Genomic DNA, 69,437 nt, shown 5'->3' with positions numbered 1-69,437 from the left:
AAAAAAAAAATTGTCATAGGATGGCAGGAACATCTCTGACACTTGCTGAGGTTCAATGAGGTTCAATATGTGCCAAACTTTATTCCATGTGGTCCTCCCATCCTCATGGTGACTGTGAAGTAGGTTTTCTCATCGCTTTGCAGAGGAGGGAACGGAAGCTCAGTCACTACCAGAGGAGCCAGGCCTGCGCTGCTCCATGTGAAACCCACGCACTTGGCCGTCTGCAGGTGTGATGCCTTCAAAGGTTCCAACGTTACATCACCTGGGGATTTTGTGAAAAAGCAGATTCTGGTCCAGCTGGTCTGGGGCCGGGCCTGAGATGCTGCTTTTCTCTTGACTCTTTCTGGTGGCGTCAGGGGTACTGGTGCACAGATCATACTGGTTCCTTCTGGTTCTGGCCTGTTTTTTTTTTTTTTTTTTTTTTTTTTTTGCTTTTTAGGGCCTCACCCATGGCATATGGAAGTTTCCAGGCCAGGGGTCAAATCAGAACTACAGCCACAACACCAGATCTTCGACCCACTGAATGAGGCCAGGGATCGAACCCGCATCCTCATGGATACTAGTCGGATTCGTTTCCGCTGAGTCACAAAGGGAGTCTGGATTCTCAGTTCAGGCTCTTTCCCTCCCCTACCATCTCTAAGCTTGGCATCGCTGTCTCTGGGAGCCAAGGTGGAGGTGATTTTCAAGACCTCCTGGTGTGTCCCCTGTGGTTTTTTTTTTTTGTTTGTTTGTTTGTTTTTGTCTTTTTTGCCTTTTCTGGGGCTGCTCCCACGGCATATGGAGGCTCCCAGGCTAGGGGTCGAATCAGAGCTGTAGCCCCTGGCCTACTCCAGAGCCACAGCAATGCCGGATCCTTAACCCACTGATCAAGGCCAGGGATGGAACCCGCAACCTCATGGTTCCTAGTCGGATTTGTTAACCACTGTGCCACGATGGGAACTCTGTCCCCTTTGTTTTTTTAAAATTTTCCTTAATTAACTTTTTTAGAGCTGTACTTCTGGCATATGGAAGTTCTCAGGCTAGGGGTCGAATTGGAGTTGCAGCTACTGGCCTACACTACAGACACAGCAACTCCAGATCCTTAACCCACTGAGTGAGGCCATGGATCAAACCCACATCCTCAAGGATACTAGTCAGGTTCTTAAACCCACTGAGCCACAGTGAGAATTCCTCCCCGGTTTTGTAACAGCAGGGAAAGCAAAGGCCCTAGTGGGCATGGGTCCTTTCTCAAAATCATACAGCATGTTCAGATATGGAAGCCTTATCCCAGACTCCCTGTCAGGTGCCCTGCGCTCTCCCTGGAAAGGCCCTTGGGTGCTCTGGGGAGCCGAAGGGAGGCCCAGCCACTGGGCAGTGGTGGGGCTGGGCTCCCATGTGAGGCTGCATGATGAGTCCTTGTGATGGGCAATAGTGTCAAAGGGGAAATAGAGGCAGCCGGAAGCCAGCTGCCCTTCTTGCCTTGGCGCCATCCTCTCTGTCTTGCTTTCTCTTTCCTTCTCCCCACCTTCTCTGTCCCTTGCTGTCCCTAAGCCCTGCAGCTCACCACATCCCTGGTTGACTCCATCCCACCTGTTCCCAGCCTGCCAGCACTTGGTTCCATGGGTGATTTTGTTTTGTTGTTGTTGCTGTTTTTGTCTTTTTTTCCTTTTCCAGGGTTGCTCCCATGGCATATGGAGATTCCCAGGTTAGGGGTCTAATCCAAGCTGTAGCCACCAGCTTACACCACAGCCACAGCAACGTGGGGTCCGAGCCGCGTCTGTGACCTACACCATAGCTCATGGCAATCCCGGATCCTTAACCCACTGAGCAAGGCCAGAGATGGAACCTGCAACCTCATGGTTCCTAGTTGGATTCTTTAACCACTGATCCACGACAGGAACTCCCCACAGGGGCGATTTTGAATGATACTGACCAATTCACATGGACAGGCCACTCTCTCTTTCTCTTGCTCCATCAGTTCTTCCCAAGATCGGTGCCTGCCTGGCTTTCTGTGGCAGGAGAGCTTCAGGCTGGACAGACCCCCCTGAGGCTGACAGGGCAGGACCTGCCGATCTGGGCAGGTGTGTAGCAAGAGCAGGAAGGTGGGCTCCCTCCTGGCTGGGGGGTGGACTTCCAGCAGAAGCTGGCTGGACAGGGGCCAGAACTTCACCCCTGCATCCTGCAACGGCCATCAGGTTGGTCCCTCTCCTGGCCTTTGGTTGGGGAGTGGGGTGGTGGCGCATCTATAACCCTTGGTCTCTTCAGGCCACCAGCCCTGCCTGGTCTCCCAAAGGGCCTGCTGACATCACATGTTTACCTGGGGGTAGACCAGCGACTCACCAAGGAAGCCCCAAAGCAGAGCTGGGCCCGGCTGCTCTCCCAGATCCATGTGGGGGTGGCTGAGGAAGGACTGGGGGCCAAGGGATTGGCTCCTTACAGGACTCAGACTGGAGGGAACAGGAGCCAGCAGCTTTCCTCCTGGCCTTTCCCCAGGGATTCCAAGGAAATTTCTGCCCCCTTGGTAGAGCCAGGAGGGATTGAGATGGAGTCATTCATGCTACAGGTTCCTGTTGAATGAATACACCCCATGTGTTAGGTGTTGGGAAGGACCTCAGAGATTCGGGCTCAGCTCAGGTCCTGGTGAAGCCAGAGGCCCTGGACATGGGTCAGAGAGAGGGATGGAGGCCCCAGTCATGGCAGGACTTAGAGGCAAGGCCAGGAAGACCTTTGCTGGAACCTGCAGCTGATAAGGCCTGAAATGAAGAGGAAGCTCTCCTTGCCTGCAGAGGGTGTGGGGACGAGGGTGCAGATGGTGGCCTGGGCAGGTGGCTCAGCCTCTCGGGGCCTTACTTCCCTCCCCTGAAAAGTGACAGCATGAGGCTAAGTCAATGGTTCTCGGGCGCCAGCCAACTCAGGATTCACATTCCTGGGTCCCTCTGACCCACGAGCTCTGGGGTCAGGACCTATGTTTTTCCCCTTGGCCCTGGTGGGCGGCCAGGTGATGAGAGCAGAGCTGGAAGGTGGTGGGGTCTCCCAGGGCCCCTCCTGCCTCCTGTTCTGACCCAGTTGCCAGCCTGCATTTGGGAGGAAGCCATGGGGTTGCTTTCATTTAGAGCCAGGCAGGTGCTATGACCCTCATTCTGGTGAAGGGGTGTGAACAGAGGCTCAGGGGTGTTAAGACGGACCATCTATGGTAGGTTCTCACCACTGCAGCTTGTGGGGGTTTTCTCCACTCTGTTGGTTTCTCTCTCTCTCTCTCTTTTTTTTTTTTTTTGCTTTTTAGGGCTGCACCCATGGCACATGGAGGTTCCCAGGCTGGGGTCAAGTTGGAGCTACAGCTGTGACCTACACCACAGCCACAGCAAAGGAGGATCTGAGCCACATCTGTGACCTACACCACAGCTCACGGCAACACTAGATCCTTAACCCACTGAGAGAGACCAGGGATCGAACTCGCAACCACATGGTTCCTAGTTGGATTCATTCTGCTGCGCCACGACAGGAACTCCTGTTTCTCTTCATGGATAATATGCTCCCTTTTCCATCTCCTATGTTTTCCCCTCCTCTTCCTTTCCTGCCTCTCCCTGTCATCTCTGGTTTTCAAAGTATTTTCAGACACATCAACACTTTTTGGGAAGGTCTGCCCTGTCATCGGCCCTGAATCCCTTCTTCAAGGGGAGTCCACAATCCCTGTTCCTTCCTCCCAGATGGGGGGAGTGTCTTAAATGCCCCCTTTCTGACTGTCACCTGTCCCACCTTCCCTTGCCTCTTGCTCTTTCTCTCATCCATGGCCAGCTTTCCCCCTCCTCCCTCTTCCAGTTTCCAGAGTGTTAGTTTGGTTTAAGACAGATGCAAAAAGCCAGAGTAATCCCCATAGAGAAATCCTCTCCCATCCCAGCAGGAAGGATCAAGGTTAGATCTTGGAAGGACTTCCAAGGAGGCTGCGGACCCAAGCGGGGCTGCCAAGTCTCTCTCCAGACTGCAAGCTCTTCCTCTCCTTAGTCTCTCCACACCCCCAAGGTCCTGTGAGGGTCACCCTGTATCCGTCCTCTGACCCCTTCATGGACACCGGTGAGGGGTGGTCAGTGGTCATGGGCTCCTCAGGGACCCACTGATACTGAAGGATGGGGTGGGGCACCCGCCCACCGTGGCCCTACCCATTGTCCCTGCTCTGGGACTTGTGCCCACACCACCCACTCCAACCTCCCTCATCTTCTCAGGGCGGGGACAACAAAGAGTCTGTGGGAGCCACCTCTCTGTGGGGAGATCCGTGTGTGTGTGTGTGTGTGTGTGTGTGTGTGTCTGTGTCTGTGTGTGTGTGGTGTGTGTGTATGTGTGTTTTACATCTATGGAGCCAGGGACGGGTGTGCCTGTGTGTCCCCATGCAATTTTGCAGCTGCCTTTGCCCCAGAGCTACAGAGGCCCTTCCGGTCTCTGTCCCCACCTTGTCCCTGGGGTTAGCTGGCGGGTGTGATGAGCTCAGGGCTGCAGATTGGGCCTCTCTCCAAAGGTGGGATGCAGAGGGCTACCTCCATGAAGCAGGGCTGCAAGGTCTCCAGCCCCTCCTCCCCTGCCCTGGGGCCAACGGAGGCAGAGCTGCCGGTCCTGCCTGCACATGGCCACAAGGGGGCTCTGGAACCAGGTTTTTCTCCTTCCCGCTGGAGCTGCCAGGATTCCCAGCAGCACCAGCACACGGAGCTTTTCTGGAAGTGCTGGCCATCCTCCTGCAGCTGCCACTGAAGGGTCTCTGCCAGGCTGGGAGGCAACCAGAAGGGGACACCGTCTTTGCTCTTCATAACCCCGTTCTATCAGGACGGCTTCAGCTGTCTACCTTCCATTTCTATTGCTACTAGGGGAGAAGGGATGGGTAGAGCGAGCCATCCTTCTCCTCTTTCTTTTGTGCATTGCCACTCCTCTCTTCTCCCAGGCTTAAAGTGCAGTCCTTCTTCTCCTCCCCACCCCCTGACCAATAGAGTGCAGACTCAACTCTGTCATAGCCAAGGACTGGACAGGCAGCAGCAGGAAAGATGTAAGTTAGACATCAGGAGAGACTTCCAGTCAGAGAAGCGCATGAGCCACTGGGTCTGATATCTGAAGGAAGATGAAAGCAGGGACGTTGCCTGTTCAGCTGGGGTGAGGCTCTGGTTCTGTGGGCTAGAGGAGTCCCCTATGACCCACAGTTCCCACCTCTACTTCCCTACGGGGCATTAGAGAGGAGAGCTGGATACAACTACTTGCCTTGGGGCATCTCAGAGCCTCAGAGAACCATAGAGGTTGCTGGATCCTTGGGCTTTGGGGTTGGGAAGAGATCTGTGAGGAGTTGTTGGAAGGAAAGCGACTGAACCCTCCCTCCCCTGGCTGGTGATCGCTGGCAGCGGGAAGGATGAAATGACAGAGCAGATTGAGCGCCATCAACCTGCGAGGCAAAGAGTCCATCAAAGCGGAGGTGTGGGGGGGAGGACTTCCTGGAGTGGGAGATGGCCCTGAACCTCACACTCCTCTGAGGTGGCTGGCACTGCTCTGTTCCCTGCACCTTGATTTTCCAAGCGGGATGCCAAATGTCTGCCCCTCTTTCTTGTCTGTGTTCAAGGCCATGAGGGCCCTGGGCTGTGGGGAGAGAGGGGTTTTGGAGTCAGCCCACTGCCTGGGGGCAAATGGCATGTCTCTGTGTCTCAGTGGCTCCACCTGTAGGTGAGAAGAATACCTCCTGCCCCCTGGGGGAGCTCTGTGGATCATGTGGGTGACAGCCCAGGGCACACGGGCCAGGGGGTGCCTCTGTCCACCCCCTCCCCAGCCTCACTCGTTCTTGGAGAAGATGTGCTCGGGCTGATAGGCCCAAGGCTGGAGTCTCTGCTGGATGTGCTTGAGGGTCGCAGGTGTGGTCTCCCCGCTTCTCCTCCCCCCCTTTGCTTACTGCCCTTCTCTGACTCTCCCCCCACCCCCGCCCCTTTTCTTCCTGTTCCCCCTTCTTCCCTTGGCTCTATTCCTCTGTTCCTTCACACTCCTCTCTCTGTGCTGCATTTAGTTTGGTGAAAAGGTTCATTTAGAAAACCGAGATACACACATCCTGGGCCCCTGGCCCAGGCTTTGTTGCAGGGTGCCCTGGGCCGCCTTCCTCTTGCCCCAGTGGGTGATGAACTTCCTTGTGACATGGGACAGGACCTTGGGGTTCTCCTGCTGCTGTGTAATGCGTACCACCTCCAGTTTGCCCCGGAAGAGGTGCTGGGACTTCTGCAGGCTGAAGGTGAAGGTGGGCCAGCCCATGGTGGAGGCATCACGGCTCTGCCTCCTGCAAAGTCCTCCTTGGGCTGCTTCTCCTCCGCATTAGAGTGGCTTCTCCTCATGCATATTGCTCAGATGTCTTGGCCCTTCTCCTTGACCTCCCTAAGAGAGGTCGATACTTCCGTTCAAGGGTCTGGATTGGCAAGGATGGTGGTAATGAAATCGGGTCCGGTTAAACAATGTGTGTTTGGGAGTTCCCGTCGTGGCGCAGTGGTTAAGGAATCCGACTAGGAACCATGAGGTTGCGGGTTCGGTCCCTGCCCTTGCTCAGTGGGTTAAGGATCCGGCGTTGCCGTGAGCTGTGGTGTAGGTTGCAGATGCGGCTCGGATCCCGCATTGCTGTGGCTCTGGCGTAGGCCGGCGGCTACAGCTCCGATTGGACCCCTAGCCTGGGAACCTCCATATGCCACACGGGAGTGGCCCTAGAAATAGCAAAAAGACAAAACAAAACAAAACAAAAACAAAAACAAACAATGTGTGTTTGGAGAAGGTGCTGAGCGGGGCATGGTGATCCCTGCACTTGGAAGATGTCAGCAGCAGTGTGACAAGTGCTGCCTCGAAGACTTAAATATGAGGCTGGGGGGCTCATGGAGGAATATCAAGGAAGGCTTCTCGGAGGAGGTGAGAGTTCAGCTGGGTTTTGAGGGATGCGCTGGAGTTTTTCCACTTCATAAGGGCATGGGAAGAAAGGCAGTCCTGTCAGAGGGACCCACCCTGGGCAAAGACATGTCGCTAAGAAGGGGCAAGGAGAAATCAGGGAACTGCTCATAGTCCTGTGTGGCTGGAGCCCAGGGAGCTTGCGGGAGACTAAAATTCCAATCCGGGAAAAGTTCAGCAACAATCTCTAATGGTTTGCTCACTGGCCAGACAAGAGGCTCCCAGAACAGGGCATTGCTCCCAGACAAATGAAGGACAAGGAGAGGGTAGGACAAGGAACACTGAGAGGAGTGCCCTGGGCTCTCACTTCCTCCCTGTTGCTGCCTATCCTGTCCTCAGAAACTTGCTTAACTTATCCTGAGCCTCGATTTGCCTCATCTATATAATAGGGACAGTTATGCAGCATTTACCTGAAGACAGATAAGATAAACTGTAGTTTCTTTAAAAAAATTTTTTTTAATTAACATGCAGTTGATTTACGCTGTTGGGCCCGTTTCTGCTCTACAGCAAAGTGATTCAGTTATACACACAGAGACATTCTTGTTAAAAACTATTATCATTATTGTTGTTATTATTATTTTTGACATGTGGAAGTTCCCAGGCCAGGGGTCAACTCGGAGATGCAGCTGAGGCCTACTCCACAGCCATGGCAACACCAGATCCAAGCCACATCTGTGACCTATGCCACAGCTTGTGGCAATGCTGGATCCTTAACCCACTGAGCGAGGCCAGGGATCGAACCCACATCTTCACAAAGACAATGTCTTGTCCTTAACTGACCAAGCCAGGGAGATACAGGAACTCCTTAAAAATTATTTTTATTTGCTTATTCTTTATTTTGACTCTGCCTGCAGCATGTGGAAGTTCTTGGGCCTGGGATCAAAACTGCACCATAGCAGTGACCCAAACTGCTGCAGTGACAACACCAGATCCTTAACCCACTGTGTCTCGAGAAAACTCCTATATGTTCTTTTTTATGTTTTTTCCCATCACGGTCTATTCAAGGAGGTTTGATATAGTTCCCTGTGTTGTATACAGTAGGACCGCATTGTTTATTCATTCTAAATGTAATAGTTTGCTGGAGTTCCCTTTGTGGCTCAGCAGAAACGAATCCAACTAGTCTCCATGAAGACGCAGGTTCAATCCCTGGTCTTGCTCAGTGGGTTGAGGATCCGGTGTTGCCGTGGGCTGTGGTGGTGTAGGTCGCAGACGTGGCTTGGATCTGACGTTGCTGTGGCTGTGGTGTAGGCTGGCAGCTGCAGCTCTGATTCAACCCCTTGCAGGGGAATTTCCATATGCTGCGAGTGTGGCCCTAAAAAGCAAAAAATTAAAAGTAAATAAATAAATAAGTAAATAAATGTAATAGTTTGCATCTACTCACCCCCCGATTCCATCTCTCTCCTTCCCCCATCTCCCCTTTGGCAACCACAAGTCTGTTCTCTATGTATGGGGGTGGTTTCTTGAGGTGTCTTCTAGTATTGAGAACTGCAGTCTTATGGTCACTCTGAGCTGTGTGACCAGGTCTTCGTGGAAGAGGGGGGCTTGGGGCCTGGCCTTAAGGGATGCTGATATTGGCTAAACAGAGAGCAGCGGGAAGGCTGGGGGAAATGTGGGCACAAAGCTCAGAGGCAAGACAGTGAAAGTTATGTCCGGAGGACCATGTGGCTGGCACATGGGGCTGAGAGGCTGGCCGCAAGGTGGGAGAGGAGGTGCCCCTTAGCAGGGCAGGTGTGTGACTTGTGCCAGAAGGAGGTGCTGGAGAAAGACGCCTAGGCACCCGTGTGTGAACCCACCCTCTCTCCGCCCCCAGCCCTCCAAGAGACCAGACTGAGCTGGAGAGAGCCTGGTATTGGAGAGACAGGGTCTGTGGGATGACTGGGAGTCAGGGACATGCTAATGAGATGCAAACAACATGTAAACCAGCCACTCCCCTCTCCATCCACTGCCTGAGGTCTGTGCAGTCTGAGGTCCAGCCGAAGGAGGAGGTGGAGGCAAAGGGACTTTTCACCTCCTCCTCCAGGGCTCCTCCTGCCTCACTGGCTACGCCTGCCAGACATGGGGACACACTCCTATGCTGTTCTTTCTCTTCAGCAGGCCTGGGAGCTGTCCCCCGAGCTGGAGCCCTTGGCCATCCTGTCCATCCCTGGAGGACTGGCCCGGTTCCTGTGGGAGCTGCCCAAAGCCCACAGGAAGTGTCTGAATCTCCCTGAGAGGGGAGTGCAGGGCAGGTCAGAAAGATGTCTTGAGAGAAGGAGCAACGGGGATGGGACAGGGCTGGGGAGACTGAAGGGTAAGAGATGGGGTGTGGAGAGGCCCGAGGAGAAGACACATTTCCAGGAAAATGGAGAGATGTGGACCCCGTGGGCAGGAAGCCCCAGAGACCCTGACTGACAGGCAGACAGACAGAGACCGTCTCACGGGTCCGCTCAGGACACGCCGACCAGTGCCTCTGTTGGCTTCCTCTTGCCTGTCTGCCTGTCTCTGGCGGATGGTCCCTTTGTCTGTCTAGCTCTTTGTTTGTTTGTCTCTTTGTTTGCCTGTCTCTCTCCCAGCTCCCCCCGCCCCCCTTTCCCCTCTGCTGTCTGTCTCTTGGTCTAGACCTCTCTATCTCTTGCTGGCCTCTGCCTTCTCCATCTCCATGAACTGCTCACTGGGATCGTGGGACTCCGGCGTCCTTGCCTCCTGGTTTCGGACAGGTTCGCTCCTCCTCCTGAATTTGGGTCTCAGTTTCCTCCTTTCTAAGGGGCCCCACCCTCTGCCTCTTACTGTGTTTATAAGACTCAGGGGTGTGGGCTGGTGACTGTATTTCTGATGGCTCAGGCAGAACAAAGGGTTTAATTCATCTGAGAGGTGATACTGCTGTTCAACCTCCTAAGGACAAAGCAAGAAGAAAATGACTGCAGCATGAGGCACAGGAGTTAGACATTCAGAGGGACTTCCCAGTAGGTAGGAACGGGGGCTATTAGGACAGGTCAGCCTAGAGAGATTAAATAACTGCCATCATAATCTTTTGTAGAGGAGTCCCACCGGGGGAGGGGAGGTTTGGACCACATGACCTTCCCCGGTCCGTGCCGTCTAAGAAAATGTCTTTTGATGTGAAGTAAGAGGAACTTGCTTGAGGAGGGTAGGATACCAGCCTCCACCATCACCTGCCCTAGGTCCCACCCGCACAAGCTCCCAGGTGGCAGGGGAGAGGGCCCGGGGCGGGGGGGGTGGGGGGCGGGAAGGAGGTAGAGGAAGTGCTATCTATCTCCTCTCCTCCACCCGGTTTCCCCACCATCTTCCCAAGCTCAGGACCACCCTGCCCCCGCCCCCCAACAATCCATGAGAGATGGCTGCTGGGGACGGAGTGATGTATGTAATGCAGATAAAATGTCAGCAATTCTAAATGGGTCCGGAGATGCAGCCATGGGGGGGTGGAGGGAGAGAGGGCGGAGCAGGGGGGAGAGAGGAAGGGAAAATGAGATGTGGGTCCTCACCAGGATGGCAGCAGGGGCAGACACCCCCTCCTCCCAGCAAAGGCCAGAGGAGGGGTGGGCCCAGGCGGCAGGAGCCCAAATGAGATTTTGAAGAGGGAGCTGGAGGGTGGGGGGTGGTGGAGCGGAGGAGGCGGGCGGGGGCAGTGGGGCCGGAGCTGCTGATGTATAGCGGTTTCATAACTTCCTCAGTATTAAAGGCAGGTTCATGGGGAGGGCAGCGCCATTAATCACCAGGCTGAATGGGGCTGGGATTTGCTGAGAGGCGCGCTTGCTGTCTGCTGTGCCCGCCCGGCTCAGGGTGGGAGGGGGCAGGCCGGGATGCCCCTCCTGAACTGAGGGGTAAGACCCCAGGAATCTGTTTTGGGTGTTGGGCAAGTGGGTCCTTGTGGGTAGAGGAAGTGGAGGGGGTGGCGCTGGGGAACCTGGCAGGAAGGAGGAGGAGAAGGGTGAGGCGGACTGTGACAGGGGCTGGGGGAAGAGGGGCAGGGGCTGCGGGGAATGATGAGGGGCAGTGGCTGTGGGGACCCTGGAGGAGAAAAACTGGGGAGGGAGGATTGTGCATTTGAACATGAAATTGATCACATGTAAATATAATGCAGATGACATGCAAACGAGCCCGGGATTTCTCGGAGTCCATAGCTTAGGCATTTTCTTCCTTGGGCTGAGAATTGGGGCCAATTTGCATCCGGTTCATGCCCAGTGCCTTGATTCTTTATTATTAATATTTTCAGAGGGAGAACACAAGGCCTCACTTGTTAAGGAGGAGAGGGAGCCAATGCGGGGCTGGTCCTCTGGTCACCCTGGGAAAGGGCGAGGCCCTCCCCTCCCCCCACCCACGGTGGCATCAGGAAAATTGACATGCCTGAGTGACAGTGAGGGGGCTGAGTGATAGGACTCCTGGGCTGCCCGCCTGAATTGATGGGGGTCTGGGAGGCAGAGGCTCAGCAGTGAGGCAGAAAGATGGAGAGAGAGAGAGACAGACCTCCACAGCTCAGAGACAGATAAGCAGATACGATGAGGGTGGCTCCCTGGGCCCGCAAGGTAGCCGTTGTCATCCTCTCTTCCAGGTGAAGAACGAGATGACCAGCCCCAGGTTCAGAGAGGTGATGATCATCCTAAGGTCACGCTGCTGGTAAGTGCCAGACCCTCAACTCCGAGTGCCCCTGAAGGCTCAGCGATGCTTTCAATCCACCATAAGAACATCTCCGAACGAGATAAAAACAGGGAGCAGATATCCGTGTTTTCAACAGGGATTTATTGAGCACCTAGCAGGTACAAAGCAGAGGGCCTGTGTTCAGGAGAGAGAAGGCTGAGTGTTGGTCTCTCAAAATTCACAGCAGGGGCTGTAAGACATTTCAGCAATAAGTGAAACTTGCCAGGGAGGTTCGTGCAAAGGGCGGATCAGGGAAGGCGTCGCAGGGGAGGTGGCATTTGCTGTGGGCCTTGGGGAGCAGGCAGAATGTATATTCAGTGGCGGAGATGGGAAGGGAAGAATGTTCCAGGCGAGGGGGGCAAGATGGCCAAAGCCAGCAGAGGAACAGAGTGTGTGCAGGCGTGTGAGGGAGATCGAGCTGCGATGGTAAGGGAGGGGTCGGGCAGGACCTGGGGGGGGGGCAGCAGCCCATGTGGCTGTCACTTGGAGGTCAGCCAGAAGTGGGGGGGGGGGCTACATCACTCAGTCAATCATTGATTCAGTGGATAGATATTTATTGCACATGAACCACACGCCAGGGCTGCCCTGGTGGCTTGGGATGCGAAAATCAGGAGTGGTCCCTCCTTTGAGAAGTTCAGCCAGTGGCAGTGTCCTCCTTAGCAACAGGGCTGCGGAGCAGGTCCCTCACGGTGTTAGTGTGAGGATGAGACAGGAGAAGGCACGGGAGGGAAGCCCTTAGGGCGCTGTCTCATGTAGAAGGAGCACTCGGTAAAGGTTCTTGTCATCAACTTCACTGGTCTGAAAGGTATGGGTTGGTGGCCAGAGGCAGGGAGAGGGGTCAGCATTCTGCTGGAAAATCTGGGGAGAGATGGAGTGGGCCAGTGTGGGTGGGAAGGAGGGGGTGGGTAGAAGGCTGCAGGGACAAGAGAAGGCAAATGACAGTGCCAGAGGTAGGGGCAGGTGGAGCGTGTGCTCTGGGAGCATGGCAGGGGGATGAGCAGGGCTGGGAGAACTTCTCCTTGGCCAAGTTCCTGCACCGTGGCTGGTTTGCTGGGAGGGCAGGGCAGGGTCTGGGAGGCGAGTGGGCTGGAAGCTGGGGTTCTCGGGTCCTCTGCCCACGTGGCTACTCAGCCCCTCTTCCAGACTTAACCTGACTCCTCTTCTCAGTGGCTTAGTTCAACTCAACCTGTGGGAGACGGGCCTCCCCCTCTGCCCAAAGTGGAACTTCCATCCTCCTGCTGCAGGGTCCGGTGAGCAGACGGATCTCCTTGACTGTCTGTCTGTCTGAGGTCTGGGTGGCCCCCTGGGGATAATTGCTCTGGACAACTCTAACGCCACTCAGACAGATTGTCCAGCCTTCTGGCCCCGACATCTCCCACCACTGCATCAAGCCCAATTACTCAGCTCCCCCCCAGCCCCAGGCTCTGGCAAAATCCGATTAGCGAGGAGAGCGCTGCGCTGAGCTGACAGCTCCTCCGATAATTGCTTCCCAAGTAAGCAATGCAAATCAGCCCATCCAGCCAGTCCCTGCTCTGTCTCCTGGGGACCCAGGCGTCCAGGCCTCAGGAGAGGAAGAACACCTGAGCTGGAGAGACGTTGGAAGTTGTCACCTGCCTCCAGCTAAGAGCCATCAATCCATAGAGCTAGTCTGTGCTGCTGTGGGGCTGAGGTGGGGTGGTAGGGCAGTGAGGCTGGACTAGGGAGCCTGCTGGCTCTGCATTTCTGCCTTAACTGACGTGATATCCCTCGGCCCCTCACACCTGCCTCTGTGTGGGGAGAATCCTAAGTACCCATTTCCCAGGAACGTAGATGAAGGCAGTGATACGGAAGATTGACTCGGGGAGATGCTCAAATCTGCTAAGAAACACGTGGATGAATCCACAGCCTGGCTCCTCTGCTAGTCCAGTTCTAGGAGGGAGATGGGAGCAGGACATGCAGACCGCTTTCTCCATTTGCGTTCCCTCCTCACCAGCCCTGGGGCAGAGACCTCGAGGGTCAAATCCCCCCAGAGCACTGGGATGTGGCTGTGATATGAGGGCTCTTGGAGGCTTGGAGCCTGACCAAACCCTGAGACTTTTGTGCTTGCACCACGGAGGACATATCTTTGGGATAAAGTGGTTCTGGCTCACCCCACGCCTCAAGGACTCCTCTCCACTTCCCTAAATCAAAATCCTCTTAAGGGCCTGTGAATGCCTCTTCCTTAATGCCTTTTCTTCCTACAGCTTCCTCTTATCCCATTTCCTGCAGATCTTGGAGCCCTGAAAACACTTTCTTCATCATCCAGCCCCCAAACCTAGCCCATATGGGTCACTGTCTCTGTGGCGACCTCCAGGGACGAGTTACCCAGTCTTGTCCTCTGTGCTCGTGTGTCTGATGTGGCTTTATGGGGGCCTCAGATTAGCATCGGCGTTGTTATGACCCTGGTGCATGGTCATAATACCACGAACTAACCTTTAATCCTGTGCTACTCATATCACCCGAAGCACCCTACGAAATGGTCACTTAATTATCACAAAAGAAAACATGGATTTCGGTGATTACCCCACTTACAGTTGAGCTAACTGAGGCACACAGAAATTAAGTAACTTGCCCCTGATCAGCCCTAGTAAGTGGCCGAACTGGGATTTGAAAGGGAGTTCCCGTTGTGGCTCAGTGGGTTAAGGACCCCACTAGTATCCATGAGGATGCGGGTTCGATCCCTGGCCTCGCTCAGTTGCCACAAGCTGTCACGTAGGTCCTAGCTATGGCTTGGATCTGGCATTACTGTGGCTGTAGGGTAGGCCACAGCTGCAGCTCCAATTTGACCACTAGCCTGGGAACTTCCATATGCTGCAGGTGAGGCTGTAGAAAGACAAAAAAGACAAAAAAAGACAAAAAAGACAAATCAAAATCAAATCTAGACCACACTCTAGAGGCCTCTGCTATGTCGCTTCTCCTCTCCAAAGCCCTTTTAATGTTTACTGGGCTGACCGAAAGGGCAACTGAGAGAGAGCCCCCACTGAGGGGAGCAGGGGGACACGGCCACACTGAAAGTCAGACACTAGAAGCCCTTTGGGGTTCCCGAGGGCAGAGGTGGAGGGAGCTGACAAGGGTGATACCTGGTACTTGGGAAGGAGAAACCTGGCCCTCCCCGTCTACACTCCCCAGTAGCTATTTTCTTCGCTGGAGCCCTGAGCTCGCAGCCCCCCCACCCCCCGCCCCGCCCCGCCCCTGTCCCTCCTTTAGGAACCTGGAAGCTTGGGAAGGGCGAAAAGATCAGCCTAACCGCCCAAGTGAGCTGGGAGTCAGAGCTAGGACCTCCCAAGGCCGATAGATGGCGCTCCTGGCCCAATACAGCCTAAGGAAACCAAAGGAAAACAAGCCAGTTGGTTAACCCCTTCCCGCCTGCGCTCCAGCCCCAGGAGCAGGCTGACAGGCAGCTGAGGGCCCTGCCTCAGGCCTGGCTGGCCCCTAAGAAATGACCCACCTCTCTAGGCTCTGTCCAGCTCATAGCCTAGGTCTGCTTCTGCTCGGGCCCCAGAGCTCTATCCATAAACTCCTGTCAGCCAGCCACTTGGAGACTTTCCAGAGGGCCAGGTGACTAAGACATGGACAAGGCAGGCTGGGAGGCCCCACCCAGCCCAAGTGTCATCTCCCAGGCTCTATCTCTTGAAAGTATGTGGGTCTCTGTTTCCAATCACCCCCACTTCAGGAGAGTCCCGCACTTCCCTCTTCCCAGAGAGGGACTCACCAGGTGGGGAGGCGTAGCATGGGCAAGAGACAGAGAAGGCCCCCAGGCCTCATCTGGGGTCAGCGACAGGGACTCACTGTGGGTTGCCCAAGACTCAGTTTCTCCCCATGTAGGCACTCCCTGATCTCTGGGCTCCGTGGGTGAAAGAGCTTACAGGGATGGAAACAGTTATCCAGCCCTTCCAGGATGTTGGAATTAGGGTCCTGGGGATCTCTGCTTGCCCGTCACTCATTTCACTCATATTGTCAGCAGACTTGGGGCATGAAGGGCTGTCATGACGATAACCTGGAAGTGCTTGGCAGCAAGGGGTGAGGGGTGGGGTGGCAGAAGGGTTGTCCAAAGGATGATGAGGTTCCTAGAATTTTTAAGCAATGAGATAAAAACAACAGCATGGTTCCCCTTCCCCCTTGATTTTTGTTTAGAAACAGACAGAAGCAGAGATCTATGGAGACAGAGGAGCCTGAGTGGGGAGTCAATCTAGAAGTTCAGGATATTGTTATTTTTTCTTTTTTCCATTTTTTAAAAAGTTTTACTGATGTATAGTTGATTTACAATGTTGTGATAAGTTTGCTGTACCACAAAGTGAGTCAGTTATACATGTACACATATCCATTCTCTTTCAGATTCTTTTCCCACATTAGATTATCACAGAATATTGGCTAGAGTTCTCTGTGCTATATATACAGCAGGTCCCCTTTAGCCAATGATGCCATATAACTCAGTGTGCATATGCTAATCCCAAACCCCAAGTCCATCCCTCTCCCTCCCAACCTGTCCCCTTAGGTAATCATAAGCTTTTCAAAGTTTGTCAGTCCAGGATACTCTTATTTCACTCATTCCAGAGAAAAAGGCAGAGACAGGGAAGTAGACACAGAGGGAGTTAGAGATACACAGGGAAATCGATACAAGAGACCAGGGATAAAGTTATACTTACATAGGCAGAGAAAGGCAAAGACACAGAGAGGGAGAGAATCTGGTACCAATGAAAGCTCAGGAAATAATGGACTTTGTTAAGGTATGATTCCAGTGAATAACAGTTTCCAAAGTCTTAAGGGTGGGGGTGGTTTCTCACCTTTGGTTCAGAGGACCATTGCTTATAGTTCCCTGGAGCTCCTGCCACACTCTTAAGGTTTTTTTTTGTCTTTTTTGTTGTTGTTGTTGTTGTTGTTATTGTTGTTGTTGTTGTTGTTGCTATTTCTTGGGCCGCTCCCGTGGCATATGGAGGTTCCCAGGCTAGGGGTCCAATCGGAGCTGTAGCCACCGGCCTACACCAGAGCCACAGCAACGCAGGATCCGAGTCACGTCTGCAACCTACACCACAGCTCACGGCAACGCCGGATTGTTAACCCACTGAGCAAGGGCAGGGACCAAACCCGCAACCTCATGGTTCCTAGTCGGATTCGTTAACCGCTGCGCCAAGACGGGAACTCCCACACTCTTAAGTTTTTATATGTTGGTAGGAGAGCAGGGGATGATAGGGAAGGGGGAGTATCCTTTTTCTTTCACCTCTCTCTGTTCTGGAATTCATTGGTCTCCTTCCTTGCCACCTGCAGCAGGACTTTGCTTCTCCCTGGTCTCAGTAGCTGCTGTGCTGGAGTATGCAGTGTGTCGGGATGGGAGAAATCTAGAAGATACTTGGCCTTAGGGGGTTTCCAGTCTAATGAAAATCTTATAGTTAGGACACAGAAACAGACCCAGATACAGGACAAGAACAAAACTAGGAATGGGACAGCTTTGGGCATTAGCATTGGGTTGGGGAGGTGGGAGCGAATGAACTGTTAGGTCCTGCCATGGGATTGGTCAGGGAAGGTGTCCCAGACAGAATATTGGAGAGGGAGGATTGGGGATGATGGGAGGTCATAGGGCTGCATAGATAGCAGAGCAGAGGAGAGAGAGAAGTGAAAACGTAAGGGGTTTGGAAAGTAATGGCAGGGGATGGAAGAGTCTCAGAATCATTATTAAGGAGTTGTTAGAGATGCCAGAAGTGCCCCCGTGGTTGTTCTATATACAGTCCTTGAGGGCTGCAGCAGAGAGTTCTCTGTACCTGGGGCAGCAGGAGGGCTAGAAATGGTATTTAGCTGCTGTTATTATCCTCAAGTGAGTTCAGGGATTGGGGACAGTTCAAGCTCCTTGACTGGCAATCTCTTTAGGAATAGTGTTGTGGATGAACTTTTGTAAGAGTGATACCCTATATGGATAGAACCCAGAATCTCCAAGGTCCTTACAGGGCCTAGCCTCTCACTTCTGAAGTCTTCCGGTTTAGCCCTCGTGAAAAGAATAAACTACAACTCCCAGCATCGCTTAGGGCTAACTTAGGATGCCTTCCGGGAATTTGAGTATTTCCGGCGGAAGTGGCTACGGCTACACCAATCGCCTTCCCTAAACAAAGTAGACTACGACTCCCAAGGTCCTCTGCGCCCAGGGGCGGGGGAAAGGAACCGGAAGCCGGATGGGGCACCGGACCAGGTAGGAAGTTGGAGGCTGGGAACCTGGGGCGCCGGGGCTGGCTGGGGGACTCCCCGGCCTTCTGGGCGGTGGCAGGCGGGAAGTCGGGATGCCTGTGTTTTGGGGCACCTCGCTCCGTTTGGGGTTTACCCAGCGCAGGCAGAGCGGAGCCCATGGAGCCGCTCGGGGGGCCTGCGGGAACAAGGCTTTCCCGTCGGGCGGAGCCCGCGGGCGGATGCGGAGGTTTTTTTGTGGAGCCTTAGTCGTCGGCCCCCTCGGAACCAGGAGGAGAGATTAAGTGGTTTTTTTTGTTGTTGTTGCCTTTGGTTTTTTTTTTTTTTTTTTTTTTTTGAGTACATGCTCTATTATTTTCACTGGTTTAAGGATTTGCTGATTGTCCCTGGGGTTCCTGGAGTGCCCCCAAGGGCAGGGGAGTGGTTAGTGTTTTGGATTCAGTTTGCACTTGCTGAGTTTAGTGTCGGCATAGATGGCAAGTCTAGTCATTGGATCACCCTGCGCTTCCTTTGCCCTTGACGTGATATGACACTGTGATTTATAAAGTATCTGCATTTCCTAAGTCTCTGGCTCTTGGTGACTTTAGATAGGACTTCCAAGTTTCCCCTTTGAGCTTTCACGGTGTTTTTAAAAGGACCTTAAATGGAGTCACAGCATATTACAATTATCTGTCTTATAATTATACTTACAAGCAGTAGTTTATGAGTCTGGCCTACATTTATTCATTTTGGATTTCTTGCCCATCGAGAGACTACACAGTGCCTATCATGTAGGATATTCATAAATATTGAAAAAAATAAATCAGTTAACAGCTGGCGGTAGGTTGGATGGAATTTGTGTTTTTCATTTCATAGAGAAGAGAGTTAAGTGACTTGCTGAAAAGAACCTTGGAGATTTTAAAAAAAAAAAAAAAATTGGAGTTCCTGTCATGGCTCAGTGGTTATTGTGGCTCCGTGGTTAACGATTCCGACTAGGAACCATGAAGTTGCAGGTTCGATCCCTGGCCTTGCTCAGTGGGTTAAGGATCCATCTTTGCCGTGAGCTGTAGTGTAGGTTGCAGATGCGGTTTGGATCCCGAGTTGCTGTGGCTCTGGTGTAGGCTGGCGGCTACAACTCCGATTGGACCCCTAGCCTGGGAACCTCCATATGCAGCAGGTGTGGCCCTAGAAAAGACAAAAAAAAAAAAAGAACCTTGGAGATAAAGCTAGGACAAGAATTTGAGTCAGTTGATACACAGCCTGTGGCTCATGCCATCAGATCAGGCTTTGAAATTCTGGAACACTGAAAATAAAGCCTTGTCACTCTTAAGTGTACCCCAGCCTTGCTGTCTTTAGCATGGGTCCCTAAAGATCAAAGGTAGACCTGAGAGCAATCTGGTGTTGGAGCGTCCAGTCCACTAATGGTGGTGTTGCCTGGGGAAGTGCAGAGCAAGGACCCCTGAGACATTTGAGTTCTCCACAGCTCCCTTCTCAGCGTTTGTTTGAGTCCACTTGGCCCTGGGTAGCCACCTAGACAGATCAGTTAAGGACTTCTAAGATCAGTCTAGGGAAAGATCTCCTGAGTTTGTCTCTGTTCCCTGCCCACCCCCCCTTCCCCTAGGCTAGGGTCAGAGAACAGATTGATAGATCAAGCTGTTGTGTCAACCCTGAAATTCCATTTTGGGGATGAGGTTACTCTTGACCTGGGAAGGGATTTGAGAGGGAGGAGAACCATGGTCCCTGCCCTGTGGGAGGCCCAGATGTAATGGAAACACACCCAGAGCCTATCAGACCCTTGGAAACAAGCAGAGTACAAAGCAGGCAGCTGAGCCTTGAGTGAACTCAGGATATAGAAGTGGGGAGGAGTCCATCAGGAGAGGCTCCTTGGTAGAAGGTAGTTTTAAACAGGATTGAAAAAAGTGGGCTGGAGACAGCTGAGCAGGTGTTTGTTGACTGCCTAATAAAAGCTGGGACCTTGAAGACACTGGGGGAAGTTGAACAGGGTCGCCGCTCTTATCTGCTCGAGTCTAGTCCAGGAGGCAAGATGTGAATTCACAAAGAAGCCACTAACTGTGGTGACATGCAGTGGTTCTCAGCCATTACCAGCCATCAGAATCACCTGAGGAAGCTTGTTTAAAATACAGATTCCCAGGCCTCACGCCAGGCCTACTAGGGTTGGATGGGGCCAGGAGGCTACAGCAAATTCTGCAGTGTCCTGCAGAGGAAAGGGATAGTTTGAGCTGCATCTTGAAGGGGCGGTATGATTTGCATGTGTGGAGGGGTAGGAGGCAGCCCAGTCCTGGTTCTCTCAAGCAGTGTATATGGTTGGGTTTGTAGAATTGGCATGGGTGCAGTTTTGGGGGGTTAGGATAGGAAAGGCATTGGGAAAGAATGGAAGAGCCAGGGTAGAACGCTGATTTTGCATGGGAGTGGTGAGAAGGAAGATGGGAAGGAATGGCCTTTGCGGGTTACAGAGCTCACTGGAGAGCCCCTCTGCCTCCTTCCCCACTTCCCTCTTCTTCCCTTTTCCTCTTTCCTCCCCAGCCCCCCCTTTACTCATAATGTCTCTTTCCATTCTTATGTCAATATTAAGTGGATATTGCTTTTCTTAGTATTTGGATGAGGGGATCCAAGGCTCTGGCCAGGGTTACGTAGCTTGCAGGCTTCTAGTCTGAGTCTGGTAGACTTGGGGGGGAGGGTTGTAGAATTAGCAGAGTGGCTGATTGGACTATCTAAGGCCACATGGCTACGAGTGATTGAGAGCACAGCCTTGAGTCGGATGGTTTGGGTTCAAATCCCAGCTTTATTTCTTGCTAACTGGGCTTGGGCAACTTGCTTGAGCTTGCTCAGCCTCAGTCTTCTCACCGGTAACGTGGGCGCAGGGATACCCACCTCATGGGGTTATAATGGGCGTCAGTGAGGGGTACCTGCACAGAGCACTTGCTCACCACCTGGAAGCTGTTGTAATCGGCTCCCTGTAATTGGTCTCTGAGGTGTGGTTTGTGCCTGCATCCCATCCTTCAGCCCATTGGTTTCCAGGACACAGCCCATCCTGGCTGGGCTTGTTTTTTGTCTTTTTACCTTTTCTAGGGCTGTTCCCACGGCATATGGAGTTCCCAGGCTAGGGGTTTAATCAGAGCTGTAGCCACTGGTCTACACCAGAGCCACAGCAATGTGGGATCCGAGCCACGTCTGCGACCTACACCACAGCTCACGGCAATGCCGGACCCTTAACCCACTGAGCAAGGCCAGGGATCGAGCCCTCAATCTCATGGTTCCTAGTTGGATTCGTTAACCACTGTGCCACGACAGGAACTCCTGGACTTGTTTTATTAAGGATGACATTAAAGGTGCTCAAAGTTTGCCTTGTGCACATGTGTTGAAAACCTAGGCATGGCCTGGGAACTGGTGACTCAAAGCCTATGCCTGATGGAAGGGAGGTTTGTAGTGGGCATGATTGAAGGTTTGGGGTTCTGCTCTCCAGGTGATCCACGAAGAGGAAGGATACTTGATATGGGGAGAGGAGGGGCCCTTCATTACCAGGAACTGAGATGAGTGAGGGGGCTGGGGGGCAATTGACTCGGTCTTTTCTGAGCCCAGAAAATGGTAGTGGGGGCCCTGGCCACCCTGGGGCCCTCTCATCTCTGTGGCTGAGGGCTCTTGGGACCTCTGTCCATCTCTTTTCCAGGTGACAGTGGCATGGTTGTGCCCCAGGCTCTCCCACTGGGGCCCCTCCACGAACCTGCAGGCGCCCTTATGGATCCCCAGCCCTCCCCTCGAAGTTTGGCTGAGGGCTTCCTGGAGGAGGAGCTCCGGCTTAATGGTGAGCTGAAGCAACTACAGTTTTCCGAGCCTGTGGGCCTCATCTACAATCCTGTGGAGTACGCCTGGGAGCCACATCGCAGCTACGTCACCCGCTACTGCCAGGGCCCCAAGCAAGTGCTCTTCTTGGGCATGAACCCAGGACCCTTTGGCATGGCCCAGACTGGGGTAAAGAGCCTGGCTTCCCCTGGTGGGCGGAGGGGGAGGCTGGATGCTTGGCTGCGTGTGGTGTGGAGGGGCATGTGCGTGGCCGTGCCCCCGCCCCTTGCACACCCCGGCTCCTGTGGTCTCAGATACTCTGCCGGCCTCGCTGCCCATGTTAGCCAAGCGCATTAATGGTAGTTCCGTTTCCCTGGTGAGCTGTCCACTAATTGCCTCTGAGAGCCCTTCCTTCCGCCGGCCCCGCCCTCGCCTTACCTTGCCGGCTCCCCCCTCTCCCTAGAGTGTGCTTGGGGTCAGGAGAGGGACCGGGACTACTGGGTCCTCAGGAGACTGGTTGCCAGGGGTGGGTGTGGAAGGGACACAGGACATTCCAGCAACCTGGGTGCTGTTTCTTAGCTGCGGAGGGGCTCAGACCCGGGCCAGGCTGGGAGGGGGGGTGCGGGGGGGGGTTGCCCGACTGCTTCCCTTTCAGACCTCAGCCTGAGTGACTGCCCCTCAGTGGGGGTGCTTGGCAGATGGGGGAGGGGAAGAGCTTCAGGGCAGGAGGCTCAATCGCTTTTATTGACCCCAACTGGGGGCTGAAAGGTGATCAATGATGATCGATGGACATGACAGCCTGAGGCTTGGGGCTGAGAGGGCACCCAGAGAACAGGGGTCAGCCCTGTCCTTGTGCCTCCTCCAACCCCGGCCACTTTTCTGTCTCAGGCCATCTTTCTGTCTCCGGTACTGCCCATCACGCTGTGGGTCAGGCCACCTCTCCTCCCCGTGTGCTCCCTGTCCCTGGTTCCAAAGGCTCGTGGGGGTGGAGGCAAACAAGTAGATTCTTCTGGACCTGAGTCCACCTGAAAATTGGACAGAGATGGACAGGAGCAAGCCAAGGGCCAGGAACCCTTGTGTTGGACCTTTGGGTGAAGGAGACAGGGGTTGGGGGTGTCAGTGGGGGGCGGACAGCAGCCAGGCTGGATCTCCATGGAGGGTGGAAAGGGGTAGGTTGGTCCAGAGCCCAGTTTGAACCCCTTGTGTCTTGCTCCTTCCCCCCAGGTGCCCTTTGGGGAAGTGAGTATGGTCCGGGACTGGTTAGGCATCGGGGGCTCTGTGCTGACCCCTCCCCAAGAGCACCCCAAGCGACCAGTGCTGGGACTGGAGTGCCCTCAGTCCGAGGTAAGTGGTGCCCGGTTCTGGGGCTTTTTCCGGAACCTCTGTGGACAGCCGGAGGTCTTCTTCCGTCACTGTTTCGTCCACAACCTGTGTCCTCTGCTCCTCCTGGCCCCCAGTGGGCGCAATCTCACCCCCGCCGAACTGCCGGCCAAGCAGCGAGAACAGCTCCTCGGGGTGTGTGACGCAGCGCTTTGCCGGCAGGTGCAGCTGCTGGGGGTGCGGCTGGTGGTGGGCGTGGGGCGCGTGGCCGAGCAGCGGGCACGGCGGGCTCTGGCTGGCCTGATGCCCGAGGTCCAGGTGGAGGGGCTCCTGCACCCCTCCCCTCGTAGCCCACAGGCCAACAAGGGCTGGGAGTCAGTGGCCAAGGAGAGACTGAATGAGCTGGGGCTGCTGCCGCTGCTGACGAAATGAGTGCCCCTGCGGCCGGCACAGGTCGCGTTCAAGACCCCCAGGGTCGTTCTGGACAAGCAGATGACCACGCGCCTCCTGGACCGGAGCGACAAGGTTCCCCTCGGCTCCCTGGTTGCTGTGACCTGCCACAGCAGTTGTGACACTACTCCTGCTCGCCCTCCCGATTTCCTGCTCACTTCACCTTCCTCCGAGCGTGGCCTCTGGTCTGTGGGTCCCAGCGCCACCGAGGGCCGGCGCCCACAAACTGCTCTACCTCCCTGTTGCCCTGAGGGCCGCTCTTCAGTGGAGAGTGACCTCAACAGTGACTTCTGAGGTCATATTTGCAGTTGTAGAGAAAAGTTCTTGCCCAGATCCCCACTCATCCTTCAGCTCACCCCTTCGCTCACAGGGACCAGGAGAAAGCATGAGCTATGGATGCTGAGGGTGAACTTCTGATGGGAGACTGAGGCCGGGTCAGAGAGACAGAATTCAGTGTGGCAGCACGGGAGGGACCAGAAGACCTGGATCTCCACCCAGCCTTAAGACTTGTGAACCCCATGACTGTAGATGAGTTGACCGATCTCTCCAAGCCTCAGGAGCCTCTGTAAATTAGGGTTCCTGCCTCCTGGGGCTGGTGTGGGAATTCACTGAGATAACACTTACAAGTGCCTTGCACAGTGCCTGGCGCACGGGTGCTCATCCCACCTCCCCTGGCTCTCGCCTTTGGGTGGGGGAGGCACCGCGCTACACTACACGGGGAGCCCCTCTGCTCCCAAGGCCGGGGTGGGCCTGAGTGAGGGGCAGATTCTTGCCCCGCCAGAGCTGGACCAATGACTTTATGAAAAACCCAGCCTGTGATTTTTTCAATCTAAGCATTAAAAGCCCCTAAACCCTTGTGTGTGGGCCCTTTTTTCCCTCCTGTGCGTCAGCAATTGGAAGGTGGTAGTTCACTTGTTCCCCTCTTAGCTTCTTCCCTGTTTGCAGAGGAGGGTCCTCTTGGGTAGCTGGGGAATGGTGGGAACAGTCTCTCATTGTCTGAGCAAAGCTGCAGGGTCTCTGTGAGGGGCCTGTCCGGTGGTTTGCGTGCTGCTCAGGGCACTGTGGAGAGTAGGGCGTGGGTAGATGGGAGCCTGGCCTTTCCAGCTAACTCGGTTCTTCTGTCTGGCGAATGGCTGGGTGGTGCATCCCTTTAGTAAAGGCTGGGAAAGTGAATCCACGGGAGAGCAGAGACCACCCTAATAAGGAACATATGGGACAGGTCATATGGGACAGGTCATCTCCAGCTCTCAGAATGTGTAAGATTTTTAGTCTAAGTGTTCCCTCTCCCGTTGTATAATAATTTGAGGGGCCTTTGTCCTTGGTTCTTGGGAGGGAACCTCTAAATCCTCAGGATTTCCCAAGGGATAGGAGTTTCTTTCTTTCTTTTTTTTTTTTTTTAATTTATTTTCCCACTGTACAGCAAGGGGGTCAGGTGGCATAGGAGTTTCTTACTCATGGTGGGACCCTTGGACCACACTTGTCTTTATGCTGAAATTTGACTCAGGAGGGCTGACCATGCCTGAAAGACCAGCCAGGTGATATCAGCCTGACCTTCACGGGGGTGGGGAGGGCAGTCTGGAGATTGAATTCAAGCACGTGGTCGGTGATTTCAATCAGTTATGCCTCAAATGAAACCCTAATAAAAACTTTGGAGGAGTTCCCGTCGTGGCTCAGCAGTTAATGAATCTGACTAGCATCCATGAGGACGCACGTTCAATCCCTGGCCTTGCTCAGTGGGTTAAGGATCTGGCATTACCATGAGCTGTGGTGTAGGTCACGGATGCGGCTTGGATCCTGTGTTGCTGTGGCTGTGGCGTAGGCCAGTGGCTACAGCTCCGATTCGACCTCTGGGAACCTGGGAACCTCCATGTGCTGCAGGTGTGGCTCTTAAAAGACAAAAAAAAAAAAAAGCCATAAAAACACAACTCTGGACATGGAGTCTTTGGCGAGCTTCCTCTTCAGTGAACACATGACAGTGTCAGGAGGGTGATGTTTCCTGATTCCATGGGGAAAGGGCATGGAAACTGGGTCCCATCCCTCTCAGATCTTGTATTGTATGTCTCTTCATTTGGCTGATTCTGATTTGTATCCTTTATAATAAAACTAATTGCAAGTGGAGTGCTTTCCTGAGTTGTGTCAGTCATTCTAACAAGTGATTGAACCTGAGGGGGTTGTGGGAACGCCTGAATTTGTAGCCAGTTAGAAGTGAGGTGACCTGGGTACCCCTGAACTTGCAGCTGGCATCTGCAGTGAGGGCAGTCATGTTGAGGGCTCTGTCCTTAAACCTCAGGGGTCTTTGCTAACTCCAGAGGGTTGGTATCCGAGTTGCATTCATTTATTTTTTTCTTTTTAGGGCTGCACCCATGGCATATGGAAGTTCCCAGGCTAGGGGTTGAATTGGAGCTGCAGCTGCCGGCCTACACCACAGCCACAGCAGTGTGGGATCTGAGCCGCATCTACAACCTACACTGCAGCTTGTGGCTGGAGCCTTCATGCACTTAGCAAGGCCAGGGATCAAACCCACATCCTCATGGATACTAGTTGGGTTCTTAACCCTCTGAGCCACAGTGGGAACTCCTGCATTACAGTGTTGCACTCCCACATGCTTTAGACTCCTTTCCTTTCTGCCATCAGTGCGGTGGTGCTAAATAGTTGCTGCCCTATGTTGCAGAGCATTGGATAAGGCACTGGGAAATAGCTGCACAGAGACAGACACCATTGTTCTCTTACATATTTAGCTGAGGTCGCCAGGGAGAGCTCTCTGGAGGAGGTGGCGTTTTAGGTGGCTTTAGAGGCTGGGGAGGTGTTGGAGAACTTAGAGAAGAGCTTGGTTATGTTCAAGGGGTAGCAGGTACATAAGTGTGGACTTGGCCCAGTTGGGGGTACAGGCTGGGGAGTTAAGTAGGGCCAGCTTGGGCAGGGTCTTGAATGCTAGACTAATCTGTGAGAACTCGCAGTCCAGGGAAAGATGCCCAGAACATACACATTTAAAACACCCAACAGATGGGCATAGGGACAAGCTGTACAGGAGGCAGGGCAGGGTAGTAGGGTCAGGAATGGGAAGACAGGGGGTTCCGTGTAGAGAAGGTATCCTGGGGGTTAGAGTCAGGGTGAAGGCCAGCACTGGGGTGAGAATCATGAGACGGTGGGGGAAGGTTGGGTGGAGCATTGAGGCTCTTGAATGGTATTGAACGAGATAATGATGTGACGACTTCGGTGTGACAGAGTCTGCTGGACCTGGCTCCTAGTGGGGCTGTTGCCCTCAGTTTTGGGGGGAGGCTGAAGAGGGTCCTGGGCCTACCTTCTCCCAAGGGTGCCAAATTAATCTGCCAGGGCGGCCATAACAAAATACCACAGACTGGGGGCGGGGTGCTTGAACAGCAGAGGTTTATTAGCGTGCTGGAGGCTGGAAGTCTAAGACGCAGGTGTCCACAGGGTTGGTCTCTCCTGGGTGAGCAGACGGCTGCCCTCTGGCTGTGTCCTCCTGTAGCCTTTTCTTTGTACACACCTCCCTGGTATCTTTCTTCCTAGAAGGACACTGGTCATACTGGATTAAGGTCCCACCCTTAGGACTGCATTTAACCTTAATCAGTCCTCTTTAAAGGCTCACTCTCCAAATATCTCCCCAAGTTACATTGAGGATTAGGGCTTCAACATAGGAATTCTGGAGAGTCAGCAATTCAGTTCAAAACAGGGACCTAAGTCATTGTCTTTGCTTTTTTCTTCCCCCATCAATGTCAACCTCTACAAAAGGGTACTCAGGCGTGCCTTTTCTCCAGTCTGGTGGTGGAGGCTGGTGTGGAGGCTTAGCTGGCTAGGACTTAATCCACCAGACTGGTCCCTACCCCCTAATCCATTCTAGAGCCGATTCTTCAGTGCAAATGGGAGTGTCCTTAAGGAGGGCAAACTCATTGTTTTCTTTGGGGCCAAAGGGAATGGAGATGTCAGCTGCTACAAAATAAGATTGTCAGGGGTATTTTAAAGCCAAATTGAAGTAATTTGGGAGTGTTGAGAGTTCTGCAGTCTGATCTGCTGGCCACTAGCCACGTTTGGCTGGTTTGATTAAAATTAAGCAAAATGAAAAAATTCATGGAGGAGTTCTCGTTGTGGCTCAGCAGTAACAAGCCCAACTGGTATCCATGAGGTTGCGGGTTCAATCCCTGGCCTCGACCAGTGGGTTAAGGATCCAGCGTTACCGTGAGCTGTGGTATAGGTCACAGATGTGTCTCGGATCTGGTGTTGCTGTGGCTGTAGCGTAGGCCAGCAGCTACAGCTCCGATTCAACCCCTAGCCTGGGAGCTTTCACATGCCACAGCTCTAAAAAAAAATAAATAAGTAATAAATTCAACTCTTTAATCACTTGCCATATTTTAAGTGCTTGATAGCCGCACATGGCTGGTGGCTACTGATTAGATGGTGCAGATACAGAATATTCCATCATCATGGAAAGTACCATTGAATAGAACCCTGCCTATAAGTCAGAATGCACCTGTAGAGGTTTTTTAAAAAAGGCCAGCGCCTCAGCTCTACTTTATTTTATTTTTAATATATGTAGTTTTGGCCGCAGCATGTAGCGGCTTGATGCGAGATCTCAGTTCCCAGACCAGGGACTGAACCTGGGTGGTAGCGGTGAAAGCGCCAACCATGTCTGCAGCATGCAGAAGTTTCCTGGGCTAGGGATCGAACTTGCACCACAGCAATAGGGCTATTGGGATCCTTAACCCACTGAGCCACCAGGGAACTTCCCTAGCTCTACTTTAAGAGATCTTGATTTGGTCTGAAGTGCAGCCTGTATTTACTTTTCTCTTTGTGCTGTGGATAAGCAGCCAAGGGGATGGCAGGATTGCACTGGGTGCCCTGAAGGCAAGGAGAGGGTTTCATTTTCTTTCCCCATATTAACCTCATATCTGGCACAAAGTAAGCATCCTGGACGAATGCGTTAAGTCGTGCACACATCTGATTTTGGAGCTTTACCTTCAGGTGCCCATCCAGTAACACGAGTGTCCCTTGAGTTTTTGTGCAGTGATGGCGATGCAAATTCTGCTTCAGAGGTGCGATGGGGTCGCCACACACACACACACACACACACAGTTACACCTGATAGAAACCCAGCTGTGCTTGGGGTAGGGGTGCTTCTGAGGTTGCAAGATGGAGTGTGTCAGGAGGAAAGACTCTTCCTCTTTTTTTTTTTTTTGTAACCGCAACAAGATGGCTTAAAGGAAGATCGTGGGGTCCTTCACTTGCCTTTCTCAATTTGACACGCATTTATTGATGTCCGCCGTGTGCCTTGCCCCACGCTAGGCACCGTAGGGAGTGACAGAGGTGAATTAGATGGTTCTCTCCCCTCACGTTGCTCACTGTCTGGTGCTGGGAGATACAAGCATCTAATTATAGTATAAATCAAATGGAAAACGTGTTGTGAACAAGTTCTAAACACGGCAATCTGGGCACACTGAGGAAGGGATTAGCTCTCAGCGCGTGGGTAGGAGGTTGTGTGCCAGTGAGCGAGGGAGGTGACCAGGGAGTTCTTTTCTTACCACTTGCTCAATTGTGCCACCTCCAGGGAGTGGGTGTTCGAAAAAAGGTCACATGGCCCCAAGAATTTCCCAGCCCCAACTGCAAGGATGAGAAGAAGGGGCTCAGGACCAGGAATCAGCCAGAACCCGGGGATGGGCCTGGCTCGATGGGAGATGGGGCTTTCTTTTTGATCTCTTGTTCTGAGAACCTCTGGGATGGAAAACTGAAGCAGCTGTGTCAGGGGATGTTCCGAAAACGCAAGAAACCCAGCCAGGGCATCACTGGGGAGAGAAGATGAGTGGAGTGGAGGAAGGGAATAGAGATTGTGATCCAGCCCAGACTAGGTCTCAATTCTCCAAATATTCCTGTTTAGGAGGATGTAGGCCAGCTGTTTTCTATTTTTTCCTAATGCCCCAAAGAGGGAAATAATTTCAGTTGGACCATGAGACACTGAGGTGAGACACATGGATAAACTTCCCAGCTATGACCATCAGGTGATACAGAAATAAATTGCTCAGGGGGAGGCTGAATTGCTTGCTTCTTCCAAGGTCTTAATGCCAGCCTGGCCCCAGCCCAAGTTTACCAGTCAAGGTTGAATTAGAATGTATTTGGGGAAACTGTCTCTCCCCTTTTCTCTCTCTCTTGTTTTGCCCCTCATTCTATCAAAAACAAAACAACTGCAGTAGAATTTTGCTGCACATCTTGCCCGTGATTCCACCCCTACCTCCTGCTCAAGGATCTCGGCCTGATGTGAGTCTCTAGGCCCTGCTCGCAGAGAGGGTGGCCAAGTGCCCAGAACAGTCCTCCATGGTGGCCTGCGCCAAGCTGGGTTGCCATTTCCATTTTCATTAATTGAAGCTACTTGACCCTGATCATTTCAGGCCAGCAATTTCCTGTCTGCTGGTTGGGAGTGTGGTGGAGGGGGGACATGCCTCACCAGGTCATTCTGTCCTTCCTTCTACCTTGATGCTGCTGACTTCTAGTCCAGGATGCGAAAAGGAGTCTCCTATTTTAGTTGATGGGGAAAGCCCAGCCTCCTCTCTGTCTTCTAAGGAAGGTCTCCTTGTGTCTACCCTCAAGCCCACCTTGTTGTGATTTTGGCTCAGTTATGTTTCTTTGTTTAATTTGAAGAAACTTGATGACTGATGCAGTTGCCTCTCAGAACCGCATCCAGTGATGCTTTCTGCTGTAGGAGGAGAACAAGATGTCTCTGAAGGAATGGTTTGCCTTCCAACCCTGGAAAGGCACCACAATTGAGCCACTGGGGGGGTGAAGGCTGCTCTGAGAATGAGAGTGAATGTGTATTTCACTCCTTACCTAGCTTTGAGGGATGTCTAGGTGAGGTCACTAAGTCAGCGTGATCTTGTCCCCCTGTATTGTCTTGGCACTTGGTAAGAACCATTCCAAGGCATACAGTGATGTGTTCCCTGTTTAGTGTGGGTCTCCAGGGTACACATGCATTTGTGTACTTTTGTGATCCGTGGGGATCTTTTTTGTCTCCGCATTTAAAATCTCCCAGGTGGACACTCGGGTCATTCTGTGTGACCCATTTTTCTGCCGCTGTGTCTCTGTGCGTCTGGTGTCTTTTCGTGTAGCCCTTGCGTTTTCATGCAGTCTTCAGGGGACTTGTTGTGTCTTTCTGAGTGTCCTCTGGCTCCGTTTGGGAGGGGAGGAACAGAAGAAGGAGCCCAGACGCGGAGGGGAGCCGCCGGGGTGGGGGAGCCGGGGGGAGGGGGGTGCGCCGCAATCTGTGACTCGGAAAACAGATTTGTGGAGGAGGCAGCAGGCCGGGCGCGCGGCGCGTGCGGGGCGGGGGCGGGGGCGCTCTGGCCCCCAGCTCCTCCGCAATCCAATTAAATAACATTTAAATGCATAACCAGCCCGCGCGGCGATGAGGCTGGAGATTGGAGCGGGCGCGGCGGCGGGCCGTGCGGGCGGCGTTTTGTGGAGCTCAGCGATTCTGGCGGCAATTTCCCCGCTCGGCGCGGCTTTTACGAGCCGGCTCCCGGCGCCCGCGCCCGCTCCGCTGCGCCCGCCCCGCGCCCGCCGCTTCCCGCCACTCCCGCCTCCGCTCTTTCTTTCCTCCCTCGCCTCCTTTGCCGCCTTCTGGTCTGGCCGTGCGTCTCTCCATCTCTTTGGGTCCGCCGCCCCGCCTCCCTGCCTAGCGGGCTTGCCCCTCCGTCTGTCTCTCTCTTACGCCCTGTCTCCGGGAGTCTGGCTCTGGCCCGCACCTTCTGCAGGTGACCCCCCCCTTTTGTGGCCCTTGCCCTTTCCGCGTCTCTCCGGATCACCATCTCGTCATAGCTTCCTTTCCCTTTGCTTGCTTCCTTGTCTCTCTGGCCTCTGCAGCCTCCGACCCCCAAAGCCTCCACCTCGGGTCTGCTTGCCTTCCTCCCCTGGAGACTCAGGTCTGTGGCCTCAACCCGCCAGCCTTCACTCCTCAGCCTGCCTCCAGTGAGGGTTAATGGGGGCTCTGATGTTTGGGAGCAAGAAGGCAGGCAGAGGAGGGAAAGAAGCAGAGGTTAGGAAGAGGGGACAAGGAGTTTCCGTGGTGACACAGCAGAAATAATCCAACTAGGAGCCATGAGGTTGCGGGTTCTCTCCCTGGCCTCGCTCAGTGGGTTAAGGATCTGGCATTGCTGTGAGCTGTGGTGTGGGTCGCAGACGCAGCTTGGATCTGGTGTGGCGGTGGCACACTGCAACTGTAGCAAAAGAGGGGACAGGAGGTCCTGCTGTGGTGAAACCAATTGGCAGCAACTTGGGAGCACTGGTACCTGTCTGATCCCAGGCCAGGCACAGCGGATTGAGGATCTGTTGTTGCTGCAGCTGTGGCTTAGTTCTGCAGCTTGGCTGGGATCTGATCCCAGACCTGGAAGCTCCATATGCCAGGGGGTGGCCCCCCCTCCAAAAAAAAATACCAGAGGGGACAGTTGTGGTGATGGACTTGATGGGCACAGGCCCAGCTGGGGGTAGTGGAAACAAGTGTGTCTGCAAACAAGTGTGTCTGTGTGAATGACTGGACGAGACCCATTCTTTCCCACATTCTTTCGGAGCAAAGCAGAGAATGTTGGCCGTTCAGCGTCAGGGGAGTGAGGTGTTTCATTTCCAGGAGGGACGCAGGAGTCCTGGGTGGATGTGTGCCAGCGGGTCTTGGGACTCTCCTGAGGGCTGGATGGAAAGTGGGGTCCTTGCTCAGGAACCAGGGTGGAGCAAATCCCCCAGGAGGAGAAAGACAGAGAAGGCAAGACCAGGCATTTTGTTTCTTATGTGGGCCTAGACGCCATCATTGTCTCCTCTCCCTCCTCGTTCCCCTTCTTATCCTTGCTCAGGCCCCTCAACATATGGAGCCTGCCATTTACCAGATGCTGTGGGCTCATGCAGATTTCTGGGAGAAGAGCAGAGAGACAAAGAGAACGGCAAGGGCAAAGGCCCTGATGCGAGCGGTGTCTGCTGTGTTAGAGGCACAGCGATGAGGCTGATGCAGCTGGAGCAGAGAGAAGAAGGGAGTGCATGGTGGGTCTGAGAGGTAATGGGAGTCAGATCCCGTGGGGACGGAGAAGTCACCAAGAGGCTTTAGCTTTAGTTCTGGGTAAGATGGGGACCCACTGGAGGGTTTTACGCGGGGGAGTGACATGATCTGCCTTGTATTTTTATGGAATATTCTTACCATTCTTTTGAGATTCAATTGAGAAAACAAGGGCAGAAGCAAGGCGACCAGGCAGGAGTCTATTGCAATACCAGGTAAGAAATGGTGGTGGCCCTGGACCAGGGCGGTGACAGTGGAGGTAGTGACAAGTGGTCAGATTCTGGATATACTTTGCAGAGAGCCCAGGGATTTGCCAATGGGCCAGACAGAGGATGTGGGAGAAGGAATGGAGTTGGGATGAGACCAAGAGATTTGGCCTGAGTGACCAGAACTGTGGAGTTGCCATGAACTGATTCGGGGGACACTACAGGAGGAGCTGGTTTGGGGGTTCAGTTTTGGGCATGTTAGGTTTGAGATGCCTGTGAAGCAACCAGGTGGAGGTGTCTGGTCAGCAGATGGATGCGCAGGTCTGGGTTTAGTGCTGAAGGCCAGGCTGGAGATATAAATTTAGGGGTCTTCAGTGACACTGAATGGGATCCCCTAAGGAATGAGAGCAGATAGAAAATAAAGGACATCTGGAGTTCCTGTTCTGGCTCAGCGGAAACGAATCTGACTAGCATCCATGAGGGCACAGGTTCGATCCTTGGCTTTGCTCAGTGGGCTAAGGATCTGGCGTTGCTGTGAGCTGTGATGTAGGTCGCAGATGCGGCTCGGATCTGCATTGCTGCGGCTGTAGTATAGGCCAGCGGCCACAGCTCCGATTTGACCCCTAGCCTGGGAACCTTCATATGCTGCAGGTGCAGCCATAAAAAGACAAAAGAAAAGAAAAGAAAAGAAAAGGCCATCCAATGACTGAGTCCATGTATTTCAATATTGAGAAGTTGTGGCATTGCGAAAACTCCCAAATGTTGAGACATCACAACAAGGAAGATGCGGGCATAGGGCTTAGGGGGCTCTTGGCTTGATCACTCTTCTTCATTTCTAGCCACCCTGGTGTGACCCTCATTGACCTGTATCTAGAAGGTCCCAACCACTCTCTGGGCCTTGACTTCATTCCCCTCCATGCTGCCCACCTATTCGAACATCTAGAGTGGCTCCTGAAGCTCAGCCTCCTGGTCTTAGAGCCAAGGAAAGAGAATTGGGGCGGGAGAGGACCTGAAGATCTGAGACCCTGAGAGATGGTGACGTGCTCAAAGTCCCTCTGTCAGTAGGTGGCCAGAGCTCCCAGGACATAGTTGAGCACTCTTTATACCACCCTCCCCTCCTTTTTGGGCCACTTCTCAGCAAGTAATAAATGTTTGCTGATGTCAGAAATGTGCAGAATAGCAATGGAGCCCTAAGGGATCCAGTGGAAACAGATGATGCAGTTCTCACCTCAAGAGGCTTGGACTCAGGACCCCTGAATAATTTTCCCATTCTTTCCCCATCTCTTCGTTTCAGTCCTTATGACTTCCCAACATGGACTCTTTTCTTCAGCACTTTATACCCTAGGTCTCTCTTTTTCCTCAAACTTTGCTCCAAGCTTTTCTTCCAGAACCCTCCCCAGATCACCTTGGATTACCCTAATCTGACAGGTAGCTCAGGTCCCAAACCCAGGGGTCAGTCATCTTAACTCTCGTTCCTCTATGTCTTCCGTTGTTGTTTTTAGGGCCACACCTGCAGCATATGGAGGTTCCCAGGCTAGGGGTCGAATCAGAGCTGTACCTCTGCCGGCCTACACCACAGCCACAGCAATGCCAGATCCAAGCCATGTCTGTGACCTGTACCATAGCTCATGGCAACGCTGGCTCCTTGAGCGAGGCCAGGGATCGAACCCACATCTTCATGGATACTAGTCGGGTTTGTTAACACTGAGCCACAATGGGAACTCCCATCCCCTACCTCTTATACTCAATCCATATGCAATGTCTGTCGGCCTTATCATCCAAATATATCCCAAACTGACCACGCCTCACAGTCTCCCCTTGGAGAGTCCTGGCTGAGACAGTCGTGCCTGCACTGCTGACCACAGCCGTCCCTGGATGGGCGTCCCTACAGTTCATCCTCCACAGCACAGTCCGTCCACCGCACACCCACACCGTCCACATCCATGTGCTTCTTACTGTCCCTACGCCATTCAAACCTGTCCCTCTGCCATGGTCACATCCCCTCCTACCTGGGGGTGGAAGGTGCTGGAGGGGGGTGCTCTCCTCTGATCATGGGGGCCCCAAGGACCCCTCTGTTGTGGGAGGCCATCTACCTGCAGTTGGGATGGGGGACGTCGGGAGGGGACACTCCATGGGGAGGTGGAGCAGTGAGACTGAGTCTGTCTCTGGAGAGGCCGGGAGCATTCAGGGAGCCTGTCGTGGACTCCCTTTTCCTTTTTTTTTTTTTTTGTCTTTTCTAGGGCCACTCCTGAGGCATATGGGGGTTCCCAGGGTAGGGGTTGAATCGGAGCTGTAGCCACTGGCCTATGCCAGAACCACAGCAACGCGGGATCCGAGCCAAGTCTGCAACCTGCACGGCAACGCCGGATCCTTAACCCACTGGGAAAGGCCAGGGGTCGAACCTGCAACCTCATAGTTCCTAGTCGGATTTGTTAACCACTGCGCCACGACAGGAACTCCCGTTTTTCTCATTTCCATCTCCTGTTTCTTCCTAAACAGCATTCTCCCTCCGCCTCTTGGCCCCTTCCCTTTTGTCTCACTGACTGAGTCCCTATCTTTGTATGGGGGAGGGGGTAGCAAGGATCCCTCACCAGCCTCAGGGTCTTGACAGCGTCTCTAGTCAAATGCACCCCTGCCCCTGATCCAAGTCCCCCTCCCACTCTGGGGAGCTGGGACGACCAGGTGGGGAACACCGATCTCATTCTTGCCAGCCTGGGCACCCCAGTCTGAATCATTCACTGTTTTATCCCCAATGCCTAGCACAGCACTTTGAACCCAGTAGGTGCTTATTAAATATTTATCGAAAGGAGGGATGAATGAATGAAGGTCTGAGGCACTCAGCTTCCCTGTTGGGCCCCTGCTTTCAAACTTTAATGGGTAGTCAGCCACCTGGGGATCTTGTTAGACGGGAGGATTGGATTGACTGGGTCTGGGCTGGCACCTGAGAGTTTGTATTTGTAGCACGTTTCCAGGGCTGCTGACGCTGTCAGTTCTCCGATCCCATTCTGAGCGGCAAAGCTCTAAGGGGAGATGTCTCTCAGGCAGCAGGAACCCCCCCCCCACTGCCTAATGGAAAGAGAGAACGATGACAATTGTGAGAGACTGAGAGATCGTGAAAGAGAGGGACCAAAGGAAGAAAGGAAACCCACCACCGCTGGTCTAATGGTCCCCCAGAAGTACCCGTCCCGGAGTTCCCATCGTGGCTCAGTGGTTAATGAATCTGACTAGGAACCATGAGTTTGCGGGTTTGATCTCTGGCCTCGCTCAATGGGTAAAGGATCCAGTGTTGCCATGAGCTGTGGTGTAGGTCACAGACGTGGCCCAGATCTGGTGTTGCTGTGGCTCTGGCGTAGGCCGGCAGTTAAAGTTCCAATTAGACCCCTAGCCTGGGAACCTCCATGTGCCGCGGGAGTGGCCCTAGAAAAGGCAAAAAGACAAAAAAAAAAAAAAAAAAAAGAAGTACCTGTCCCAACAGTCTCAGGAACCTAGAAGCACCCCAACATCTCCTGAAGCAGCCTCTGTCTCCCCAGGGCCCCACCCAGACTGAAAGCAACAGGGCTCTGGAGACATCTGCCACCTCTGTGTCCCTGAGTGGCCTCATTATTTCTGAGGCCACTGTGAGTCCCAGAAAAGAAAGCGTGGCCAAGGACAGGTTTGAAGTTTTCCTTCAGCTCCATGGCCATGCCCCAGACTACCTCTTAGCACCAGGCACGAGGGTGAACAAGAGCCAGGAGGCCCATCTAGTGGGAAGGGAGACAACTTGCAAGAGTGGAAGAAGGTTGGGTTTGCCTTTGGCCTTGGAGGAGGATGGGGAGAGCTTTGCTGGGCCTATGGGAGCCCTGGGAGCTGGTGGAAAGGACATTCCAGGCAACGTGAGCTGGAAGCAGGATGATTTGGGGCATGTTCCTTGGAGCATGTGGGGACCAGCTGCTGGGGAGAGGGGGGTGGTAGAGGAAGGAGAGAGTGTGGGAGCTCAGAGTGGGTCTGTATTAAGGACGGCTCTAAATGCCAGTTTGCGGAATCAGCGCATGGTGTAAAGCAGGTTTCTTCTGTATGCATTAGGGAGCCACGGAAGGGAGTTCCATGTTTTGGAAGAGGTGCTCGGAGGAGAGGCTTTGCCATCTGTTGGTTTACCTGGAGTACCGTGGAGCGGCCCTTCTCTTTCAGTTGCCTTGTTCATTTCTGTACTTGCCGGAGGCCTGGTCAGGCTCTGAAGGTAAGAGAGTGGTGCCTGGGTTTGGGAAGAGCTGGAGGTGTGGGGCTTTTTTTCCCATCACTGTGGGAAAGAGCTAATATTTTTTTCTTTGCTATTTTTAGGGCCACACCCGTGGCTTAAGGAAGGTCCGAGGCTAGGGGTGGAATTGGAGCTGCAACTGCTGGCCTACACCACAGCCATAGCCACGCCACATCTGAGCTACATCTGACCTACACCACAGCTGACCTACACCACAGCTCACAGCAACCCTGGATCCTTAACCCACTGAGCGAGGCTAGGGATCGAACTGGAATCTTCATGGATACTAGTCAGGTTCACTACTGCTGAGCCACTCCAGAAAGAGCTAATTTTGTTATGTGGGATCTTTTATGATCTGCCCTAACTCTAGGGTTTTTTACCCAGGAGTCCCTGATGAGGACGAACTATGTTTCAGGAAACAGAGGGGAGGGGAAAATGAGGTGGGTTTTTCATGGCAGCTGAGCAGGTGAAGCATGACTGCTTCGTGCTGTGAATGCTTGGATCCACCTACCTGCTCAGGATGGGGCTTCGGCCCTTTTTTTTTTTTTTTTTTTTTTTTCTAGGGTCACACCCGAGGCATATGGAGATTCCCAGGCTAGGGGTCCAATCAGAGCTGTAGCCACCAGCCTACACCACAGCCACAGCAATACCAGATCCGAGATGAGTCTGCGACCTACACTGCAGCTCACAGCAACGCCGGATCCTTAACCCATGGAGTGAGGCCAGGGATTGAACCTGCAACCTCATGGTTCCTGGTCAGATTCGTTTCTGCTGCACCACATAGGAACTCCTGGGCTTTGGTCTTAAACCCCACTAGCCACGCAAATCCCCCTCAATGCATTTTAAGACATTGGAGTGGGCGCCTTGGGGTGTGTCCCCAGTACCATAAGCTTGGAGGCTTTCCTGCTTAGATGCCTCCAGCTCAGGCCAGGCCAGATGTCAGCCTTCCCAAGAACCAACCAAGTTTAAAGCGTTTGTATTTTAACCACAGGCACATATGAGTGTCGGCTCTTTTTTACTGGCTGCTGGAGAAGGGGCAGCATTTTTGTGATTGTAGGAGAGCACCCGCCCCCGCAAATCTGGGGTTTTCCCTGACATGGGTCCTTGTCTTTCCTCCTCGCTTGCTCCTGTCCTCTCCATCTCATTGACACTCCCTCTTCCCGCAGGCTGGAAGTTACGCCAACAGGCAGGGCAGATTTTGTTTCTGCGGGAGAGCGTGAGATATTATTTTCAGCTGATTTATCTTGGTTCCCAGTGATCCCCATGCTGATGTGTTAAGGAGCATAAGTGGCCAGGAGCAGCCGTCACCAGCATCGCGTGCAAGGCAGATGGATTGACAGGCAGGCAGGGACCTCGTCCAGCACAGGCCATTCAGGAAAGGACTCAGGGGCAGGAAACCGGTCTGAGCGCTGCCGCTGACACACCCCCGCTTCAGTTTCTCAGCTCTGGGACACATCGTGTGGACCCTTCTTCCCACGGCCTCCCACCTTTACAGTCCTCACTGCTCTCTGACTCATTCAGCCCGGAGTCCTGTCACTTCTATAGCAACTATGCCCCTCGCATCTCAGGTAAAACCTCCTTGAACCTATAGAGTGGAAAGTCTCAGGAGTTCCCCCTGTGGCACTGTGGGTTAAGGATCTGGTGTTGCCACAGCTGTAGCATAGGTTGCAGCTGCAGCCAGGATTTGATTCTGGACCTGGGAACTTCCATATGCCACAGGTGCAAACAAAAAAAAAAAAAAAAAGGAAAAAAGAAAAAAGAAAATCTGTCCCTGGCACTGATGCCATCTTTGATGTGTGGCATACTATATGTGCTGTGTCCATGGTCAGGGAACAGGTGAAGAGATTCTGGGGGAGGCGAGGAGGATTTCAGCTACTCCCTGGTTTATTTTTTGTGTTTGAGAGCTGAGGGCTGTTTTGGGTTCCTCTAGGGTAACTCTTCATCCTTAGGTTCCTCTGCGGGGGTGCGTTCTCCCCCCACCCCCCTGACTTGTTGCTCTTGTCTTACTCTTTCAGACGGCTTTTAACGGTTCTGTTATGTTTGCCTGACGTGTTAGATCCTCTGGGATCTTTGGGGGAGGAGAGTGGGGAAAAGCGGCATCTGTGAAGACATTGTCATAGTTTACTTCCACCGCCATGCGATTTCTTTTTGGTTGCCACCTGTGACACCCAGCGAAGGGGCCGCCAGGCATATGTGATCACATCAGGTCCTGCCGGTCACTGGGGGGAAGGAGTGCCTGGAGAGTGAACCAAAAGCTGTTTTGACGGAGAAAGTTCTTGAAAGAGAAGAATCAAGAGAGGACAGGAGGTGAGAGACTAGAAAGAGGGTGGAGCCAGGATGGGAGAGATCAGAGGTGAGACAAAGGGGAAGGGACATAGGATCTGAGTCCCAGCTTGTCATCTGTAGAATGGGGCTAACAGGGTTGCTGTCAGGAGTAGGAGAGTTAGCACCAGTGACATGCTTCACGGTAGTAAGCTTTATAGTCTCCTTGATGATAATGGCAATAATAAACGGGTGACGTTGCCTACATCACTAGGGGTGTTGGGAGACTCGGAACTTGAAAATCACTTTGTAAACTGCAGGCAGAATGCTAGCGCTTTAGCTGCTGTTATTGTTATTATTCCATTCTTGTATTTCTTCCTTCCTTCCTCCCTCCCTCCTTCCTTCCTTTCTTTCTTTTTCTTTCATTCCATCTTCAGGTGCGGCATGTGGAGGTTCCCAGGCTAGGCGTAGAATCGGAGCTGCAGCTGCCAGCCTACACCATAGCCACAGCCATGCCAGATCCAAGCCACATCTGCAACCTACACCACCGCTCACGGCATCCTTAACCCCCGGAGTGAGGCCAGGGATAGAACCGGCATCCTCATGGACACTAGTTAAGTTCATAACCCGCTGAGCCTCAAGGGGAACTCCCCATTCTTGCATTTCTTTTGGCCACTGTCTACATTCATGGGGACAAAGGGGGAAGCTGCCAGAAGGGGGTGAGGACCCCTGTTGGGGTCCTTCCTCTCCTTCTCACCCCTGGGGAGCAGAGTCCAACCCCCTCACCCTCCTGCCTCTTCTGGTCCAGGCCGAGGTGCTGAGAAGGTTGAGGCTGGCAGCAGAGCGCAGGAGGGAGGCCAGGAGGAAGCCAAGCTGAAAATGAAAGCTGGGGAGGGGGCAGCGGAGCAGCGCCTGGAACCATGTTTGCATAACGAGGAGCGACCCCAGCTCCAGCTTGCTGTTTTTCCAGATACTGCTCTTCCTCCCTTGGCTCTTGGCCTGTACTCCCATCTCTTTTCCTCTTTCTTCTTTCTTCACTGCCCCTGCCCCTCAATACTCCCCACAGACCCCTTCTGTTCATCTGTCCTCCTGATTCCCCCTCCCCCAGCAGGTTCTCCCCTCTCTCCATCCATCTCGCTCCCCAACCCTCCCTGCGCCTCATCTCTGTGCTTTTCTCTCTCTGCCTCCCAGCCTCCCATTTTTACCTGCTTCCTTCTGTCTTCCTTTTCCATTTTCTGCCTCTCTTTCTCCTTACTGACCCCTCTGTCCCCACCCCCAACATTCACCCCCTCTCCCCTCCTTCCCCGCCCTCCCGCCCCCCCGTAGGCTTCCCTGCTTGGATAGAGGATCCCCTGAGTAGCCATCATTCCCTTTATGAAATTATAGTAATATCAAGACAAACATTTAATGAGCACTTACTATGGACAAGGTGCCACTAAACACTTCCATTATGTCTGATCTTATGTAACCTCTCAATAACCTTGTGGGATGAGTGGTATTATCAGCCCCACTTTACAGATGGGGACAGTCAGGTGCCGAGAAGTGGACTATGTTGCTGAAGGTCTCACAGTTAATAGGTGTTGAAACTCAAAGGTCAGCCCATGTGACTAAGGCACTTGTGCTCTTACCCACAGGAATCTATTTATTAATGGCCCCAGGAGAAGCTGTTTTCTTTTTCTTTTTTCTGGCCACACCCGTGGGTCTGTGGAAGTTCATGGGTCGGGGATCGAACCTGAGCCACAGCGGTGACAATGCCTAATCCTTAACTGCTAGGCCACCGGAAAACTCCAAAGCTGTTTTCACTTTCTCCCCAGGGTGGTGAAGAAAACCCGCTTTCTTGAAACATCATCTTGGCACCCCCAGATTCCTCCGAAGGTCATTTGGCCTGCCTTCCTCCTCTCTTTACGTAAGACCGGATCTAGCCTGACTTTAAGAGCATATGCTGTGTGACAGTACCACGAGCCCTACATCACCAGGCACTGCATGTCTCCTCATTTTACCGTCGCCATAACTACAAGGTAGCTGCTTTTCTCAGCCCCATTTTACAGATGGAAAAACTGAGGCACAGGGACATGAGTAATTTGCCCAGGTCACACAGTTCATCGGTCGCAGAGCCAGGATTTGAGCCCAGAGACCCTGCCCTCCTTGGTGGTGATGCTGCTCCACCCAGCTCCTGGGAAACCCAGTTTTGGTTTCCCATCTGTTGTGACTCGCTCAGCTGCTCCGAGATGCTCCTGTGGCCCGTCCCGTTCCTTGGCTGCAGCCTGTTTCTGTGGGTGCTGCCAGCTGCGGTGCCATCTCTGTGCTCCGCACCGACAGTCCTCAGGATCTCGCCCCGCCAGCTCTAATTGGTGCCTGAGGGGATTTACTGGCTGCCCCCCCCCCCCCCCGGGGAACAGGGACAAGTGTTTTCCTCTCCAGCCCTGCTGTGCAGGCGCCCAGCCCGACAGCTCCCTCGTTCCGGCCCATCGCAGCAGCTGATTTACCTCTGTGGTTGGGGGATTTAGCCGCTGTCCTGGCTCCTACTATAAATTCCCTGGCAAATAACGGAGCTCTGCATCAAAGAGGCCGACAGGGGAGCGAGTGGGAGCAGATGGCCGCCTGGCCATGGGGTGTGGAGGGCAGGGGCAGACGGGGAAGGCTCCAGGGCTTTCTCGTTCACCTCTGGCCACAAGGCCAGGTTGCACCTTCTTCAGGCCCATGGGTCCCTCTTCACTTCCAGGGGCTTTGACGGCCCCATCCTGGCATCTCCCAACCCCCAGCACCCATGGGTTCTGGTGGATGTCAAGTCTTAGCCCCGCTGCTCCATCTGAAGTCTATTTGCCCGGCATCATTGGGGAGGGAGAGCGCTCACTTCCATCCCTGGGTTTGATTAGGCTTCAAAGACTCAGGCATTGCTTGCTTTTCTGGGGCCCCATAGACACATATTGGATGTAGGTTCTGCCCTCCCAAGAGAGGTTCAGACTGAAGCAGGAAGTGGTAAGAACTTCCCAGGGGGATGGGGTGAAAGGCCCCAGAATGTAGGTGACCTAGAGTGGGGTGCCAGGGAGAGCTCCAAAAAGTAGGTCCAAGTCATGGTGGGTGAACCCCAAAGAGTGGAGGTGCTTGCTAAAGGTGAAGGAGGGACCCCCCCAAACCTCCTATGTTGTGGCCCATTCTCAGGATGGCTGCCCCGTTTGGCACTGGACCTGGGGCGGGTGGAACTGGGTGGGCCATGCCCTGGTTTCTCTGGTTTCCTTCTCACCCTTCTTTCCCCAGTTCCCTCAACACCTCCCTGCGGCTCCTGCCCACTCCCCTCTCTCTGCCTGATCTTTCCCACGCTGCCGTCTCTTGTACCCAGCAGGCACTTCTTTCGCCCACCATCAGGCCGACGGTGGTGCGGTTGGGCTGAAGCTTGGGGCTCTGGTTCTACTCCCCGGACCCTGCCTCAGCCAGGAGCCTGTCCCTGGTGTCTGTGCCATTTTGTTCTTCTGCACCTCATCCATCTTCCCTGGGCCCCCCTCCCTGCCCCCCCTGCCACAGCCGCCTCCGCCTGGGAGATTATAGACACTGAATCAGCAGCCAGCTCCAGCGTTCTGCTGACAGGGGACTTTCTGCCTCTGAGGGCTCCTGGGTGGGATCAGGGCTCCTCCTGGGGCCTGGGGATTCGGGACGGGGCGAAGGAAGGGCTGGGGCGGAGAACAGGTGGCTGGAGAGGGAGAGGAGAAGGGCAGACGGTAAAGAGAAAGGAGGGAGGATGGAGAGAGGGAGAGGGGGGAAAGAGACTGGGAAGAAGAAAGCATTGGAAAGACCAAGGAACAGGGAGGGAAGCAGAGGGTGGGGAGATTGGAAAGAGGGTGATGAGGGAGGGAGGGTGTGGAAATTAAGAAGGGGTGAGCCCGTTTGCCAGCCCGCAAGCCCAGGCCCCAGCGCTGCTTTCCCCTCCCCCAGCGCCCACCCAGCCAGGCTCCTCGGAGGTCCAAGTTCACGACCACCAGGCTGAGGGGTGCAGGCTGGGGCCCGCCAGCCCGGGGTCTAGGGTTCTGCCTTGCACCTCCCTCTCTCCCGCTCACGTGCTGGTTTGCACTTCATCTTGTTTGCGGGGCGGCTGGGCCTGCTCTCGGGGTTTAATGATCTGTGCCATTATTTATAGCTTTGCGCGCCGAGAAACACACTGAATTTATCGCTTGCTTCTATAAATAACCCTGGCAAACGGGTGCCCAGGGAGGAGGGCTGGAGGGGGAGGGAGAAGCAACGAGAGGAGAGGTGGGGGGTAGGGCAGGGGACATCTCTGTGGACTCTGGTCCCCAAACGGGGTGATGCATGTGCCCAAGGACAGCGGAGGCTGGCAGGACCATTTAGGTGTGGGTGTGCGGCTGAGGGCACGTTCACCCAAGTGGGACAGCCTGTGCCCCTGGAATGAGGCAAGTACCTGCCCGTTTCCAAGGGTGTGTGTGAGCTGATGGTGTTTGTCCCTGGTGCCATGTCGGTGGCAGTGAGGTGAAAAAGCACAAGGCAGCCCTGAGGAGTGGCGGGTCTATAAGTGGATGTCCAAAGGGGCTGAGAGGCAGCGGCAACTGGAATCCGGCTCCTTTCTCTATGGTTGAGTGACAGAAAAAGACAATGGGACTGGGAACCTTGGGAACCCAGGGTTTGATGGCAAAGGTGGTAGGAAGGCAGGCCCAGGAAGCAGGCTGTTCCCAGACCCCGAGGGAGCCTGGCTTTTGGGATTGGTGTGAGGAGGGTTGGTGGTGAGGGTTGTGCATTTGGCTACCACCCTCCTCAAAGGATCCTGCTGGGGAGTCCCGGTGGGAGTGGGAGGCCAGGCAGTGCCAAGTGCCAGAGCTGTGCCTTCTGCCACCCCTCCCACCCCTCCACTCTGTCTGCCCCTCCTCTGGGCTCCCCCACCATCCCCAGGTCTGCCAGAGATCGTGAGCTTGGGGAACAAGAGCCCTGGCGCTGCTCAGCCAGAGGGCAAGCGGTCCTGCCTCCTCTCCCCCAGCCGCAGTCTCCTCCTGCTCAGCACTTGCACGCAGAAATGGCTGCAGCAGCCATTAGCTCCGGGAAGCACTCTGCATCTCTAATGAGGACATTTGCATATATAACGAAGAACCTTCCCAGGTGTTGGGGAAGCGGCCCCTCCTCTCTTTTTCCTTTCCTCTCTCCCACCAGCTGCCACCCTGACCTGTGGCTCTGGGGGTTGGGGGGGGGGTCCTTGCCCACTCAGCTGGTAGATGTGCTGAGGGGTCCCAGGGGCAGGCGAGGTGTGGGGGGCTCCCCTCTCTGGGTCAGAAACGGGCAAGATGAAAGCCCATTGTGGCCATGTGAACAGGAGCCTGGGCATAAGCACAGAGAGAAGGTCAAGGTTAACACCCTCATCTCTGCGCAGGTGCCCTGCAGCCCGCGGTAATGTACCCAGGTCAGCGCAAGGATGCAAGACACGTCCCAGGCTGCACCCACACGACGCGCCGGCACACGGCTGCCAGCATACGCTCCTTCACACTCACACCCTGGCACCAACACAGGCAATTAGAGAAAAATGCACCTGCACCAACACTTCCTCCATCCACACAAGCTCCCCGCCCTTTCCTTTCTCCCTGGGAACCTAATGGCAGTGTTTCTCATGGAGTCACCAGCGCTTGTTCAGGCCAGAAAACCACCCCCTCCCACCCCCACATGCTTTTGCAGATCTATTAAGCACACAAGAGGCCATTTTCCTTTTAAAAAATGACTAAGAGGGGCCCTTGCACCCTAGATAATTGGTATTGCAGGAGGAAAGAAAATGGCCAAGGGCGGCTGGGAGGGTTAGGAACTGGGGGGAAGGTGGGGGGTGTCTAGGGAGGAGCAGAGACTGGGGGCTAAAGTCCCCACAAGGTCATTCTCAGGTTATCCCCTACAGCCCTGACTCTCTGGCTGCAGCCCAGCCAATCCCCGGCCCCCACGACGTCCCCCTCACCCTCCTGTTGGTCCTGCTGAGCCACGTGACCCTTCCCTTCTCTGGCAGCTGCCCCCCCCATGATGGATGCAGCTGCTCAGCTGTACCTGTTGGGGGACAGGGATGGCACAGCTCCTAATTACCTCCTTCTCCAGCCTGGGCTGGGGGCTGGGCTGGGCTGTACCTCCCCGCTTACTCCACTGGGGCTGGGCTGACATCCTGAGCTAGAGCCAGGCCTGGAGGCAGGCATTCCCTGAACTGCTCTGGGGTGATGGGCGTGTGGGGGTGGGGTGGGGGGGAAGGCAGGGCTTCTGGAAGGCTGATAGAGGGAACGAAAGCACGTCACAGCCATAACAGCAGTGACCTGGGAAGCTGCGACAGGACTTTGAATACATGACCTTTCTCCGAGTCCTTCCCACTGAGGGCAAGGTTCAGGTTAAATATGGAGGAGAGCTTCCCAGCAGTCAGGGACGAGATACAGTTGCGTGAAAGTCAGAAACGGGGAGGTAGAGGTTCGGAGCAAGTCCTGGGAAGTGAATCAGAGTCTCCTTTTCCTGCCCCGAGGCAGGTCCACAGCACACAGCTGCAGAAGCTGGAGTTAGAGTGGCAGGGCTGGAAGGAGAGCATAGAAGGGCTTCTTGGAGGAGTGGAGCTGGGTGACCCTGGACCTGGACCTTCGAGAAGCTTGTCACAGATCATTGCTGGAGGTGCTATGTCTGGGCTGGCCTGGGGAGTGGTGGGGGAACTCCTTGGGATTGCAAAGAGGGCAGAACTCCTCCAGGCTTCCCCACCAAGGTCTTAGGCGCCTATTTTTAATGGGTCCCCAGTGCGGGATGGCTGGACGCCTGGTGGGCTGCCGTGCCCGGGCTGGAGGTGGGCAAGTCGGTGGTTACAGAGGGATTGAGACCTCTCCAAGATTTGCCGTGCCTCTGAGATGCTATGAATCCCCAAGTTAGGATTCTTCATGGGTTTCAAGGCAGGAAACCAGGGAAGTAATGAGCAGAGCTGGTGAAGAGCACGAGGAATCCTGGCCACCAGCCCCCTCCCCCTGGGGGCAGTGGATATGATGGTGTGACGATTGCTGATCACTCTTGATGGACACTGCAGGGCTCAGTAATGACAGCCACACCAGGATTCATTAGTCACAGTGCCCCCCCATCACTGGGGGTCTCAGCTAAGGGAAGAGGGGGAAGGGGTGGCCTGAGCCACTGGCACCCTGGGTCCCTAAGGAGGACAAAATGAAACAGCTGTCCTGAGAAGACAGCTCTTCCCTTGACTTCAGCCAGTGCCTGCAGTGAGGATAATGAGCAGGAAGGCGAGGGGCAGGTGGGCTCCCAGTGACCGCAGTGACCCCTCTTCTGTTTGCATTTCCCCTGCTCCCTGTGTTTACCTGGGTCCCAGTTGGTGGACCTGTCCCCCAGCACTTGACTCTCTTTGCCCTTCTGAACTCACAGGCTGTTGACTCTCCCTCCCCTGCCCTCTCCTAATGTCCTGGGTGTCCTTCACGACTGTCATGAGGTTTGGGGGATGTGTCAGGCCAGGGGATGCTCACTCTGTTCCCGAGTGTGTGTCTCTGCTTCTCAGAAGGTTTCTTCTGGGCCTGCCGGGGACAGTGGCAATGCTGTGGCCTGTTCAGGGCCGATAGGAGGGAGATAGAAGGGGCGGGGAGCTGGCGATCCATCATCTCCCCTCCCACCAGGAGCAGACCAGGGTGGTTTTGGAAACCAGGTTTTCCTGATCTTAGCATCACACTAACATGTGTACACACACACCCCGCCCTAAGAGATTACACACAGATACACTGACATGTTTTCTCCCCACGTGTCTGCCCTGTGAGCTTCCAGGGTCAATTTCCCGAGAAGCCCCCTTGTGTGGGTCTCCCTCCCTCCTCCCCCAAATGAAAACCTTCCATGACTCCCTGGTGTCTATGGGGTGACTCAGACTCTCTAGCCTCACGTTCAAGGTCTTCCCTGATCTAGTCCCAACCTGACCTCCTAGCCTGGTCCCCCATAATCCTCCAACAGAGGGGTCTTCCTGGGAGTTCCCGTTGTGGCTCAGTCGTTAACGAATCCGACTAGGAAACATGAGGTTGGGGGTTCGATCTCTGGCCGTGCTCAGTGGGTTGGGCATCCGGCGTTGCCATGAGCTGTGGTGTAGGTTGCAGACTCGGCTCAGATCTGGCGATGCTGTGGCTGTAGTGTAGACCGGCAGCTGCAGCTCCATTTAGACCCCTAGCCTGAGAACCTCCATATGCTGTGGGAGCGGCCTTAGAAAAGACAAAAAGACAAAAAAAAAAAAGTGTCTTCCTGAAGAAAGACTCGTCCTATGCATTTACATTTCCTCCTCCAGGGTGGATCACCGGGGACAAGCCTCTTCCCACGCACATCTCTACTGGGTCAGGGCCACCTCCTCCGGGAGGCCTTTTTGATTGCCTCAGCCTCCAGCAGCTTCTTCCTTCCATGTCCCTGACATTCCGAGGGTAAGTCTTTCTACGGGTTAGGGGGAGGGCCCTTTCTCCCCACCTCTGAGCCCCTCAAGGCAGGGCCTATATCTAGTCATCTTTATGTGGGAACTGGCATCTGTATGTGTAAAGAGCTGAGGGCCTGGCTCCAGGGAAGGGCATCCATCTGAATTGGGTCAAGTCTCTGCTCTGGCTCTTCCGGGCTGCGTGACCCTGAGCCAGCAGCACCGGGTTCCCAATGGTACCACCCACGAGGACATTCGACCTCCCTCCTCTAAGAGTCTGCATTTCTGTGGTGCTGAGGCTGGAGACAAACATCCTCTGATAGAGGCATAGATAGTCCCTTTCGACACCGACGGTAAGGAGGCTGGGGGTGGTTACCAGGTCAATGGCAATTAAACTCAGAGGGTTCCCGACCCAGGGAGAAAGTTGGTGTCAGGTGTAGACAGACCCACAGGAACTTAGACTACTTCCTTAACCTCTTCGGGCTGCTTTGGGTCACTAGAGAAGATTAAATAGGGAGACGCTTAATTCACATGCACAGTACAGTTAGGAACTCGGTGATTTGGGGAGTTGTGTCTGGGTCCCCTTCCTGTCTCATGTCTCCTTGGGTGGGTGGGTGGATGGGGCTCGGCTTTGTTTCTTCTCTCCTTGATCATGGCCTGGGGGACCCCACCCTCACCTCCTCTGCAATCAGCCTGGGGTCCTTGGGGTCTGTGCTGGGAGGTCTGGGCTGCAGAACACCCGGTGAGCTTCCGGTCTGCCCCTCAGGGGAGTCTCCTATGCAAAGGCTTGCAAGGCAGGGATCTCGGGATTTCCCACACCCCAGGCTCCCAGAGTCTCCGGGCCATCCTGCCCCCCATCTGCCCTGACCTCTGGGATCGCTCCCAGCCTGAGGCCCATCCCCCTTGCCTCATCACCCTGCTCTGGGAATGCGGAGGCCGGAATTGTCATCAGTGGCCAGGGAAATTCCACAGAAGTGTGGGGCAGGGGGAGGGGTCTTGGCTGTGGAGGGACCCCTGTCCTACAGCTACGGCCTCTGGCTCCCCTTTGCTTCCCATGTCACCCCTGGGAGAGGGTTGGATGAGGGCCCCCCAACCCTTGGCCCCCTTGGCCCCCAGCCTCCACAAGACCTTGGAGGCAGGAACTTTCTTCACAGGGAGCCGAAGGGGATCAGGAAGATGTTGAGGGGACCCCAGGGTCCAGCTTTCCAGCCCCTCCCTGCTCTGTGATCGCCAATGACCTCGGTACATCCAGACCCAGAAAGAGGGCTCTGTTTATGGTGGGGGAGGTTTATTCCTCCTGACGCCTCTCAGCCCAGGGCTCTTGAGGGAAGAGGGGATGGACTGTGGGAAAATCCAGGGAGAGGAGCCAGGCCTCGCTTTGGGAGGAGGTGCGTTGGAGACTTTTCACCTCCTTGGAGTAGCTGGGAGGATCCTTTAAAATCTAGCACTTTCTCCGAGGGTAAAAAAGACCCTAGAAAGCCAGCAGGGGGTGGGGACCAAGAGGGGGAGACTGGGGACAGAGAAGGGTCAGCAGTTTGTGGGGGCTGAAGTTGCTGGGAGGGAGCGCTAGGGCAAGCGCGGAGCAGAAATGCCCATCAGGACTCAGAGAGATGGCTTTGGTTGTGAATCGAATCAAGCATCCAGGTCATTGTGAATAAGTGTGTGAGGGCCCTTGAGGTGGCGCCCGAATCACAATGTTTGGTTTTTATGGCCAGGACCCACTTGTGGGAGGCCCAGAGAGGGCAGAGGCCTGGACAAAGTCACACAGCACTCACCTCTGACCAGGGTCTGTCCTGTCCTGGCTTTCTCTTGCTCTTAGTTTTTCCAGCCGCTCTTGATCTGATTTTTAAAATATATATTCTCTGCTTTCCACAATCTCCCATGCTCTCTTCGACCCCTCTCCCCGCTAAATAGTGATGTATGAACTTTGACCCCGGGAGGCCGCTTGGGGGGAGCATTTTGGGAAAACATGATAGAGCCTCGTAAAGAATTCCGACAGCTTGCAAACAGCCTGTGCTAAATTGCCCCTTCAAGTGAAAATTAAAGCAAATGTCTGTTTTATGGCCATGTTTTCTTGGGCTGCAGCTATGGCGGGAGTGCGGGGCTGCTCAGAGCTGGGATGCGTGGAGAGGGTGGAGGCGCTCAGGGTGTGTAATGCCTGGTCCAGTCCCCGCATCCCTCTGGTCCAGTCCCCGCATCCCTCCCTCACTCCCTCCACCCCTTTTCTGTGCAGAGATGATGTAGAAACAACCTCATCCCCACAGTCTCTTTTCAGGCCCTTCTTCTCCCCGAGGGGCTTTAAAAAGTTCTCGCTCTTTCTGGGGCACCAGCCTCCCAAAGTGCCAGTGGCAGAAGCTCTGAGGTCATCTGGCCAGGGGCGTGATCCGGGGTCTGTGACACCCTGGTGTCTCTGGCAGGCCTCTGGGGTTGCTGCTGAGGCAGAAGGAGGGACCCCTTCCCCACCCACTCTTGGACAATTTTCTCCAGACCTCATCCACCTTTGCTTATTAAGCATATTGTTTGAACAGTGGTTCTAAGGCAATAACAAGAATAAAAGAAGGAGGGAGTTCCCATCATGGTGCAGTGGAAGGGAATCCAACTAGAAACCAAGAGGTTGGGGGTTCGATCCCTGGTCTTACTCGGTGGGTTGAGGATCTGGTGTTGCCATGAGTTGTGTAGGTCGCAGATGAGGCTTGGATCCTGAGTTGCTGTGGCTGTGGCGTAGGCCAGCAGCTGTAGCTCTGATTATACCCCGAGCCTGGGAACCTCCATATGCGTGGGTGCAGCCCTAAAAAGACAAAAGACAAAAATAAAAGAAGGAAACCACTGGTCTATTCCAATTATACCTTCATTGCATAAGTGAAGAAACTGAGGCCCTGCTGGATGTTTGGGGGAAGATGCTTGGATTGGGTAATAGGCAACCTGGGCTCTGATTCCGATTCTGACTCATCACGTCCTCTCCCTGCGCCTGTTTCCTCATTGGTAAAACCAGAGGATCAGATTCCCGTGAACTCCAAGGTCCTTTTCAGGTCTGTGAAGCCCTAGATACATAAGTAGATACTAACGTCCTAAGAAGTTGCCAGGTCCTCAGTGCTGTGCATTTTCTGTGGGTTCTGCATTCAAGACTCAGTCACTTTAGGAGGTGTCATTATTCCTGTGAGATCACTAAGGGACAGAGAGGTTAAGTGACTTGGCAGAGGTTCTTCAGTGGCAAAGTCAGATTGGAACCCTGGCAGTCCCTCTCCTTGCGCCAGGACTGGGTCCAGATCAGCCAGCTGGGGAGTGGAAGCCCAGCCTGCTCGCCCTGGGCCAGTGTTTGGTCTGCTGGATCAGGCCGCCCGTTCAGCCAGGGCAGCGCGGACCTCACACTGTCTGCAGGCTGCACTCAGGAGGCTTCAGGCAGAACAGAGCTTCTTAAAGAAGGCTTGGAAAGGCTGGGGAGTGCTTTAAGATTTGTTATAAGGGACTCTAGGAAACTATGGGGATTCTTTTTTTTTAAATAAAAAGATAATTTTTGTAAATCAACTATAATAAAAAAACGAAAATCTTTAAAACTAAAAAGATCATCAAAAAATAAAATAATTTTAAATTTTTTGTCTTTTTAGGGCCACACCCATGGCATATGGAAGTTCCCAGGCTAGAGGTCGAACCGGAGCTGCAGCTGCCAGCCTACATCACAGCCACAGCAACACCAGATTTGAGCCGCTTCCATGACCTATGCCGCAGCTTGCAACAATGCCGGATCCTTAACCCACTGAGCAAGGCCAGGGGTCAAACTCACATCCTCATGGATATTAGTCAGGTTCTTAACCCACTGAGCCTCATTGGGAACTCCTCTTTTTTTTTTAAATTGAAGTATAGTTGATTTACAATATTGTGTTAGTTTCAGTTTACAGCAGAGTGATTGAGTTATACATATATCTATATTCTTTTAAAAAAATTCCTTTCCATTATAGTTTAAGATGTTAAATATAGTTCCCTGTGCTATACAGTAAATCCTTGTTGTTATGAGGGTTCTTGAGCAGGGCAGCAACTGTGTAATATAGAAATTCCCCCTCCTAGCCCCTCACCCAGGAGCCTGCCCACCCAGGAGACCCTGCAGTTGGCAGCAGGACTGGTCCAGCCTGCAAAGCCACTCAGCCTCCACCCCCCCGAGCAGTGTCTATCCTTTCCACCCTGGTGACTCCAGGCTCTTCTCAGAAGCTTCACCACTAGAACTGGATGTTGGATCTGGCTTCCTCCTCGCAAGACAATTTATGGCGACATGTCGGAGACTCTGTTTTAATGAAGTTGCAAAAGTAGGTTAATGGGCTGTGGGTGTTTTTCATTCTCCTCCCCCTGCCCCATCTCCATCCCTGGGCGGATGAATGATGCCTCTCCCAGCGCCATGCAGAGTCGGCCTGGACTCACACACGCACACACTACTTCCTTGGCCTCCCTCTCGGCTCCTCAGATCTCCTCCTCCCTGCTGCTGGGAAGGTGCTCAGAAGGTCTAACTCCAATCCCTCCTGCTGTGGCTGTGGCCCAGAATGTCCTCCAGGGACTAGGAGTGACAGGGACTAGGGCAAGGGCTGGGGCAGGAGTGGGACCCCCGGGGAAGAAAGAAGCTAGAATTACGGATAATGGGCCTCTTTAGGATTGGAGACACGCGGAGGTGGAAGCTTAGCTAGCAAGGACCTGGAGAACTCCGCCAGTCTGAGGGGGGACTGAGCTGCAAAACTCTCCAGCTGCTACTCCTCTCAAGTATCCTGGTGCCACGCCTGAAGCACTGCCGCCCTAGCAAATGTTTGCTGAGTGATGATGGGTACAGGGTGTTGACTCTTCTGACCCCACCCCAGGTCTCTGGGGCCAGAACACCCACCCCCTCACCCCTGCTCACCTCTGAAATGGCCCTCAGCCTGCTCCTGCTCAGGACTCCCTCCCTTCCCACCTCTCTGCCCAATCCCTGCCCCGCAACCCCCATCCCTCAGGAAGCTTTCCATCATTAAGCGGCAAGGACGATTCTCCATTTATTTACCAGGGTCCACAATGAGGGTCTGTCACCCCCTGGAAGAGCGGGGTCTCCAGGGAGAAGGGTCTGTATCTTTTCTTTTTCCTCCACAGGGTCCCCCGCCTCAGACTCAGGCGTGGCTCTCAGGTTGAGGTGGGAGCTTGGAGCCTGGTGGTTGTTGGGGACACACATCCCGGGGGACGGCCCCCCTGCCTAGGCCCCTCTCCCTGGTCCTTCCTCCCTAAGGAAAGCTGGGAGCATGCCCCGGCGCCACCTCTGGCTGGCAGTCACTCCCAAGGGAGAAAGAATTCCTTCTCCACTCCCAGCTCCTGGATCTCCACAAATGAGCTGTTGGCCAGGTTTGGGGACCTTAATACCAAGATGGGATAGAGAAGGGCCTCAGATTATCCCCCCTTCTGGAGACCTGGGCCACCTCTGCTCCCCCACCCACCCTTTATTTCTTATAGCCTTAGGTCCCTCTCCTGTCCAGGACCAGGAAGAAGCCTGGGCTTGCGGCCGTTTAGACTAACCCTCTAGAAATCTCAGGGAAACCCTACCATAAAGCCCAGAAAACCCACCGTCATCTTCAGGGCAACTCCCGGTTATACCCTCAACCAGACATTAGCATCCAGAATCTATGAGAACATCGCCGAGCCCTATAGTATCAGCCAGGACTAGCCAGTCCAGGCAGTGCAATAGCGCCAAGCATCGCAGAGCAACCCCCCGCAGGCTCCCTGCAGGAGTTCCTGAACCCCTCAAGCTGGGCTTCTTGCTTCTTTGCACTTATTTTTTTTCCCTCACCCAGACCAGACATTCTTCTCCTTTTTTTTTTTTTAGGGCCATACCCACGGCATATGGAAGTTCCACCACAAAGCCAGATCCAAGCCGTGTCTGTGACCTACACCACAGCTCACAGCACAGAGCCAGACTAGGATCAAACTCGCAGCTACATGAATACACATGAATACGAGTTAGGTTCGTTATTGCTAAGCCACAACGGGAACTCGCCGGACATTCTTCTTGAAGACCTCAAAACCCCCACTGGACATTGCTCCCACTGTTTCACTGTGGTGGGGGGCGGGGGGTGGTGCGCAGGGCACGGGTGGAGGATGTGGGTCATGCGGAGCGTGAAGGATGCCAGTCAGACCCAGGAGAGGGACCTGGTCATCTGCCAGCTGGGCAGGATGCCCAAGAAACTCAAGCAGGTGGCCTAGAGGCTAGACCTGGGGAAGCCCTGGCTGAATCAGTCAGACTCAGGTTTAGCTAGAGATGGGGAAGTGGACGAGGATGTGACGGGTGCGACTTCTCTTTTCTTTTTTTTTTTTTGTTGTTGTTGTTGTTGCTATTTCTTGGGCCGCTCCCGTGGCATATGGAGGTTCCCAGGCTAGGGGTCCAATCGGAGCTGTAGCCACCGGCCTACGCCAGAGCCACAGCAACGCGGGATCCGGGCCGCGTCTGCAACCTACACTACAGCTCACAGCAACGCCGGATCGTTAACCCACTGAGCAAGGGCAGGGACCGAACCCTCAACCTCATGGTTCCTAGTCGGATTCGTTAACCACTGCGCCACGACAGGAACTCCGCGACTTCTCTTTTCTTTGGTCCCACTGAAGGCGCCTCTTCCCGTGAGATGTCTGGGAGGACAGCAGACCAGAGGGCCCCCGAGGGCCAGAGAAACCCAGACGCCATGATCGTTTATACCTCAGGTGGGAATCCTGAGGCTTCTGTGGAAATGCCCACTGATATGATAGGATACAGGAGTTCCTGTCATGGCTCAGCCATAACTAACTGGACTAGTATCCATGAGGACTCGGGTTTGAGCCCTGACCCTGCTCAGTGGGTTAAGGATCTGGCCTTGCCGTGAGCTGTGGTGTAGGTCACAGATGCGGCTCGGGTCCCACATTGCTGTGGCTCTGGCACAGGCCAGCAGCTGTAGCTCCGATTCGGCCTCTAGCCTGGGAACTTCCATATCCTGTGGGTATGTGGGTAAAAGGAGAGGGACCTGCTGGGTTCCCAGGACGCACATCTGCACACACATCCGTACAGATCAGCTTGGGGCCTGGATTTGGGCGGGTGTGAGAGGGGCAGATGATGGGAGGGCTGGGCAATGGCAGTGCAGAGGGAGGACACACAGGCCCAGCCTATTGGATGAGGGGCGAAGACACTCACATCCAGGACCTGATTTAGGAATAGACAGAGGGGGTCGTTCAGGGCAGAAACAGAGGTGAAGAACCAAGGGTTTCAAATCAGGAGGGCTTCGTGGAGGAGGAGAGTGGGCAGCCTAGATGGAAAAGAGGGGAGAGGCAGAGTTGGGGAGGGAAGGGACGTAGGCGGAGATTTCCTGGCCAGCCTGAGAGTTCAACCCGCGGAGTCACCAGAGGTTAGAATCTCTGGGAGTAAAATCCTGAGAATGAGCATGAAAGTGGAGGCAGGAGGTTTGGAGACTCCAGGATCTGCCCTTAATCTTCGCCCTGGAGCAATTCCCACATACTTAATGTCTTCTTTCTTGAATCTTAGGGGATAAAGCAAGCATTCCTAATTAATCAATTAATTAATTCCTAATTAATTTTCCTTTTTTGGGCCGCACCTGAGGCATATGGAAGTTCCCAGGCTATGGGTTGAAGCAGAGCTGCAACTGTCGGCCTATACCACAGCTCACGGCAACGCCGGGTCCTTAACCCACTGAGCAAGGCCCATGGATCGAACCTGAATCCTCATGGATACTATATCACGTTCTCAACCCACTGAGCCACAAAAGGAACTCCAGGCATTCCTAATTTTTAAAGAGGTTCTCTAGTGAGTGAGGCTACCCCTGGAGAGGAGATTATTTGGGCCCCAATGTAATAGATCTCAGCAGTGTCAGCCCCTCCTGGTAGGTGAGAAGAGGAGTTCTGAGGGGGCTAGGACAGCCCTGCCAGTGCCTTCGACAGCCTGTTTCCTTATCTGTAAAATGAGGGGAGTTGCACTGGCTAGTCACTCAGGGCCCCTCTCTCCTGATATTAAATAAATCTGATGTTTGTTTAATAATTTGCAAGGTCCTTACAAGAATCAGACAAGATCATGAATGCTGAGAAACTTGGCCAAAATATAAAGCATGCTCTCAGTGTAAGGGGTTGAGGGGCTGCCTGGGGCTGGGGTTGGGGTGGGGGAGGTGGGGTGTTCAGAGGTGGGTCATGAGCCGCAGTCCATCTAGGCTGGACTCCTGGAGGATTTATGCTCCTCCCTGCTCCCTGCCCAGCCCAGCCCAGCCTCTGGAGACCAGCCCTGCTCAGGATGGGGGTGGGGCTCTCAGGGGGCAGGGGCAGAGGAGTGGGAGCCTCCCCTCCGAGTGGCTCCGAGCTGGAGCACAGCAATTACGCAGGAGGATTTATGTCCCTTTGCCTTTAATCGGAAACTCCGTGTCAAGAAGAAAAATCTGTACTGTCCTCCGGCCCAGCTTCCTGCTTTATCATTATTATTGGAGGAAGGTTGATTTGGAAACTCAAAGAAAAGTGGGGTTGGGGGTGGGAGCCACCAGAGGAGGAGAGGTGTGGGGCAGAGGGTGGCCTTCTTCCTGTTTGTCCTGGTTCATCCCAAGAAGGGGACAAAGGGCAGGACAGGGGCTGGGGGTCCTGGAGGGCAGGGGAGAAGCCACGAGAGGCTCACTCGGGGAAGGGTAGGGGCTGGGGGTCATGGAAGGAAGGGGTGTCCAGGAGCAAGAGCGACCCCAGGAGGGAGGGAAGGCTGGGCCAGCACAGAGGGCAACCAGGGCCTGAAGGGACTTGGGAGAGAGGAGGGAGAGGATGAGGGCTCACGCTGGAGGGAGTGGCCAGGTGCTGGAGGGACAGTGTGGGGGTGGGGGTGGGGGAGGGGGAGGGTGGAACCACCAGAGGGGGCAGTGGCTCTCAGGGAGATGCTGTGGGGAGGGAGAGTGTGGGGGGAGCAGAGGGGACAGAGGGCGGTCGGGGGGAGGGGAGGGCTGGGAGTCTTTGAGGAAGAGGCATCCAGAGGCTGGGAGGGGGTGGGCAGGGGAGGGGTAAGCAGAAGGGATGCCCCGGGCGCTGGGGGTGGGGTGGGATTGGGCCAGGGGCTCTGCGACTCTGGCCATCTCTGTCTCCACCTGCTGACCTGCCCCCACGAAGGCCATTCCTCCCCTGGCCCACCCAAGACCCATGTCTCCTGGTCTCCTGGGTGGAGGGGACTGACCTCCTACAAAGCCCCAGCTTTCTCCTTCTACTTTGGGCGCCATTTCTCTGGGAGATAATGTATAGCGACTGGGCATGCGCTGCAGGAACCCTTGGCTCTCGGGCCCTCGGGAGACTGGAATAGACGTGTCAGAGCACGAGAGGCCTCCTAACCCAGGAGGGACCCAGGAGAGGAGACCTCCTAACTACACCCTCCCCATCCCTGTTTGGAAGTTCCCCTTGTGTCTCGCCTGTTATCCCTCCTGCTGCTGGGGTTTCATTCTGTCGTGTGGGGAGGGCACCTGCTCTGGAACCGGTCCCTGGGAACTGACTCCCCATATGCACCTCAGTGAACTTCAGGTTTTGCATCCACGACATGGTGATGGCAGTATCTAGGTGGCAGGGTGTTGTCAGGATTGGCGATGATTAGGTAGAGCATCCAGCCTGTGGCAGGACTTCCCAAGACGCCAGGCCCATCTGGGGTTAGTGCCCAATATATGCAGCCTCCTTTGTTGACAAAGCATGGATTAGTTCTCTGTGCGTTTCCTCGAGGAGCCTGGGTGGGTGTCATTGTCCTTTTAGTGATGGGAACTGTAGCACAGAGCTGCTTCGTGACATGCCTAAGGCCACACAGCACCTTACGGGCGGAGTCAGGTAGGAGAGCCCCGTAATACCACCTGAGGGGCTTGGAGATCTTCCCCTGGGGCTCCTCCTTCCAGCCTTCCTCTGAGGGCCGCACACCCAGCCCCTGGTCCGTGGGATCCGGGGTTGAATTTGGGGTGCTCTGTGGAACGTCTCGACTTCCAATCCTCCTGCAGCCTGGGCCATGCCCGCCCTCACACGCCTCCTCCCCAGCTCAACGGAGAGGTTTTATAGCCGTTTACGAGCAATTTCTGTCCATATATCACCGGAGATATATAGCCAGGCAAATATTAGGGACCCAAGTGGTGGTTTTAAGAGGTGAGTTTTACTGCTGCTGAAAGAAGGCGTGATAGGCAGCCAGCAGAGGCCCACCTCCTCTCTCTCGGCAGCGGCCGGGTGGTGGCAGCATGGACTGGGGTTCAGCGGGAAAACTGTCGATGAGCCTGAGTGTCAGGCTGGCACCCAGGGGTGCCTGGTGGAGGGCAATGATCGAAGGGTGGGGCTCTGTTTTTCAGAGAGCTGTGTGAGCAGGAGCAGGTGGGGGGCGCAAAGGAGACCAGAGGTCCCAGGCTGACTTGGATGGAACACCTTCTCCAAATCCGAGCAGGAAGACCCTGACTTCCAGTGGATTTGATCCACAGGAACACAGATTGAAATCAGACGCTAGGAAAGCACTGCCTCACTTGGGCCACTGGAAGAGGCTGCTGTATCACCTTTTGCTGGAAGCCCTTAAGAACTGGATCTGAGCGAGGAAACCAGTGGCCAGAGGCAGAGGGCTGGACACGTGGCCTCTTACCCTCTTGGGCGCTGCCCCAGGGGCACTGGAGAAGGCCAGCAGGAGGCCATCCTTGGCCTCCTCTGCGATGGGCCCCAGGCCAGCCGCTGCGGCCCCCGGCCTTTGTAGGCGGCTGGGATCCGGGGAGCGCAGGGGGGTGAGAAGAGCCTTCTTGGCTTGAGGCATATGGTGAGAAGATGTCCCCGGGAATCCTCGCTCCTGATTTAAGCAGCTCCGACAGCTTTACGGCACCTCCTTGAGTGAGCCCCCAACGTTGGCCGTTTAACTTTTTAGCGTCGTTTAACGCTTAGGCTCCGGCGGACAGGCAGGCCCCTCGGCCCCAGAGGCAGCAGCACTAAATCAGGACACTCTGAGGCCCCGATAAATAATTTTTACAGGGCACGCAGCCCATAGATCACCAGTGGGGGTGGGGGGAGAGTGGCTGTGATATTTCAACCAATTGTCATATATGACTACCCCGTGCTCTGATCCAGGTCGGCGTCCACATGGCAGCCGGCTTCGTAAGTGCAGTCGGCTCCAGGGCCCTCCACGCGGGGCACGGATGGGGGGTGCATGGGGAGATGGTGCTTCTGATAACCCCACGGCCAGCAGAAGCCCTGGGAAGTCGTGGTCTGCACGACCTGCCCCAGCCCGGGGAACGTGCCCCCCTCATCCAAGGACCTGGTGCTGGAAGAAGGAAGGGCTGAGGGCCAGGTGGAAAGAGAGGAAGAGAAAGAACTTTCTGTCACTTTTCAGACCATCTTCCTGGTTCCCCCGTCCCACCCTAAACTTGAAGGCCCTGGAGAGATCAGGCAGCGTGCCTGCAGCCAGAGGGAGGGCTGGAGGGAACCGGGACTGCGTGTCAGCTGCCTGCCATCTATACCTCTAGCGAAAGAGATATGGGGGGAGTGGAGGGAGAGACGGGAACCGGGGACAGCACAGAAGGTGGACAGAGAAGGAGAGGGATGGAGAAATGAAGATGGAAAGACACGGGGCTGGAGTTCTGGTCGTGGCCCAGTGGTTAGTGAACCTGTGACTAGCATACGTGAGGACCCGGGTTCGATCCCTGGCCTTGCTCAGTGGGTTGAGGCTCCGGCATTGCCGTGAGCTGTGGTGTAGGTCACAGATGCGGCTCAGATCCCGAGTTGCTGTGGCTGTGTTGTAGGCCGGCAGCTACAGCTTCAATGGAGCTTCCTAGCCTGGGAACCTCCATATGCAGTGGGTGTGGCCCTAAAATGACCAAAAAAAGAAAGAAAAGAAAAACATGGGGGGGACTCAGAGAGAAAAAGAGATGGGAAGTTCCACTGTGGCTCAGCGGTGAAGAGCCCAACTAGCATCCAGGGTTCGATCCCTGGCCTTGTGCTCATTGGGTTAAGGATCCCACATTGCTGTGAACTGTGGTGTAGGTCGACGGTGCAGCTCAGACCTGGCGTTGCTGTGCCTGTGGCTTCAATTCGGCCCCTAGCCTGGGAACTTCCATATGCCACAAGCATGGCCCTAGAAAGCAAAAAAAAAAAAAAAAAGAGAGAGAGAGAGACGGAGGCAAGGGGAGGCAGACAGAAACTCACCCAGAGAGGACACTCCTCCATCAGACAGGGTCTTTTCCTAAAGCCTGGTACCAAGCCAGAGAGAGGGTGGGGTAGATGGACCCAGGGAGGGTGGTGACTGTGCCAGGTGGCCTGCCTGTGCCCTCAGAGGGCACCTCCAACTGGCCTGTTTCCCAGCACCAGCTCCATGCCGCTCCCCCCACCCCCCAGTGCCCTTGCCCCGTCCCCTCATCTGTAAGATCCTGGGATTTGCAGGGACACTTAATCCATATGGAGCTGATTCATTCCCATCTAAATCATCTCTGTGAGCTTCCATAAGAGCCCTCTGATGTGCCAGCCGCCATTCCTCTCCCCCCGCAATGGCGGGCTGGGGGCTGCCGGTAAACAAACCTCAGCCGCCATCCATCCATCCTGGTGTCATCCGTCAGTCCAGCCAAGACCATTCATCTCTCCAACCCTGTTCCCCAGCCCCCTTCACTCCTCCATTCCCTCCATCCATCTGTCTATCCCTCTGTGTGTCCAGGAAAGGTCTTCCTTTTTGTCATTTTAGGGCTATACTCGAGGCATATGGAGGTTCACAGGCTAGGGGTCGAATCAGAGCTATAGCCTCTGGCCCACACCACAGCCACAGCAATGTGGGATCCAACCTACACCTCAGCTCATGGCAACATCAGATCCTTAACCCACTGAGCGAGGCCAGAGATCGAACCTGCGTCCTCATGGATACTAGTCAGATTCGTTTCCGCTGAGCCACGATGGGAACACCCCAGGAAAGGTCTTCTGATGAGTCCACTGTACAACACTGACAATCCAGGCTCGGGGAAGCTCTGTCTTCTGTCTATCCCGTGTGTCTGAGGTCCACATAGGATCTCATGCCTGAACGGGATGAGGGTAAAAGTATGGGGTTCTGTACACACAGTGGGGTCTCCAGTATTGGTAATAGGTACTTCTCTTGATCTCCCCTAGCAAGAGTCAGGCCCACATCAAGCACAACGTGGATGCTCCGTGTCAGTCGCTCGCTGGCCATGATCTCATCTTCAGTGAGTCTGGGGGCCTCACACACATCTCAGGGAGGTTTTTGGCAAACTGACCCCGTGGGTCTGGTACAGGGCCCCGGCTGTGGCACTTCTAGACTGGCAGGGTTTGCAGGAAACACTAAGGAAGTGTCGCTCACTTCTGCCTTCCCACCCACGCTCCTTAGCCCCATCCTGGGGGTCCATCTTGCCCAAACAACTCGGTCCTGGCAGTGATCGGGCTGAAGAGGAGGTGGGTGAGCAGCAGGTGCTGGGGGTCTTCCATGGCACCTAAGCAGAACCCTCACATGTGGAGGGAAGCGCCTAGGTTTAAACTAAAATAAGAGAGTGGGAAGCGTTGCAGCCCGCCAGCCACAGTGATGGCCCTTCCCTTCTCAGGTTCCTCATGTCAGCCTAGGAGTGGTGATGCTGGGGACGGGCTGGCGGGGACGGGGGGTGGTCTGCTAGCCTCTCTTGAGAGGAGATAGGAGCATTTCTTCTGGGTGCCTTTCAGTTTCTCTGCCAGCGGCACCTGTAGGAGCCGGGGAACGGGTCTGCCTCTGGAGGAGAATTTGCATCAGACTCTAGTAAACCGGCAGAGAGATCCTTTGGGTGTGGTTGAAAGGGTGTAGGGTGGAGGAAGTGGAGCCACCGGGAGAGATGAGGGCAGCCCTGGTGACAGGTGTGTCCTCACTTGGATTCCACAGTAATGATGAGTGCAAGAGGCAGAGGAGAGGGAGGTGGGGAGACGCCAAGACGTGATGTGGCCTGAGCGGGCTGGTGCTCCGCCACTGTCAGCCCCTCCCCAAGTCCCAGGATACCTTGCTGAGCATCGACTTTCCCCCAGACCACACCAGACCAGGTAGAGAGTCCCACGCCAGAGATGCCCCCTCCCCACACGATTTCCCAGCACCTTTCCCCCTTGTCATCAGTCCCCTCCAGGGAGCCACTGTGAGTGCACAGAACAGGTGGGCCAGCTGCTATGCAGCTGTGAGCATCCCTGCCGTGCCCCTCCCACCCTCCCGCAGGAGAGAAGGCTCTAAGTCTCGTAGGAAAGATGAGAAGGGGGGGAGGGCGAGAGGAGCCAGAGGGGGCCGTGGGGAAGCTAACCACTTGCCCCAGTTGTGCGAACACATGTGTGGGAGGGGAGAGGCCTGCAGGTGGCAAGGCCCAGCTTAAGAATGATGGAGTGCTCCTTAGGTCTCTAAGCCAGAGACATATGGGCTATATAAGACCAAGCAAAATGAGAAATTATTGCTTGAGAGAGCGAGGATATGGGGGAATAAAAAACATTCAAGCCGGGGAGACCCGATGCCACCCGCCCCCTCACCATCATGCCTTGACCCATCTGTGCTTGACTGGATCAAAGTCCAAGGGGAGAGGGAGGCTTGAGAACCGACCCTCAGGGCCTCTTGAGAATAAGCTGATCCCCAAAACGTGCATTTCCCCGATGTTACACAGAGCACGGGGAGCCAAGAACAGCTGCCCCAATTCTCCAGGTGGGACAGTGCGTGGACCTTTCTCCGTCTTCCTCCTTCGTCCTTCCTGTGCCCATCTCTCTCTCCGTCCCTCCTCCCTCTAGTCCAACAGGGAACCCGTTCTCTCTTCTCCCGATGGCCTGTCTCCCAGTTCTCCCCCGCACGGGGCCCTCCTCATCCACTCAGTGGCTCCCACCCTCTGGTCTCTTTCACATCTCCCCTTCCTGCCAGAAGCCTCCCGGGCTTTGTCTCTCCCCACGAAGGCCGCTTCCCCTAAAGCAAGTCTGCTTATCCAACCTTGTGGCTGATACAAGTCCTTTAAGACCCACTCGTGGGGAGTTCCCATCATGGCTCAGCGGTTAATGAATCTGACTAGCAGCCATGAGGACACAGGTTCTATCCCTAGCCTTGCTCAGTGGGTTAAGGATCCAGCATTGCTGCGGGCTGTGGTGTAGGCTGGCAGCGACAGCTCCAATTTGACCCCTCGCCTGGGAACCTCCATATGCTGCAGGTAGGACCCTAAAAAGCAAAAAAAAAAAAGATCCACTTGTGGTCTGGTGTTTTGGTCCAGCAAAGCTGGAGTTTCTTTTGTCCGTCTGTCCCCTATTATTCAACACCCACATGTCCAGGTTAGGGCTGTGACCTCCACAAAGCAGCAGGATGCGAGTGTGTATGTGGTCACCAGCACAGCTCCAGGAGCAAGCTGATTTTTGACAGAGTTGACAGCTTGTCTTTTGATTCCATGAGACAGACCTATCTGGAAGGAAGCCGAAGGGTTTTAGAGGACTCTCTTCGTTTTAGAGTACGACTGACGTGCTTTCCCTGAGGAAGCCACCTCCTGCTACAGCCAGCAGTGACTGAGGCTGGCCAGCAGGGAGAATTTCTGAAGACACTTATGGTTGAAGGAAAGATTTCCAGGGTTTCAGTGAAGCCTCTGGGGAGGGACAGCCTTAAGCTTTTCCAGCTTGGGGGAGCAGAGGGGCCTGTGAGTCTAGAAAGGTTTATGTCCACCCTTGAAGGATGGATCCAAAAGAGGGCTCAATCTTTCTCCTTAGAAACCCTACCTTGTCACTCTCACTTGCGATTACATTCGTAATTTAAAAAAAAAAAAAAAGTGTTATTTTCTTTTTGTCTCTTTAGGGCCACACCTGCAGCATATGGAAGTTCCCAGGCCAGGGATCGAATCGGAGCCACAGCTGCCAGCCTACACCACAGCCGCAGCAACCTGGGATCCAAGCCATGTCGGTGACGTATACCACAGCTCACAGCAACGCCGGATCCTTCACCCACTGAGCGAGGCCAGGAATCCAGCCTGCGTCCTCATGGATACTAGTTGGGTTTGTTACTACTGAGCCACAACAGAGCTCCCCACAATTTTTTAGATGATTGTTTGTTCCTTGGCCAGAAATCTGGCTCTTGATTCCTTCTCCTGTCCTTCCCATGATCTGGAAAACATCTTTGGGAAACAACCCCACTTCCATCTTATGGAGCCAGAAGAACAGAGAGGTCGTCTGGACAGTGACACAGCAGACCTGCAAGGAGCTGGGAATGCCCCCTTCTGAGAATGCCCCCTTCTGAGAATGCCCTCTTCTGGTCTTTGGTTGTGGAGGGGCAGGGTTGTCCAGAGCAGGGTGTGACATCCTCACGCAGCCGCCCCGATCCAAACGTGCACGTGATGGAAATGTCTTCACAGCCAAGGGCCCCTCCCTCCCAGAGCAAAAATCCCACAAGTGGGGAACATCTGGATCAAACCGCAACCATGAAAGCACAACATCAAACGAGGGTTTCGGAGCGACCCTCCCCACCCGCCCTGCTCCAAGAGAAATTGCAGATCTTCCTGCTTGAAGCTTTTAAGTGTCACAGAACCACTCAAGTTTGGGATTCCTCCGTATTCACCGGAGACAGATGTCCCCGAGTGCGCACGGTTGGGTTTGATTACCCCCAGCGGGAGAGGGTGTGTGTGACCTGATCCTGGCCGTGTCTGGGGGTAGCCTGGGATTTAAAGTTGTGATGAGGGGCTCCAGCAGTTCAGGCTGGGGGCTGGGGGAGAGAGAGGGGACAGGTGGGCCTTTTAAAACGTGCCTCCATCAAAGGTCGGAGTAGGCTCCCTTCCCGGCTGCGGCGCCTCGGGGCAGGAAAGTGGTGATTTCACCACATAACTGCACGTAGGAGTAGGACGGATCTCAGTCTGAGAACTTCTGGGGAATGTGGAGAGGGGAGGGAGGGTGCTCCCGGGAGGGGAGGATGGGGCACGGGGGGTTTCTCATTTCCAAGATAGCCTGCCCAGGCCAAGGAGAGTGGGGCCATATGCTGCCTCCCCCCGCCCCCCACCCCGCCCCTGTGGAAGGATCTGGAAGAGGAGGCCATCCGTCCAAAGGTGCAGAGGGCAGAGCAGCTGCTGCAGTGGGAGATGGGAGCTGGATCTTGACGGAGAATGAGGGGGAAGCAGGGGCATCGTCCCCAAAGGGAGGAAGGAGGAAGGCTGCTGAGCCTGTGGTTCTAGGAGTTAGCAGGCTCCTCCCTCCCTGCTCCCCAGGCTCCATCCAAGGCCTGGGAGTCAGAGAACACCTGGCCGGGGTGCTGGCAGGCTGGGGCGGGCCGTGGGGCAGGTGGGCTAGGGGGGCAGGTGGGCTGGGGGGAGCCCCAGTTCATATTTGAATACTCTGCCCCGAGGGTGCTGGGCTATGACACCCCACTGTGACCTTGGTTGAAGAAGCCAATGGTTTCTTCTTGGGGGCGAAGGTGACCTTGTGTTGGGAGGGGTGTGGGGGGGGAGAAAGGGCACCCCTTGCTTACAGCTTACATCAGCCCCCCTTTCAGGAGGTCTTCTCTGCCCCTTCCTTTCCCCTGCCCCTCAGAGGTTCAGCGTGGTGGGTGTACCTCCCGTCTAGTCCTTACGGCATCAGAACTGTTTACACTTTCTTTTCCTACCTAGACAGTCAGCCTTGAAGCCACGGACTCCCTCACCCTTCCCAGGTTCCTAGTGCCTGACAGAGCACCCGGCAGAGAGGAGGTGCTTGCTGGCTCTGAAGCCCCACTGCTGGAGCAGCTCCCAGCCGGAGCGTGCACGCCCACGGCCAATGCTCCCGGGAAACAAAGGACAACCCGGGCCATGACTCTTCTGCAGCCCCGAGGCCTCTGAGGGGCTACAGGGGCGACTCCTCTCTGACCTCCTCTGTGAATCCTTTTGGGGGCCCTCAATGACACCACTTTCTTTGAAATGTGTTGCCCAAATGGTTCACCGTCATGGTCAGGTTTATGATTGGTATTTATTCATCTGGGATGGATGTGTCCTTTTTGGTCACGTGGGACCCAATGCTCTTTGGGACCAGACTCTTTTTTTTTTTTTTAAGGCTCACATATGAGGCATAAGGAGGTTCCCAGGCTAGGGGTAGAATTGGAGCTACAGTTGCCCGCCTACACCACAGCCACAGCCACACCAGATCCGAGCCATGTCTCCGACCTATACCACAGCTCACGGCAATGCTGGATCCTTAACCCACTGAGTAAGGCCAGGGATCAAACTCGTATTCTCTAGTCTGGTTCTTAACTCTTCAGGCCACAACGGGAACTCCTGGGACCAGACTCTTACTCCTACTCTCTGTGGGGCCCACAGTGCCCAGCATGGAGGAGTCATGTCAGGATGGCCTGGCTGTCGACTGGCTGACTTTCTCCTCAACACGAATGTCTCAGCCTTTGAAGTGGTGGCTTATCTGGGGCCCTAATGGCTGAGGGTTGGGAGCATCCTGGCATAATGGGGTGAACAGGACACAGGAAGGACCCCCGTCCCAGTGAGGGGAGGACACGGGGTCCAGATGACCCTGCAGGACGAGAGAATGCTCAAGGGCTGTGTTAGGGAAATGACCAAGGTCAGTGTTTTTTGTTTGTTCATTTTGTTGCTTTTTAGAGCCCCACCTGCGGCATATGGAGGTTCCCAGGCTAAGGTCTAATCGCAACTATAGCCGCCAGCCTACACCAGAGCCACAGCAATGAGGGATCCGAGCCGTGTCTGCGACCTACACCACAGCCCCTGGCAACGCCGGATCCTTAACCCACAGAGCGAGGCCAGGGATGGAACCCACAACCTCATGGTTCCTAGTCGGATTCGTTTCCGCTGTACCATGATGGGAACTCCAAGGTCAGTGAGTTTTATTCAGAAAGACTCTTTGGGATTGGAAAGTATGAAAGAGGTTGAAAGGAGAGGAGGCAGGGCTAGGCAGAGGGTAGAAGGAGATTTCCCGGTGGGACCCGGCAGCAGGTGAGGAGGCTAGAGCGGCTTTGCCCCCCGCGAGGGCGGGGCCTGGACAGTCATAAACCTTCACTCTACCCTCAGGACGGTGACCGCCCCACCACTGCCAGCTCCCATCGCTCCCCAAACGCTAGGCCAGGCCGGATCCTACGTCTCACTGTGATTTCTAGGCCCAGGCTGGCCTGAGCTCCAGCACCTGTCTCCTGACACCGAGCTTGGTCGGATCAGCTTGGCTCCAGACCCTCGAGGTCCTCCCTGGGGCTGGAGCTGCCTTTGAAGTTGATGGAGAGAAGATTAGTGAGCTGTGTCCTGAGTCTAGATCTCCCAGCCGTCAATGAGGGGAGGGGATCTCCCCTTTGAGCCCTTCTTCGGGGGCTGAGGTGTTGACATGTTCGTTGTCAAAACTTCAGTTTTTCATCCAGGAATGCTGCGTGAGGCTGACCAACTCGCCAGCATCTCTGGGCAGTGACAGCCTTGCTCAGCTCCAGGGACCAAGACACTCACTGCACTCCTGGAGCACAACTCTAGGTGGTGCCATTCACATAGAATTCGATGTGCACGGTAGCCTGTCCCCCCCACCCAGGTTGAGTGAGGGTGGGCCACCATCATGTCTTTTTGGGGTCGAGGTTCTGTTTACCAGCTCAAGCTGGTCAACCTGAGAATGCGGAATATTCAAACGAGGCTTTGCCTGGGGACAGAGAGAGGGACAAAATGATCTCCAAAGGCAAGTCCTCATGAGGCATGGCACCAGGAAACCGGGGTGTCTGTCTCCCAGAACACCAGGGCCACGGAGCAGGATGCAGTCTTACACTAGGTAGCAGGGAAGAGAGCTGACACATTCCATTCCATTGGGGAAGGAAAAAGTCTTAAGTCCCCAAATTGAAAAGAATAACACGGAGTTCCCATCATGGCGCAGTGGAAATGAATCTGACTAGGAACCACGAGGTTGCCGGTTCGATCCCTGGCCCCTCTCATTGGGTTAAGGATCCCGCGTGGCTGTGACCTGTGTAGGTCGAAGACACAGTTCAGATCTGGCATTGCTGTGGCTGTGGTGTAGACCGGCAGCAATAGCTGGCATTCGACCCATACCCTGGGAACCTCTGTATGCTGCTGGTGCGGCCCTAGAAAAAAGACAAAAGACAAAAAAATAAAAATAGAAAAGAATAACCCATATAGAAGGACCCAGTGGCACCCAGTAGGTCTGCAGTTACTAGGAGGTGAATCAGAATCGGGATCTCTCCTGGTTCGGGGTTCTTGGAAACGGAAACCACTAGCCACCCTGGTGACACTCGGGCATGGGAATTTGCTGAAATCTGAAATGGGATCCTGACCCAGATGGGGGTCAGGCATTTTTTTCCTTCCCTTTTTCTCCTTCCTAGGGAAGCCTTCGTTCACTTGAGGATGAAAAATAACAACCAGATGAACGAAAGAACGATCATCAGGAATGATAAATAATACGTTCCAGATGTGGCCAGAGAGAAACGCAGCTGAAAGCACTGCCTCCTCCTAGCAGTCACCTTGCTGGAACCCCTCCTCCCAACAAGGCTTTCACGACAAGTTGTGTAACTCCTCTTTCAGTATTGCCTTCAGGGTATGTGACTCCGTTTTTGAATGTCCTTACTGGTGACAACCCTTTATCTTTTGCTTTTCTAGAATCAGTCAAAAATAATGCCTGGCTCATCGTGGTTGTCTTGAGTAGTCTGTAAAATGGCTATAAAGGAGTCTTTGTAGAAATGTTTTAATCCGTAGGGTAGATGGTGTAAGTGTGTGTCCTCCTTAGGTGACTGTTCCGAAAGACAGCCCTTGTTTGGTTTCCATTTTTTCTTTTTTCAGGGCCGCACCTGCGGCATATGGAGGTTCCCAGGCTAGGGGTCGAATCAGAGCTGCAGCTGCCAGCCTACACCACAACCACAGCAATGCAAGATCTGAGCCGCGTCTGCGACCCACACCACAGCTTGCAGCAACAACGGTGGATCCTTAACCCACTGAGCAAGGCCAGGGATTGAACCTGCATCCTCATGGATATTAGTCTGGTTCTTAACCTGCTGAGCCCCAGTGGGAACTCCCCATGTTTGTTTAAAGAAGATAATCTCAGATATACATCCCATATCATATTCTGTACAGTAAAATAATGTATTATGATGTTGAAGGCTGTGTACTAAGCACTTCCTCCTTCTCCTGCTGTTATGACTCAGTGCTTCTGCGTATAACACATTTGCTTTTGCTGAGGGAGGGAGGGCACAGAGGTACGGGACAGACCCAAGGGAAGAATTGGTACCATTCGTTGGTCCAGGGTGAAGGTTCAGGTCCCCACCTGCCTTTGAGAGTTGCCAGATTCTGTGCTCATTTCTGGACTAGAGGGTTTGGTCAACTAGGCAGAGTTTGCATAGCCCTTTTTCGTATGTGTGGGGGAGTCCTTTCTTTGTTTCTCTGTCATTACCTGCAAAACTCAGCACCAAAGTCTAAGAGGGAGCTGTTGGTTCATGTATTCAGTCAAAATGCATTTTTCACAAAAATGGAAGAGGTGAGGTCAAAATGCACCGACAAGTCAACTTGTTTATGACAATGATCAGCTAACCTAAACAAAGAGCCCTCCGGGAGCTCCTGTTGTGAGGCAACAGGAGATTGGTAGTGTCTCTGCAGCACCAGGACACAGGTTCGATCCCTGCCCAGTGGGTTAAAGGATCTGGTGTTGCCATAGTTGCAACATAGCATAAGTGGCCACTGCAGCTCAGATCTGATCCCTGGCGGAGGAACGCCATATGCCATGGGGTGGCCAAAAAAGAAAACAAAAACAAAAACCAAACAACCCTTCTCCAGTTGGAGAAATTTCTGGAACATTTCCTTTCCCAAAGAAAGACCTGGAAGAAACGGGTGAGCCCTGGATCAGGGAAATGGAGAGTCATCCTGGAGTACTCGCCAGCCTTGAGCTGTGGCTTCTCTTTTGGAAGTCCCTTTTGGAGGGGCTCCTGTCTCTGGGCAGGAGCTGGGTGTGTGTGGGGGTGGTGGTGTGATCACCGGGGCTGGGGGCACAGGGAGGGATGGCATGAGCTCCAGGACGCCTGGCCCAGCACAGTGCTCAGTGCTCCTGCTCCTTCGCTGATAGACCAAGCTGCAAATCAGGAATTTATTAGGAGCCGAGACTCATTTTCCCACCCTTTATAGC

The 69,437-nt window shown here is 54.3% G+C and overlaps 1 protein-coding gene across 5 annotated transcripts; it reads left to right on the top strand.

Moving 5' to 3' along the window:
* Positions 1-10,599: 10,599 nt before the first annotated feature.
* On the top strand, positions 10,600-51,812 carry SMUG1 (single-strand-selective monofunctional uracil-DNA glycosylase 1). Of its 5 annotated transcripts, XM_047786804.1 has the most exons (7): positions 10,600-10,736; positions 11,465-11,529; positions 21,407-21,541; positions 22,744-22,863; positions 36,601-36,754; positions 47,298-47,427; positions 51,477-51,812. In XM_047786804.1, the coding sequence occupies exons 1-7, from the start codon at positions 10,637-10,639 to the stop codon at positions 51,595-51,597; spliced, it is 825 nt and encodes a 274-aa protein (XP_047642760.1). In that variant the 5' UTR covers positions 10,600-10,636; the 3' UTR covers positions 51,598-51,812. The 5 variants fall into 5 exon arrangements, with proteins under 5 accessions (XP_047642760.1, XP_047642759.1, XP_047642761.1 ...); XM_047786803.1 differs by lacking the exons at positions 36,601-36,754; positions 47,298-47,427; positions 51,477-51,812 and having other exon boundaries at positions 22,744-24,146; XM_047786805.1 differs by lacking the exons at positions 10,600-10,736; positions 36,601-36,754; positions 47,298-47,427; positions 51,477-51,812 and having other exon boundaries at positions 11,473-11,529; positions 21,407-21,708; positions 22,744-24,146.
* The last annotated feature ends 17,625 nt before the right edge of the window (positions 51,813-69,437 follow it).

Source organism: Phacochoerus africanus, chromosome 7 (assembly GCF_016906955.1).
Source record: "Phacochoerus africanus isolate WHEZ1 chromosome 7, ROS_Pafr_v1, whole genome shotgun sequence".
Lineage (NCBI taxonomy): Eukaryota > Metazoa > Chordata > Mammalia > Artiodactyla > Suidae > Phacochoerus > Phacochoerus africanus.
This window is presented reverse-complemented; position numbering and strand designations above follow the sequence as displayed.

Excerpts from the sequence above, each read along its gene's own strand:
- SMUG1 (XM_047786803.1), top strand. The coding sequence starts at position 10,637 with ATGGGGCTGGGATTTGCTGAGAGGCGCGCTTGCTGTCTGCTGTGCCCG. Across the intron at positions 10,737-11,464 it reads TGCCCCTCCTGAACTGAGGG|GTGAAGAACGAGATGACCAG; the intron begins GTAAGACCCCAG and ends CCTCTCTTCCAG. Across the intron at positions 21,542-22,743 it reads GGAGGAGCTCCGGCTTAATG|GTGCCCTTTGGGGAAGTGAG; the intron begins GTGAGCTGAAGC and ends CCTTCCCCCCAG.